The sequence below is a fragment of the Neopelma chrysocephalum genome, unplaced genomic scaffold, assembly GCF_003984885.1.
Source record: "Neopelma chrysocephalum unplaced genomic scaffold, ASM398488v2 Primary Assembly neopelma1_45, whole genome shotgun sequence".
NCBI lineage: Eukaryota > Metazoa > Chordata > Aves > Passeriformes > Pipridae > Neopelma > Neopelma chrysocephalum.
The window spans coordinates 1227591-1299679 of NW_020897704.1; the positions used below are offsets into that span (position 1 = coordinate 1227591).

General features: G+C 39.3%; 2 protein-coding genes across 3 annotated transcripts; one reads left to right on the plus strand and one right to left on the minus strand.

Moving 5' to 3' along the window:
• The first annotated feature begins 5490 nt into the window (after positions 1-5490).
• Positions 5491-18186, plus strand: WNT16 (Wnt family member 16). Its single transcript, XM_027679133.1, has 4 exons — positions 5491-5608; positions 5700-5947; positions 7934-8220; positions 14859-18186. Exons 1-4 carry the CDS (start codon positions 5517-5519, stop codon positions 15321-15323), a joined length of 1092 nt encoding a protein of 363 aa, XP_027534934.1. The 5' UTR covers positions 5491-5516; the 3' UTR covers positions 15324-18186.
• A 7494-nt stretch (positions 18187-25680) lies between these two features.
• FAM3C (family with sequence similarity 3 member C) lies at positions 25681-52770 on the minus strand. 2 transcript variants are annotated; one of them, XM_027679134.1, is made up of 10 exons: positions 52686-52770; positions 39056-39116; positions 36414-36518; positions 35199-35228; positions 34667-34790; positions 31349-31407; positions 29802-29852; positions 29300-29384; positions 28250-28376; positions 25681-27307 (listed from the first exon to the last, which is right to left on the minus strand). In XM_027679134.1, exons 2-10 carry the CDS (start codon positions 39066-39068, stop codon positions 27218-27220), a joined length of 684 nt encoding a protein of 227 aa, XP_027534935.1. In that variant the 5' UTR covers positions 39069-39116; positions 52686-52770; the 3' UTR covers positions 25681-27217. The 2 variants fall into 2 exon arrangements, with proteins under 2 accessions (XP_027534935.1, XP_027534936.1); XM_027679135.1 differs by lacking the exon at positions 52686-52770 and adding an exon at positions 39244-39261.
• Positions 52771-72089: the final 19319 nt, after the last annotated feature.

Here is a 72089-nt window from a genome sequence, read left to right on the forward strand (position 1 = left end):
TGACCCTGTAGGTAAATTAACTTGTATGATGCAAGTAATCTGATGACTGGACCAAATGCTTTGTGAATTAGGCAGACAGCCATACCTCAAGGAATGAGAAGACAATAAATAGAGTGCCAGCCTTGTGTTATGATAGTTACAGAGTAGATTCTTCTTTTTCTATCATTATCCTCACTCAAAGGATAGGTAACTCATTAGAAGTTGAATTAACAATGAGAAACCAAGGACCTAATCATGGTTTTGATGATGATGTGCCATCTGACAACAGAAAATTAAATAGCCCTCTGAATCTCAGTTCTGTCATCATAGGATGACAACAGTTCTATACATGTGAATCATGTCACTTTTATGAGACGTAGCAAAATCATTGCTATGAAAGAGTTGTGTGGAAAGTGTTAATGCAAATTAGCCGTTGAGGCAGGAATGTGAGTTGTGTTGCAGACAGCACTGCTCCCAGAGGAGCAGTTCCCCCTCCTTCCTCTACCTATTTTATACCTGAAATTCAGTGACTTCCTTGGGGGAGAGCATGCTGCTTTTATGCACACACACAGAGTATCTTTTTCTGCTTATCTCAGGAACTTACGTATAAAACTTCCACATACAGGAACAAAGTAGTGGTGTTACATCCTCAGGGGAGTCTAATTTAAAACTAAATAAGGAGTACCACTCCACTAAAGTCATTTGGATTCTCCCACACACTTGAGCTACTCTTCACCAAACTCCACAGTTACCTCCTAGCACCAACTCTAATCTCATACACTTCATCTACTAAGTAAAAAAATAATTTTTTAAAATAATTTTGCTTTAAGTTTGAAGAAAAAATCAGGAAAATTTTATGTCAGTAAGAATTCCTTTTTTATTATCTCCTGTCTCCAAGAGCGTTTCTCATCATTCTCAAAACAACCAGGGAAATTAACTGATGGCATAAAGGTTCACTGTTATCAAATACAGTTTTAGCACTGATTTTAGGTTTTAGTAGGAAGTAAGGTCTGGGTACAATCAGAATTAATAAGGGGATCTTTTCCCCACATCTTTCACATGAAGCTTTGAAGCCTTTACAGCATTCCCTAGATGCATTTTACTTACTATTGGTATGCCCAAAATATGCCTCAGGAATAACTCTAGAAAATACCAACATTTAGGCATTCCATATCAGAGAACAGAATTTGCCAGCAGCACTTCAGAAGAAACCCATACCTACTTCCAGGATCCCCCAGAATACGAGCAATTCTCAAGCACTCATGCAAATACCGGTAAGTCCAGGATGCTGCCTCTAGATTTTTGACCACAGGGAACAGCAGATTCATAGTCAGTCTCAGTCCTCTCTTCCTAAGCCCCAGCTTTCTGGCAACACATCACCAAAGATACAGTCAATGTAGATTGCCAGGAGACCTGCTCAGCAACTGCTTCAGCACTGTCTAGAATTATGGGCTACAGAAAGCTTAGTTTTCTTCTGGGTTCTTTGGCAAGGGATTGGAAGAAGCCTGCTCTTTCCTTACCTTCGAGGTCTTACTTCTCCATTTTTTATATATCCGTGCCCATAGAAAATGTGGTTCTGTATACCGTGTTGTGCTGTTGTTACAAAGATAATATTAAAGGATAACTTTGGAATCATTACATGTTTGTGAGGTCTGTTTGTGAAGTCTCTCTCTGCTACCATGTCGTTACTGGATGCACTTTAATTGCTGTCCCAGTCATTTGTGAACTCAGCATGCTGGGTCTGAATTAGCAACAGTGTGTACTTTCAGTCTACAAATACTAAAATGAAAAATACACTGATAACAGCAATAACGTTAAACCTTCAGACAAGAGACAAGGTGATCTCAGTGGCCTATGTATGGGAGAAGGGACATCTCTCTTCCTCTCTTAACATCCCTTCTACCTCCAACCTGACCTTATTGAGGGCCTGAGACTTGTCTACACAGACATCACCTCACAAGAGAGATGCTGCACTGTGAGGGAGCACTGCACGAAGAACATAAGGACCCATGGCCTGAAGTCCAGGGTCTCACTGCATATGTCCCTTCTCACTGAGGGTACATCAGTTGAAGGATGAAGTTGTACTCTCACAACTCCCATCCTGCAATGGCTCTGGTTCGGTACCACCATTTTGCCAACAAAGTTCCGTTCCTTCAATACAAAGACGGCATCTCTGCAGTTCCCAGGGGGATGGGTGCAATTGTGCAGTCAAGAACTGAGGGGGATTGAAAGCACATCTTTTGCAACAGAAATATAGAATTTGAGCTTGGTCACCAAACATAATAAATGTCATAGCTGAAGGGATAACCTGATATAGAGAACATGGGAGATTTTTCCTGTTTGGATGGCAGATTTACCTCTGCTCAGTTTTATAAGATAAGGGAATAATGGCCCCATTGTATGTACAGGTGGGATAATTCAGTTTGCTCTGTCATGTTCATGTCTCTGTTGGCCTTCAGAAGTTTCAGGAGAAGGAAAATAATCTTAACAAAACTTTCAAAAGGGGTGACTTGTTTAGCTGAAGTTAATTTTGTAAGAGGAGTTAACTTTGTACGTACTTGCATCTAATAGGATGGCAGATTAGATGCATCTAATCAAGGTACACCTTATTGTAGTGAAAACACTAGCCACTGTCTCTTTAAAGAGATAATTGGCCCATCTTTGAAGCACATTATTTGTGATCTGCTTATTCACACAAATTATGCACAACAAAGTATTTCTTTATTCACAGTGAATAAAAAAAAATATATGTAATTGACTCTGTCAAGATCACATTCATCTACATTAAATAGTAAGGTAATAAATGTCCAGTCAGGAAATACCAACCTGCTTAAACAATTGGTTGTCTTCTTCTTAAAATAAAAAATGTGGGCATTTTAGTATAAATAGCTACACATAGCCCCACCTTGGCTAGAGAAAGTAAGATTGCAGTAAGTCTAATTTATCTTCCCTGATTCATGGTAAATTTTGTTCAGAGGCTTGGCACTTGACCTTGGCTAGGATTCTACTTCTCTGTCTCTGCATCCCACTCATGTTGTTGTCTGTATGTAGTGAATGATCTTCAGGCACAGAGGGCTCTGAAGCATAAGTGAATTAGAATTAAGGACTTCAGAAACATTTGGCAAATTTCAATAAGTTTTGGTAGATCAATAAGGTATTTCCAAATTGTGCCCCTTTGCAGGTTTGCAAAGCACATAACATGCAAAATAATGTGTTTGCCCTTCTCTTCTTAGTAGCAAACTGACTCACATGCAGACATACAGCTCTAGACTAACAGAAATAGTCCTGTATGTGCTGCCTTTGCCTGAGGAGGAGAGTACTGTTGGAGGGAATAGAGGAGAAGATGATGTAACTAGCAGGCGGGAAGATAAGAGGCAGGAGAAGGGAGGAGGGCAGACAAAGGGAATCTTGTGGGGAACCAGGATGTGACAGCTAGAGAGGAAGGTGTAGGGGCTGTGGGAAAGGGGGGAGTGGTTCTAAAGGAAACAGATGGGAAGAGAGGCAGATGGGAGATTAGGACTCAAATACATAGTAATCCAAACTTCTTTAAATCAGACGGTCATGCAAAAATGTGTTTTGCTTCCAGTCACTGCTAGAGATTGAACTGGATGATCTCAAGGAGTCCCTTATAATTTATATTATTTTTTTATATAGCATCAGCCCTCCAAATTGCAAATGTTTCACTTTACACGAGCGTATATGATCAAAGGGTTTTCTTAACTAGATAAAGATGATTGTACCAAAAAAAGTACACAAAATCAGATCCCAACACATGGGAACCCAATAGAGGGGTAATTTATTTATGGTGCCATATACAAAATGCTGCAAATAAGAGTGAATTTTTGAAATCAATATTTTTCTAATTTAAATCTTACATTGCTATTAGCATATAAGGTTCTGTAGCTAGTACAGAAAAATTCACATGTAAGAATTTGGGACCAAGAGTTGCATATTAACTTTAAAAAATATAAAAGCAAACAAACAACAACAACCAAACAAACAAAAAACCCAAAGAGAATAACCCTGTTAAAAGGAAAAAATAATATCAGAATGGATGATAAATGCATAGAGCAGATAAAGGAGCTCATAGGAAATCCTTGTCTGCTAGATCAGGGCTTTGAATGAACTTTAGAAGATGGAGCCAGGAAGCAGTAATGAGGCTAGAATGAGCCATGTGTCCTGGAATAATTAGATAATTCTCTGACACAGCTCACACATTTTGGCTGTTTCAGGCCTGTTTCATGGCCGATTCCCTGTATTCCAATGTCCTTCATCCATTTCCCTCACTTTGGACTAAGTTCCTCTGAAACCACAAGCAGATGTTCTCCAGACTAAAATTCAGAACAGAGAAAACAAGTTATATTGGAAGGTTTAAATAGTTTGTGGGGTCATTAGTAATCTGCTCAGAGCTGGTGATGCTTTGGAGACCCTTTAAGAACAGACAAATGAGCATGAAATAGGAAGGAGACATAATTTTATAGATCTAAATGTACCACAGCCTGTGGTCTTAAAACATCTCATCACATCCATGGGGCAAAAAGAGAGGGGGAACAGCCCATTTACGTGATTATTTCTCAACATATTTTACTCTTAAAAATGTATATTTGTTATTGAGATGATTTATTGCGCTCTTCACTTGGAGCTATTGTCAGTCAACAAGAGCTATTTCGCTCATTTACAACTGTATCAAATCAAAGTCTTTACACATCTACCATTTATATACCAGATTATTTTTTGTGCAGGTGTTTTGCTTACACAGAAGGAAGCAGCAATATATTGTGATCAAAGAGGACCTGAAAGTCCAGAGTGCCAACACTAGCTCTCCATCAGGTGCTAGCTGACTCATTGGTTTTAATGTGTAACTAACGACTAACAATTAAGGTAGCAGTTGATAAGGCTGTCTCACTGAAGTTAACAGAAGTGAACAAATGTTGTCCTAATGAATACTGATGCTGACTCGGTCAGTTAATACTGCTAAAGCATTAGAAAACTTTAATAAAAGGGTAGGGAATGTTATGATCTCTTAACATCATCTCTCTCCTTCCTGTGGATTAAATCACTGTGGATTAAAACCTTTGCCTGTAGTTCCTCTCTGCCGCACCCGGACCCCCGCTACACCCCTCGCAGCCCGAGAGGCCCGGCCGGGCGCGGCGGAGCGGTGCGGGGCTGTGCGGTGCGGGGCTGTTCGGTGGTGCGGTGCGGAGCCCCCGCCCCGGCCCGCCCCGGCCCCCTGGCGGCCAATGCACGGCCGGGGAGGCAGAGCCGAGGAAGGAGCCGGGGAAAACATCAATCCCAACTTTTTCACCTTGAAAGGAACCAAGCGCTCCCGATGCGTCCCCTCCAGCTGCCCTCCCTGCCAGCCCAGCCTCCTCGGGAGCGCCGTCCGACGGCTCGTGCTTGCCCTGCCAGCTGCCCCCTGCCCCACGAGGGGGAGAGACCCGAGTAGGGGGGCGCCCCTGGGGACCGTCCCCCTCGGTCCCTGCTGCCCGGGGGCCGCGGGCGGCGGCGGCTGTGTGGCGGGGTTCGATGCTGCTGCCATGGGGCGCGGGGCTCCCCTCGGACCGTGCCTGCTGCGGGCAGCGCTGCTGCTGCTGCTCTCCCTCTGCCCCGCCGCTGGCAGCACCTGGATGTGAGTAGCCGGACGGGGGTGGGAGGGCTGCGCGGTGCCCGTCCCCTCGTGTCCGCCGCGGCCCGGCGCTGACGGGGGGCTGCTCCTGCAGGTGGCTGGGCATCGCCGCCGCCGGCGGGCCGGAGAAGCCGGGCTGCACCAGTCCTCCGCTGAGCCGCCGGCAGCTGGACCTGTGCGAGCAGAAGCCGGAGCTGGCGCCCGCCATCCGGGAGGGAGCGCGGCTGGGCCTCCAGGAGTGCCGCAGCCAGTTCCAACATGAGCGCTGGGACTGCCGCTCGCTGCCCGCCGCCCGCCGCGGCACCGCCGCCCCCGCCGCCCTCGGGCAACAGCTCAGCAGCGGTGAGTGTCCGCCCCAGTGGGGCCGCCGGGCCGGGTGCGTCCGCTGCCGACACAGCGGGGCTGCCCCGGTGTGTTGGGTTTGCGTGGCGAGGAGTCCCGCGGGGCGGCGCCGACGACCGTCCGTCCGTCCGTCCGTCCCGACGGCAGATTCGGGCACAGCCGGGGCGGCGGGGCGGGCGGTCGATGCAGCCGTCGCGGGGAGCCTACCTCAGGCACACCAAACGCACCCAACAGACGAAACCTGCCCTTGTCTTTCCAACGCTGATAAAGACATAGGCCCTTTTCATAACTGTAATTTTTGCTTAGTGCGGCCGTGGACGACACTGCCCGTATTTAGATCCACTTAAATATGTTGAAATGTTGTTATTCTTAGACTTATGTCGGGTTGATTCCCTTATGTCGAGTTGATTCCCTTATGTCACAATTACTAAATGAGTGGGGTGATGAGACATAGTATTTCAAAAAGGTCACTTGTTTGCAGGTAAAAAATCTGCTCAAGGCACCACATATAGTGTGAATTGCTTTAAAATGTGCTCAGTGACATGGTATTGATCAGCACAGCAAGACCAAAGCTCTTTTTGTTGCATAAACTAATTATGGAACTGCTGAAATTTCCACTGAAATAAGGAGAAGCCTTTGGTGCTTACATTTGATTCAAATTATGTTTGAATCAAATGTCAGCACCAAAGTATTCTGCAAACTAATTCTTAGCACTCTAGTCACTGATTGTGTGATTGATGTGAATTTAGGTATTGTGGTATCTCCTTTTGTGTTTGTGCAATCTTTGTACTAAAACAGTGTAAAAACCCCAAGCATTAACCATGAAAACATAAAACGAGCAATAAAAAGTGATTCCAAAAAGGAAAAAAAGAAAATGGGAGAAGTTTGCCCCATTATATGTAGCTGTATGTATTGTATGTTAGTCCTTCTGCCCAACAGGAAGGGCTGTTTCTGAAGACCCACAGATGAGTGCCACTGCTCACCCACAAGGCTTCACTAGTGTGTCCTGTGGAAGCCTTTTATGATGGTACCAGCACCATAGACCACTACGAACAAGGGAAACAAACAGGAACTTTCCTGCCTGTGAGCAGGAACCTGGGAGATTGTTTCACAACAGTGAAAATCAGCACAGTGAAATTTTAGCTACAGTTATTCACCACCCTTGGATTTTCAATTTGCTTGGAGTATACCTTGCTTAACATGGTTTAAAGCTGTGTGCCACATTATGCTGGAAGTCTCAGAGAATGGAACCAGCTTAAGAAGCCCATGCAGGTCACTCCATGATTCTTCTGAGATACAGTCCAACAATTAAAGGCCTTTTATGCTGTTGTCTTTCCCATGGCCACCTTATTCTAGGAAAGGCACATGACCTAAATATTCTTATGTCATCCTGATTTCTATCTGGTTTAAGATTCTTGGGGCTCTTTGCAACCTTTGTGAATTAGAATAACATCAATGTTTGCTGAATCTAGCATGAGGTAAGTTCTGTCCCTGTACCAAAGTAACCTGGGATCGTGACAGCTTCTCTGAGATTTAAACTAACCTTTTCTTATTCCTCAAATCAATATGAATAGTGAAAAGCAGAGTGGAGAGTAAGGGGTTTGGAATATGGTTAGTTCGGGGTTTGATTTTTTTATTTTTATTTTTTTTTTATGATTAAAACTTAATTGGCTTGAAAATTTCTGTGGCAAATAAAGTTCCCAATCAGATTTAGAAAGAAGTTACCAAAAAATGCCAAAATGATACAAGCATCAGGAAACAGCACCATTAGTAGCATGGTCCTATGAAGGGACTGTGAAGTCATTTTTGGATATGAACATCGACTGCTTTGAACAAATTAATACTACAGACCAAGCTGTGATGACTTTAAACTTGTAACTGTTCCCTTTTAATAACAGTCTGGCTTGTAAAATTACTTTCTACAAGCCAGCCAGGAAGGTAATCAGAGGGAGTTATGAGGTAATATTTTCATGCCTTGCTTTGTAGGCACGAAGGAGACCGCGTTCATCTACGCGGTGACATCAGCGGGATTGGTGCATTCGGTGACGCGATCGTGCAGCGCGGGGAATGTGACCGAGTGCTCCTGCGACCTGAACTTGAGGCATGGCGGCTCAGCCAGTGAGGGCTGGCACTGGGGCGGCTGCTCTGATGATATCCACTATGGAATGTCATTCAGCAGAAAGTTTCTGGACATGCCTTTGAAGAACTTAACGGGCAAGAGTGGGAGCGGACTGGTGGTGATGAACCTGCACAACAACGAGGCTGGGAGGCAGGTATGTGTCATTCAGATGTGGGCAGCAACTGCTTGTTCGCCTTCTTTGACAAAATGGCATCAACCAAAGGAGGCCGGCCCTTGACTGCGGGTGTATGTGGAGCCAATGGTAAAAGCAGCACTAACATTCACCAAAGCAAGCATGTACAAACTCAAAATCAGAGCTGGTTTTAACTAACTAATCCTCATGGATTAAAATAAAAGCCACAAACTAAGAAATAGATCTGTAATGCTTAAATAATAAAGTTATCTTAACTAGATATTTGATATTCTGTAGCAAATTTGAAATAATCCTGTTATCAGCATAATACAAGATTTTTCACTGACTATTCTGTTATCATCATGACCCACATTTTTAATTCTCTCTAGTACTGAAAGAGAAGGCCAGTTGGACAAAAGGCCTCAATACTCATCCACAGTCTGGGGTGCACACCTGAGACCACAAGTTTAGCATTGTTCAGAGAGGAAATCAAGAGTTAATATTGTCTTTTAAAACATGGGATAGAAATGACACCTCTATTTGGTTAAAGCTCATTGGTTAAAGCATGAATCAAAGAAGCGAGAGGAGAGTGGCTTTGGATAGCTTTTCATCAGCCCAAAATACTTCAAACCCAAGTTTGCAGAGGAAATGTATGTGTGTGGGTGTGTGACATTGGGTTCTCCTGTCCTGTCCTGTAGAGGGTAAAAAATGGGGGCCAAAACAACCTATACAGGGAGATGTGAGCCTGTGAGTGCTTGGAGCTTACATCTGGAATGACAGAGACTTGTGTGCTGGTTCTTGCTTTCAAATTACTTTCTCTGCTTTACCTTGGAGTTTTTAACTTCATCTTTAATGGCTGTCTCTGGGTCCATAATACTTTAGGTCTGTTCTGCTCAGTGACACAGATATAACTAAAGAAGAAAAAAAAAAAAGGAAAACCTTTGGTTTTAACTACATATATTGATGGACTCCATTGTAATTCAGTGATTTCTTGTAGCCAGAAGCAGGATCAGTGAGTTTTACTTTCCTATCTGCCGTAGACAAGGAATAACCATAGGAAGCCGTCATAAGAGCCATGGTGGTATAACTGAAAACTATTTTAATTTAAACTAATTTTTACAGATAGTATGTTATTTCATTTAAGCTATATAGTTGTAAAACCAGAAAATCTTCCAACCAGGTCCCTTCCAACCCAAACCATTCTATGATTCTATGGCTCTATGACATAGGCCCTTTTCATAACTGAAGTGGAGGAAGCAAACTTTAAACCTAAGTAGATGCTGAGAACACTTACTGTAAGTTTAATTAGATGCCAGTCAGATAAATCATCTCCAAGGAAAGTGATTGGTATCTTGTAGTAGGAGATGTTAATAAGAGTAATAGAAGCTTAAGTGATTATTTCCTTAGGGAAGGAGCAAAAGGTTGTTTCTCATGTTTGGAGAGAGAGATAGTTAAGGAAGGAGATAGTAATTTCCATAAAATGGTCTCTCTTAATCTCATGATTTTAAATACACAGTACAGATATAAATTTTTATTTTATTACTCATGTTTGTCATTAGACAGTGCCATTGTCTCAGATTAGGGTGACAGAAGTGTAGGGAAGAAGACTGCAAGGCTCCAGAGGAACTTCAAAGGGAAAGAGAGTGTGATTTCTGTGGTTAGGTGTCAGTGATATGGGTTTCTCTTTGATACCCTATTATCTTGTTGACCTTTACCTTTATAATAGCAGCAGTAGTAGTTTGCTGCCCTTTTGTCTGCAGTGACAGTGTTTACTTGTGATTCCCATACAATCCTTGTGCTCATCGTTCATTGCTGCCAGTGGGCCAGCAGAACTGTCGGGGTCTTCTGCTGTGAACTGTACCAAGGAACTGTTCAACTTTAAAAAAAAAACACACACAAACACAGAGCCTAGAAGATGAACTTTTATTTTGGTGTTGCTTTCTTCAAAGTTGGATCAGTTTCCAGATCGCACCTATAGTCATTTGGGCCATATGTGTCATGGGGATGGGATTGACTGGCAAAGGAAAAAAGTGCATTCAGCCAAAGAAAAGATGTTTTCAAATGGTGAACTAAAGTTACAAGGGGCTGAAGGATCTAATTGAGTCTTTGTTTTCCATGAATAGTATTTTTGACAGGACCAAAGTTATCTTATATGTTGGCTATATGTGTAAAATATAGTAGATTGTGAGTCCACACTTTTAATGACAGGCAATAGTAGTATTTTCTATTTTCATTCACATTGTGTGGTGTCTCTTGTTATACATAACCACATGAAACCAGAGTTTTAGTCTAGACTGACAGTCTCTGGGAATGTGGTAGAATTTGGCCCAACAGAAACTATTAGATACTGAGGACCTTTCAGGGTGTTGTGGTTGAACCACAGCTGCTTGCTCACATCCCTTGCACCCTTTCCCTCCCCTCAGTGGGCTGGGGAGAAGGTTTGGGGCAAAAATTGGTAAAACTAGTGGTTTGCAATAAGAAGAGTTTAATAATTGAAATAGAATGTAATAATAATAATGTAATGAAAAGGGAGATATCAAAGAAAGAGGAACAAAACCTGAGAAAAATTAGTGATGCACAATACAATTGCTAACCACCTGCTGAATGATGCCCAGCCTGTCTCCCAGCAGTGATCTACCCCTCCTGGCCAAGTCTCCCTAGTTTATATACTGGCATGATGTTCTGTGATGTGGAATATCCCTTTGGCCATTTTGGGTCAGCTGTCCTGGCCATGCTCCCTCACAGTTTCTCTTGCAGCTCCTCACTGCCGCACAAGACACTAAATAGTCCTTGATTTAGTGTAGGCACTACTTAGCAACAACTAAACCATCAGTGTGTTATCAACATTATTCTCATACTATATACAAATCAGAGCTTTGTGCTAGCTAATAAGAAGAAAACTAACTCTATCCCAGCTGAAACCAGGACACGTTTCAGGTTCTTCACAGTACTGAGCTCTCCAAAAAGATTCTGTACCCTGTCACAGGCTTATTTGGTGCACATGACATATGAACTCATTCCTTTTCCAAGGCACTGTGGCATTGTTTTCTTAAGAAAAACCAAATTTGCTGCAAGCCTGAAAGGCCAGAAGACCCTTATTTCACTGATGCTGTATCAATGGTGTATTTATGGTTCATTATCTTGAAAGAAAACATGGAGAGTATATAGGCAGCTTTCATGCATAAATATTTTGTAATTTAATGGCAAACTCTAAGATAAAGCAAATATTTTGACCACTGTCCAGAATAAAAGAATGTTTATTGTTGGCACTTGGGCTTTTCTAGCAGTAATGTTATCTGAAGTAAAGTTTAGCATAAGTCTTCCTTTTTTTATTTTTAAATCTTTACATAGGAGATGCTGGAAAATGTTTACATTCATGTTTTGGGGCTTATAAGAAGGATATTTTGATACCTTATTACCTTTTGTAATGAATACTATCGCATTCCTGGTTCAGTGTCTTGCAAGAGCAGTCTTCCAGGGACAATACTTCTGGGGTTTTTTTGGAATTAGTAACTAACTGGTATGTGCCGAATTCTCTTGCTTCTCTCCTATTTCCATACAAAATGCTATTTTACAGTTCTAATCTCATAGTTATCATATCAACATATATCAGTTTTAAAATTTTGAGTATCCTTTGAGTTGTCCACTAACCTGACTCTGAGAAGATCCAGATTGCATTCCTTATTCTTCCACAAGATAAATGTTCATCATCTTTTAGCACTGCAACCAGTGGCTAAAATTGGGCTGCTTACAGGCATCAGTTCCCGTTACAAAACAAGTACTGGCAGTGCTTGTCTCAGAGCTGAGAACAGTGCCTGCAAACAAAAAGCTTAGCATGGAGATATTAAGCATTAATTGGCATTAGGGACTATGCAAACTGTGATTCCATTGACACTATCCTTTGCTGCAGACCCATCTCTGTTTTCTGCCCATTTGCCTGTTCTAGCCCCAGATTCCCACTGCATGCCACTCCCTCTGTTAGTTGCATTGGATCGGTGAAAGGAAGTCAGTTCAAAAATTATTTTTTATTCAGGTTAATTTTTTACACAAACCAGTGTTCAGCCCTGTTCATCACTTAACCCTGCACTCTTGTACTCATACCACCAAGGCTGAGGCAGTGAATGGCAATAGGGGTAAGAGGAACTGCTCAGATGGGCTTGTGGCTGACCAGAACACTTGTGGACCCAGCTCCGTTCCACACAGATCATTTCTCACAAGCTGTCAGGCAGTTTCATGACCAGCCTAAGAAAACCTGTCCCAGCTTGCTCAGAACAACACATCTATCCACTACAGTTTTGTAACAGTGCTCCTCTGAAGTTCTCTATGAAATTTTGTTTCTTAGGGAGAATTCTCTCACAATTTCCTGAATAACTGAGCAGATTCATGATATGAAACTAAAGTGTGAAACCAAACACTGGTCGTGGAGTCAGTCTGGAAGTCATGCTCCTGGGAACTCTGTGTTCTGCTGAGACACAGGTGTGTGCTGAAGCTGTGTCGCACCAGAGGGCCGTGTTGGCTCTGTAGGCACCATCTTAGGTTTGCTTGCAAGAAAACATCAGGAGAAGATGCCTAGACCCTAAATTTTGCCAGATGTTCAACTACGGGGGTTTGTTCATTAAAGTTCACAGGGCAGATCCAGTAGCATGTTCTGTGATCAGATAAAGCAAGATGCCACCTCCCTGTGCTGGCAGTAGAGGCAACCCAAAATACTTTGAAGTCCAACTGAAAACTTGTCCATCCTAGCAGCTGGGAAGCAATAGCCTGGGGTCACGCACTGTTTTAATGACACCATAAATCATTCAGAAGCAGAGTGTATCAAAGCTTCATGTGAGAATACTGAGCGACATAGAATAAAATCCACAAGTGTTTGTAACTGCTATAGATATTCTCAGTGATTCCACACTGAATCACATTTGTAGTTCACGCATTCATCTGATCATCCATACAGTGCTAATGTATGCTGCATTTTTATATTTTGATATCAGTCTGAGACTGCAACATCAGTTTCTGCACCTGTTTAGAAACTCTGTCTCCCTTCATTTTTCTTGAATTCATCCTCAGAGAAGGACTCTGAATGTCTTCTGCTGGGCTACTTGCCCACATGGAAATAACTCACCCTTAGAGAGGTAGACATGGCCAGTGCTTCCTCTGACAATTTCTGGACCCTTATGCCCTTAGTAAGTACCTTATCATACTGACATGAAAACAAGGAGTACATCTGAAAACTTATAAATCTTGTAGCACAATATGATTTCAAACTACTTTTGAGATTCTAATTACTTGATGAAAATAACTAATCACTCAAAATTAGAAAAATACTATTAAATCTTCTCTGTTTGTAAACTCTGTGTAAAATTTATCTTTTGATATTGTGTTTCTCTTTTCCTTGACATTTTGCCTTGTTCTCATGCTGCATCTGTGAATGTGTGATTTTTCAGTGCACTTTTACAAATTCTAATGTGAGATATGTCACAAGACTAATAGTATAATTTTATGCTATGACTATTAGATATTAAAAAAGGAAGTATTAAATTGATTGTCTGCTGAGTATTTGAGTTGTAGTCTCAGATAAAGTAAGTTACTCCTTGTTTACAGATTCCAGTTCTTCGAGGCTTGATCTCCTATAAACTCTCAGGAAAATTCTCATGTGTTAGAAAAGCTTGACACAGACTTCAGATTCCCATTGTTGGCCAGAGAGTTATTGTTCAGCCCAGCCCTTGCTTCTGCGGGGGCATGGAAAAGTAACTCATCTAAGAGTATTTTAGTGTTGGCAATAACTGTGGAATCTTTGCTAAAACATTGAAAATAAGAAAAGTAATATGAATGCAACTATCTAATTGTGTTAAATAGAGCCATTATGAAACTGGAAACACTAGAAACCCACGCTAGTACAAGTATGCGTAAATTGCAAGAACCGGGCTTGATCCTGTAAGTGAGAAGCACTTGAGATTTACTCCAGAATACCTCAGTTGAAGACACCTCTGCTGGTGGCTCTTTTGATAGACTTTCTGTGAAGCTCAGAAAGGTGGGCATCCTCCTGCTCTTCCAACAGAAGTCTGCCCTGAGGTGCCTCGGGGCTGCACACTGCACTGCTTCAGGTGCTGAGCCACGCTGTGCCCAGGTGCTGTTGTGTGACCTCAGCCATTCTCGGGGCATTAGATAGAGACTGGGTTATGGATGTTTAGTCATCTTGGTGGTAGCTGCAAGGCACCCTTAAAAGGCTACATAACTGGGCACTTACCTGCACAGTAAGTGTCTTCCAGCATAGGAAGGATACTGTGACCTCCCCTGTCCCTGCTTTCCCGTTCTGCTATTCCCCATGAGAGCCATTTGCATTCCAGTGGTGGAAGGAGTGACACAGGACATGTAATTTCAGGTATTTAAGATCCTCCAGAATGAAAAGTGATCCAGAAATCACTTGTTGTGATTTGATATTGCTACATTATGGCCATTGCAAAGTCCAAATGCAGAGCATTGAAGATGGGGCTTCTCATAGTGAGGGTCTGTGGTTCCTAACATGTGCTATGACTTCCCTGTCACTGAAATGGCAATGGCAGCTGTAATATTAAATACTTTGAGACCTCCGTGTTACTCATGTCAGGCAGCATTCTTAATGAATGAAAGATCACATCCAAATGTTTTTCTCCTTTTGCTTTCAGGCTGTAGCAAAGCTGATGTCTGTGGATTGTCGTTGTCACGGTGTTTCTGGGTCCTGTGCTGTGAAAACTTGTTGGAAAACAATGTCATCCTTTGAAAAGATTGGCCGGTTTTTAAAGGATAAGTATGAAAACAGCATACAAATATCAGACAGACTGAAAAAAAAGCTACGCAGGAAAGAGAAAAGCCAGAGAAAAGTACCAATCGGGAAAGAGGACCTGCTATATGTGAACAAATCACCCAATTACTGCGTTGAAGATCAAAAACTGGGGATCCCTGGGACTCAGGGAAGAGAATGTAACCGCACCTCGCAGGGACCCCATGGCTGTAACCTCCTGTGCTGCGGGCGCGGGTACAACACCCACGTTGTCAGGCACGTGGAAAGGTGCGAGTGCAAGTTTGTCTGGTGCTGCTACGTGCGCTGCAGGAGGTGTGAGACCATGACTGATGTACACACCTGCAAGTAAGATGAAGTACAGGAAACACAGCCAAACCATCCTGCCCTGTCTGGTGCACAGCTGCCACACAGGCAGCAATTCCTATTACTGTGTGGGTTTTTGGGGGGATCAGCCTCGGGGAGAATAGGTACTGCCAAACAACAGGTAGTCCAGGCATTTGGCGACTGAAAGAACAAGTTAGTGAGCACCAGACTGCATGCAGGGGCAGCTTAAACAACAAAAAAGACTCCTGATGACACATTTGAACATCTTACTCCGTGAGCAGGGACAGACACTAAACTTTTCAAGTCTTTAATAGCCACAACGTCCTGAAGACCCATGTGGTGGGCAGGTACAGTGGAGAAAACTCAAGATCTCATTAGCCAGAGACTGAAGAGTTAAGAGGACTTGTAAGATACATTAGATATAACCTTATGTCTATGTTTTTAAAAGTGGGACTAGATGAATCCACTAGGTGGTTAATTTCTGCACTTCAGAAAAAATCACAAGGGTAGGGGAGGTGTTCTGCTGTTGCCCACTGAGTGTTTGCTTTGCAGCCATTCAGAAAGCTGTCTTCTGTGTAATATGCAGGAAAGCATCTGGTACTGAGAAACGTGCATGACTGCAGAGAGCTCAGCACTGCCTGGTTGGGAGAGGAGGATCTGTTGGCATGAGGCAAGCTGTGCCCAGAGTAGAGAGGTGAGAGCACAGCTTGATGAATGTGAATGGTGTACCAAATAGCAACCTCGGGATTTTTTTACAGCTTGTCCTTCGATTGCACAAGGGACAGGTCTGAGGAGGGACAAAAATACAGTTTAATATTAGAAGGAAATAAAAACCCTTGCAGGCATTTCTTCAGTATCTGAGCACACATTTTGTGAGTCAGCTGGTCATCACCTCACTGTTGAACTCTATGCAATAACTTGCCATGTTCAACCATCTCACTGATGTTTCACCATCATTTTCAAAATTAACCACGTGAAACACAGCCCAAAGAAATCTGCCATAAAGCAAAAGATTTTTTAAAACATGTTTTCTTTATAGAAGCAGCATCTAAAATTTTTCATTAGGTTGCATCCTCATTAAATTCAATGCACAATGTAATTTATGGATTGGCTCACACCACTGAAATATTTAACTGTTAATGATAACATTTTCTCCCCCTTCATATGTTGGCTTAATTTTATTTTACATCTGTGAAAGGTTGTTTATTTTTATGCAATGATTTAATGCCTGGCTTAAAAAGCAGCATATGAAAGGATTACTGTTGTTTAATTGTGCAAATACCTATTTTTGATAAGACAAGAAAGTTTATATTTTGTAAATATTTAAATTATGCAAGTTATGTAAAAGGTTTCCAAAACTTATGTGATAAGACTACAGTCTTTGATATTTGTTGGTTAGATATTTGCTAATATTGTAGTAGCCTTTAATTGATTTTTATTTGCATGTGCTGAGGGAAATTAGTCAGAGAATTACATAAATGTTCCTTTTTTTTTTACCATCAGGGTGCTCATAATTATTGCAGTGAATACACACTGATGAGAAACACTATGATTTTCTAAATGATCAGTTAATTACTATTCTGAATATTTTCTTTTTTATTATTATTCTTTTAAATGCATTTTACAAACACTGAAATCCCAACTCCAGCAGTAAGTGCAGAACTCCCACTGACATCAAGGGGACTTGCAAGGGTTTGCAATCTCTTAACTTCTTCCATACTAACAGTTTTTAGGAAGAAATCATCTTGGACAGTTGGTTGAGGGTTTCAAAGTTACTTTGAAGAATTCATTTCCTTGTTGTCAATTATTTTCCCATGAAAGATGGTGACCAGATTCCCTGTCACTCTTTATTGGATGTGTAGGTCAGGAAGAAGAAAACAAAATCTTCTATGTTGTGGTATTTCACTGCCCTATGTGGATTATTATAGGAACATCAGTTCAGAAACAATTAAGTCCTTAATCTGCTGGTTCTTTTTGGACCTTTACTCCACATTTGGCCAGTGTGTCTCTATTGACCTAGATAGATTATTATCCTGAGGCCACAAAATCTGTTGTCTGTGAGAAGGGTGCTCAGCATGCCAGTCACTGTCACAGGATTCAACACCCTCTCTGTGAAAATTCAGATGGGGAATACACACGCTGTTGAAAGATCCTGAAGAGAGGGTTGTGAGCCACAGGTTGTTCCCATCTTGCAGCAATGAAAGGAAACCCAGTGGCTCCTCAGGCTGTGTCGCAGCACCTATTGGCAGCATGGATGGGAGATGGTACTGGTCAATGTGATATGAAGGCATGGTAGAGATTGCCTCTCTCTCTTTTTTATTCTGCCCCACATCAAGCTCCTGTCAGAGGCAAGTGCCTTGGTGTCCTACCTGAACCTTCTCCTAGAGGTACTGAGTTCACTGTTGAGATCACAATTGGTTTTTTATATGGGACTACAGCTTATGAGAATTCAATGTGAAGACCAGAATCCTTACTGCAGCAGCCTTGACCATTCTTTCAAAACAGCTTAGCTTTTATTGGACATAAAGGTTCTTCCACGCCTGACCTGTAAAATACAAAAAATTGCCAATATTCTCAGTCTCACCTTAACTTCTGGCAGGGCCGGAAATGGGGAGCAAATGATCCTGGGCTTCTGGGCCTGAGGTCAACTACAGGGATTTTCCCAGGAGGGGCAAACCTCAGAAGGATGTTTCTGTGGGTTTGAAGGAGAAGGGCACTGACATTGGCATTGCACAGAGACATGGGGAAGCCAGAATGCAGCCATCGCAGTCAGGGTATCTCTTGCCTGCTTGGGTATTTATTCAGCATTTGATGCTGTGTTATTTTTAACAATCATCTAGTTTCAGAAAAAAAACAAACCAAAAACCAAAAAAAAACCCCTTTTTGTTCATAAGTGTTGTTAATAAAAGATTTTTTTCTTGGGGGGAAGAGTTTATTTTTTCAAAGAATGACAAAAGACAATGAAGAGAAGTGGCAACATGTAAGGTTTATGAAAGCTTCAATGGCTGAGCAAACAAGCTAACACAGGTTTGAAGCTTCACTGGCAGTGAAAGAATCCATTTTGCCTCTGAGAAGCTGAGGGAGAATTTGATGGGAGGTGGTGTTACCCTTTCTGCACTGAGGGTAGACCAAGTGCATGTAATCTGAGGGAAGCAGAAGCAAAGCTGAGTGCACTGGGGAGACTGGAGCATGAGCTCTTCTCTTTACCCACCACAGTTTAAATTGCTGTTTAAGTTAAGCTCCATTGTAACTTACCTCAGTTACATCCATAAAACTAATTCTGGATGGGCAGTATCTGTAAAAGCAATTTTGGATCAGGATATGAACACTGTTTTTTAGTAGCATCAGGGCTAAAAAAATTAACTGACATCTATTGCACTATTTATTCCACAAAACAGCCTTTACTCCTTCCACACTCTCAAAACAAAGCTTTCCCTGTGGGACAACAAGAGAGAGAACCATCTGTAAGACAGCATGCCTCCTCCTTCCAAGAGCCTATGTATGACATATGTGGTTCAGCTGCTTTGGTGGGCATGTGGCACTGGGATGAATTTAATTCACTCAGTTGAATAGGGTGGGTTTTTTTCCTTGTGCTGGGACTGGAGGATCAAGGCTGTTGACTTTGAAACTACAGCCTTATAATACTGTTGTACAGCTTTGCAATAATACATACTTTTGAAAGTAGGTTCATGTGTGCTTATCTGAGCAAGTGAGATTAGAAAAAAAATTGGAAGGAAATTTGAGTGGGGAAAAGGTCTTCTCTCAGTCCTATTCCCACACAGTGCCCTTTTATGCATGGAGCAGCAGTTTGAGAAAAGTAGCAAACCTATGAAAAATGCCACAAGTTTAGTTTTTGAAGAAAGAATAATTGTAACCTCTTGTGAAAGTGAAAATTATGTTTGCTATTTTGGACACAGAAATGCATGTGCACTGGCTGCATGTTTTAAGAGCAAAGTTGTGTTGATGACTGAAGTGCTGACATGCTCTGAGCAGTTACTACAGGAATACAGCTGGTCATTCTGTCAACATGCCAACCAAAGAACACCATCTTGTCTTTCCCAATTGTCAAAGGATGTGTAGTAAGTGGGGATTGTTTCCATTGCTGTCAAAACATCTCTGTGCTGCGCAGCACTTCCAAGTACATTACAAGTATGTGAAGTGTATGTGTAAAGTAAACAGCAACAATTATCATTGGTCATGCAAAGGAAATGATGTTAGAAGGACATCCACTTTGGCTGAGGTTTCTGATGGAGTTGAGATGCTTGATTTCATGGAAGGATGAGGTTTCACAAGATAACAACTTTAGAGTGGGAAAGTGCTGAATCCATACCAACTGCATTCAGCCCAATGGCTAAAATTTTATTAAAAACATGTAAAGGGATCATCCCACTGTGGCAGACTTCATGCCAAATGAGGCACTGTTTATCTGAACCTTCTGTCTTATGGTAACTATCATATGGGGGGGATAGCATGAAGTATTATAGTGGAAAATATGTTATTATTTGTTCTAGAGAACTTGCAAAAACTGTTAGTTGTGAATCCTCTTCTGACTGTATCCCATCTGTCCTGCCAGGTGATCTGGAGTGCCCAGATCCAGCAGCAGTAGTAATAGTGAATGTGGTATCATGATTTAATTTTTCATTTCATGCAAGAATATGCAAAAGCAACTTCTAGGATTTTATAGGCTCTCACAATTTTTACTGTTATTGAAGTGGCACGGGTAGACAACAGCTGAGACAATAACTGAGAAATGGCTTCACACCTATATGTCCAATAAGCATCACTAAGGAGGGTAGCTTTAGTATTCTGACTATAAACAGGAAACTGGGGGAGGAATGACTTTCTCAAAATGATGTGCAAAAGCAGTGGCAGACGTAGATTTGAAAAAAAAAAAGGAAAGAAAAAAATCAACCTAATGTTTTGGCTACCTTGTCACTGCATTTATTTCTCAGCTTGCTAGTTAGGACTGTATCGTGACCATACAGCGGTCACTATTGCACAAGTCCTCCTGCAGAGCTGAGTACAGTTTTCCAAGCACAGGTACAGACTAAAATAATTAGCTGGCTACTGCATTTCCCAAACTTGGACTTCTGTGGTTTGTATTTCTGGAAGTCAAAATATGCTTTCCCCCTGCCCCACCAAATGACAAATTCATCCTGAAGGGAATGGTGCCTCCACGTGATCTTCATGTTAATGCTGCGGATAATTAGTGCTAAAATACTCATGTCTGTCTCAGGGTCTGCTGTTAAACTGCATCAACAACTGTGTAATTTCACTGAGAGTTCTGTTAAATAACTAATGGTTTACCCAGCAGAGAATGAAATGTGAATTATTCCTCTCTGGCCACTGTGTCATCTCTGCAGAGCTGGAAGTGTGGTGGCAGATAGGAACACAAGACTGCAATTCATTTCACAGCTAGTAGGGAACACTGACTGGTGATACCTCTGGCCGAGGCTGGAATTTGGATGCCAGGGGTGACCGTAAATGGATGGTCTTCAGCGGATAGGAGCTGTAACTTTTTTGCACACCCAAGAGGTGTAACAAATAAAGCATTTAGGAGAATAAAGGCAGACACACGTGGAGTTTAGAGACACTAGCTAAACAGGAAAATGATGAAGTGATTCATGGCAGGGAAGTGCCACATGCCTTGAGAAACCTTCTGCTGAACCTGTGCCTGCTAGCATGAAAACAGCTTGTCATGGGCTGAAAAATCAGAGCCCATCTCAGGGTTTGGCCATTTCCTTTTCCTCTCAGCCTTGCTATGTTTATTACAACAAAGTGTATTTTAAATGACCTGAACATTTTTCTTCTTAATACTTCAACAATCATAAGCTTACCATCCTTTTTTTTTTAATTATTATCAAGTTATTTGTGTATCTGGATGCCTTAATTAAAAAGCTGAAACTTGATTGGGTAAGACTTCTATAATCATTTTCCCCAAAGCCCTGAAAATTTATATTTGATTGTGGAGCAGAGTGAAACACATTTCATGAGCACTTCTGTTTTCTAGAGAAGAAGCTCAACACTATACTGGGGGTTAAAAAACATACTGCAGTATTATTTCTGTGCATGATGATTTACCCTCTGTGCTAAAAGGTACATTGTGCCTCATATCAGTAGCAGAAACTGGAAAAATGTCCCATTCTTTAGCATGGACCAACCTGCCCCATAATCTAAGAAATTAATTTGACACTCCATTGTGTCTCAGTATGTGCTAAATCATATTTTGACATTAAACATACTGAGTTTTTAAAAGATCATTAAGAGAATCAATGTTCAGAGGAATACAAAAGTGAGATACTACTCAATTCCAGTTTAAGATGTGCCACTTAAAAAAAAATAATCTGGCTAGTTATTGCTGATTATGCCAATGGGAGCAAAACCAGAAGTTACCTGAGGCTTTGAGAACTAAGTTATTAAGTTTTATACATGCTGATTTAAGAGCTGTAGGCTGTAGTTTCATGACAGGCTGGGTTTGCCTGCCAGGTTGGCTGAGCTCAGGCTTCCTACTCCCTGTTCTGAACCACAGCTCATTGATTGGTTTAAACAATATGGTTCACAAAAACGCTGCACAAACAATAGATTTGGCTCAGTTTGGAGCAGAAAATGCAGCAAGGGCATGACACCTCAGGGAGGTGACCAGGAGTAGTAACTCCTTGACTGTGCTACTAGCATTAGAGTATTGTCCAACTATTGTTTCACACTTCATGTGCATTGAAAACTCCTGGCTTTTAACATAAAACCAACCAACAAAACCAAAACCCCCACAGCATGAATGAAGAGAATGACAGAAGTTCTGCAAAAAAAGCAGCTTGCAAAATAAACCAATTTCAGGGATTTCTATGCAAGAAATCTAGGTAGAACCAAACTTTTGGAATTACCCAATGCTCGAGCACCTCCTGTAGAAGTTTTATGATCCCTCACAACATAGGAGCCCTCTCAGGAAAACAAGCAAACCATGTACAGTAAGAAAGATTAATGCTTCAGGGCAGGCACATTTTCCATTGATCAATGATTTTATGGCAGTACAACTGCAAGTAACCTGATCAAAAAGCCCTGCTTGCCCAGGACTAAACAGCACTAAGTCAAGACAGAACAGTATCATGCTCTGCTAAGATCCTATTTGGGATAATACAAATTCAACCACTTAAATAACCTTCAAACATTAGTTGAGTTCAGTGTTTTGGTTTTTTTTTTCCCCGTTTGCTGACTACCCCATAAATGCAATGCTAAGAAACACTCTAAGCCTCTTGCACTGTAGTGCAAGATCAACAAGAGGAACAGAATTAATTAGTTGCTTTGGGCTATCTCCAGGGATCAGAAATTTCCCATAGGATGGAGTGATTTCTGTGCATTTTACACAGTAGACAATGTAGCTGGACTATTACAGTGCTCTATACTGATCTCCTCTGTCCATATATATTTTAATGCCCTGAGACAAAGTTTTCATATCTACATACTTCAAAGGATAACAAACAGAGGATATTAATTTTATTTCCTAATACACTATAAAACTTATCACAAGTGCAGTTATCTACATGGTGGGTTAGGTGCTTTCAAGGCATCTATGAGGACTAAGATATAAAAGCCATAAATCAAGACATTATCCAGCAAGTTCTCCAATGGGATGATTCAGCTGACAAGATCTGGGAACATGAGGCTGTACTGATAAAAGCAATGCTGAAATATTCAAGGCTGAGAAAGACAATTAGGCAGAGAAGATTGCTGCAGCATTTGGTAGGAAAAAACATTTGCAGACTACATTCCACAGGAGACAGCACTCTCTTCCACTGCCATCCATCAAGCTCAAAGAGGAGACGTGATTCCTCCTCAGCTGGGAGTGCCTTTTTTCATGACCATGTAGATATATCCTGCTGTTGACAACATCCTAAGAAAGGAACAGACCTTTCCGAGGGAATGGGTGATTACAGATTTACAGATTAAAGCAATTTAAATGCAAGACTAAAGCAACTGGGTTGTATGTTCTAGAAAGGAAAAGATAGATATCTTTTACATTCTTCCTGGCTCTAAGTGGAGTCATCAACTTTTAACTTGCAAAAAACTAATTGTTAATTTTCAGCAAAGAAGATCTGGATGGCCAACCTACCTAGATGTATACTTAAGCCTAGGAAGAGATATCTGAGGAACCTGTTTTAACCTAAGTCTATGCAGGATGTTTTAGAACTTGTTTGTAAGAGTGAAAGGGGTAACTACAGAGGCAACAAGGAGGAACTAAAAGTGGCTTAAAGCTAGGTTAGCAGAAATGTAATGAAACATCTCCAGTAGACCACATGCTCTCTTGCCATTCTTTATTTTTTCACTCCCAGGGAGGCAGAAGCAGGATGTAGCTGAGCTCAGGTGTTTGTGCCTTTTTGGCACATTGCTTAAAGTGTGAGAAGCAGGGTCCCTTGCATCCCTTGTAAAGCATCAGGAGCCACTGACACTTCATGCCTCAAAGTCCCCATCCAGCCTTACAGGTTTCTGCAATTTTCTTTGCCAGGCCCCTTGTATTAAGGCTAGGTTATGGCCTTACAGCCATAAAACTGAAAAGGATTTCATCAAGAAAAAGTATGCTTGGTATCCACCTTAGCCATGTCCCAAGTCAGTTAGTGAAGTACAGCAGCCCTTCCCACCCTTACACAGGCAAGTCAGACAACACTTACTTGTAGTGTTGACTTGGAATATTATTCCCCCTTCTGAAATTATCCACCTGGCCTGTTATTTTATTAATACACATATTCTTGAAAAACTCTCAGACTGCAGAAAATCCAAACAGTTTAGGAGACATTACATACACATCAAGCATTTAGTAGTCACGTTAATGTTTGAGGAAACTAAGTGCCACAGTAAGACATCTGGAAAGCAAAACATGCTGAGCAAAATGAAGCTTTTTCCAAACTAGTACTCAGGAAACTGAGGCTGTAAAAGGGTCCGCTGTTTCCAGAGGAAACATTAAAAAAAAAAGTTGGATCATGAAAACTAGGAAAGGTCCAGAGGGCAGAGACCTCTCTTCAGCTTCTTTCTTAAGACTCTTGTTAATCCAAATAAAGCACCACTAGTGCAACAATTGAGAGCTGTGGTTTACAATGAAGTCAGCTTCAAGTGGCTTGAATCCTAACTGGGTGTTCCTTGGGGAAAATTAAGTCACAACCTTCTTATGTCCTCCCCTCTTTTTTCTCACAGCTCTTCTTTTTGAGGTAGACATCCCCTACAACTTCTCTTCCATCGCTGCTCTGTTCTCAACAAGTCTCCAAGATGCTGCAAATGTTCCCATCACCTTGTGTAGGAAAATGCGCATCCTGGAGCTTTGTCACACACAGGTACAAAATGTCCTTCATCTTTGCAACAGACTACTTGCTACCATCAACTATGGGAGACTAGAGAGGCCAGAACAGTAATCTTTGTGCTTGGCAACTTAAATTAAATGCAGACAGACTGTCAGAAAGTCTCACTGCTTAACATTCAGAAAGTTCCCCTTGACAGCAGGACACTGTAACTTGCCCACCAAAGGCAGATATGGCATGACCAGATCCTGCAGTAAGTCAACAGACCATGACAATAGACAAGAGCAAGGAGACCACATTTGTGTGGCCACTCCAGTACAACTTTCATGTACTTGACAGAAGTCTTATTAAATGTGATACCATACACATTTATCTGTGAGGACATGGGTTAGAGAATAAGAGTAATAATCAAATTATTTAAGAAGATACAAAAATAATCCTACCATTTTATTGTTTTAAAATCCATTGTTTAAAACATTTGTTGCAGGTTCAACTTTAAGGGGTTAAGAGAATCATAATATATTTACTCAATTTGCATTGTTAAAAAAGGCACAAATTTAAAAGATACAAGGGCTAAAAGAGAGCTGCCTTTAGTCTTATTTCCTCTCCATTTAATTTTGTAAAGGAAATTTGAACTTTTTAATTTGATGAAAGATGAAATACTCATTGGCATTAAAAGCGAAGAAAATGAAGACAAAAGTAGTTCAGGGAAACTACTAATGCAGCCAAATTTTTTTTTCTCTTAAGCCCCTGCCAAGTAACTTCAAAATTATTTTGATATTATTCTGGATAGCAGTGTAGCCAACAGTGGCATACACACCAACAAAACTAGATTCCTGTAAAAATTCCAGGACTTATGCAACTTGTTTTCCACAACAGCTTAATGTTATGAAATAGAATTTCAAATTCATTAGAACACGGGGGTTTACATTGATGAAAAAACATATATAATTTTGACATGTTCTCCTACACATGAAAATCTGAAAGATTTAAGAAAAGCATTTTTACCGTGTCAGGTGTGTTTACTATTGTTCTACATTAAAATTGATGGAAACCCACATTATTTAACAGGCTAGTTAAACAGAGAACAACTCAGAATCCAGTCTTACTCTGGTATCAGAGGTTATTTATTTGTCTTACAAGGTAATTCTCAATATTGCTTGAAATTTTTAGTGCACAGAATTTGTCTCAGAAAACATCAACAATAATAGTATTTCTAATGCCTCTGTGTTAAACTTACTGTGGGTTCTTGAAAATCCTTTGTGGTTTTTGCCCCATGGTACTAGCTTGAAGTTTACGCAGAATATACCAAAACTCATGACACAAAGCCCAAGAGATTTCAGCCAATTCTGTGTCAGCCCTTAATTTGTGAATACAGACACCATCAGTTATACCTTACTTAGTTTCAGGAAAAGTTCAAGCTGGCCCTACTTAAACAGAAATTTACAAAGAAAGCAAGGTCTTCTCACAGCTCTCATACAAGCTACAGAATAAGGCCACTTAAACTTGGTTCATTTTTTTCCATTAAAAAAAAGGATGAAGGAAGCATTGTCAGTTAAGTTTACAAGTAACACTTTGCATAACCCAAGACACAATGCTTTTAACATTTCGCTGGAAGAACAGATTGCCTCAGCTCACATTAGAAGGAACAAGGGTGGTAAAGGATCACAACTGTGTACCCTGAAACAACTCTCACTAGAAGGCAGACTGCTTTCCAACAGGCTCTTTGGGACGTGAAATCTAATTCTGATGTTAGAACTGAAAGAGGAAGCTATTCCATTATGCACATTTACTACATGACCAGCCACTATAGCTGAATAGCCATAGAGAGAATCAATGGTTACGCAGCAGTACAAGAATTGCAATAAAAACTGAACAAATTACTCACAATACTGCTGTTTAACATGCCAAGTCTCTTCCATGAAGTAAACACTTTCAAGTACAAATTCCTCCAAGTCTGTTTTAAATATCACACACACTATTTATATATTTTTGTTCATCCCCTAAAGATAAAAAAAAAATAATTTCTATTGTGCTTTTCATGGCATACCTGGGTTACACAATCATATATTCTTCCTTTGCTGATTATTCAGTTTTCATGGGGAACTACAAAAATTTTTGGAGCATGCGGTATCAGAGTAACCAAATAGCTTTAATAAAAAGTGATGCTGCCATTAAAAAGGCAGAGGATAAAAAAAATTAAAGCTCCTTATTAATTTATCACTAAAATCTACAATATTTCATTAAGTTTACATAGTCACAGCAACACTGCACTGTTAAGAAGACAGTACATTTGTCAGGATCTATTTATTGTCCACATGTGTAATTTATTGACCAGTTATCTACAAGATATTATTTACCACAGGCAAAACTAAGTACTGTGCTTTTAAGAAACCTGCATAGAAATGATTTGATGTTTCTTTTATTTTGGACGTATTTACAAAAAGAATTTCTATGTGTGTTAGCAATAAATAATCCCGGTATTCAAAATGTCAGTGCTCATGCACACACTGACAAGATGGCTGCATGCTTTAAAAATACTATTTACAGTGCAGTCTCCTTCATAGCCCTCTCTCTAATAATAGCAGAAAGTGCATTTTCTTCCATATTCTTTATCCTTTTCTTTTGTTTTCATTTAGTCTTGTTTCTGAGGGATACAGCCTTCCATCTCGACAACTTCTGGCCAGCCTTCATACTTGTTTGTGTCCTTGTTATTCTTTATATGCTATAAATGGAAAACATCAATCTGCTGTTAATGTGAAGTCATTTATGTTTTTCTTTAACTCACAGCTTTAAGACATTTACTTATTTTCAGGCTATGGACAAAAAGAAAAAACATCACTATTAGTCTCTTGTCTTTCATATCAAGTGTAACAATTTCCCAGTATTCACCACTTAATGTAACTTGCTCAGACAAGTGTATGCTACAAATAGTTAAGCCACACCAGGAAAACATTTTTAAATTTTATTATGGATGTTTATTTAGGAAGAGAGACAACCAAGGAAAGACTAACTGCATTAAAGCATGAACCACCACAAAGCAACGATCTGCAGTCAGGTGAGACACTATTGCCTCCAAGAGTTTGCTACTGCTTCTGCACTGGCTTCCACTCCCTTGCAAAGCTGGCAAATGAAAATGCATCTTCCTTCCTCTCCTAGTTCAAAGCTGCTTTTACCAGTAATTAAAGGCATCATTGACACATACTGAATTTTAACAGCTAAAGCATGGGAACATACTCTATTTCACAAATTTTGCTGTAGCAGCAATAATTTTTGAGAGAAGAGCAAAGATAACAGCTGGGAACACCAACACCTTAACTACCATTTATCTGTTGGAAGTTCACCATTGTGCATCTAAAATACAAGCGTTAGGCAATAAGTTTGGAATTGTTCAGATTAATTTGATTCATTAAAAAGATAAATGATCCAGTTATTGGCATATTAAGATCTACCTCATGTCAGATTTTTTTCTTATTTATGAGTCACCAAAGAATCTTTTCGTTGTGTTTAAAAGAAGGAGGCTAGTCAAGGAAAAAATTTGAAAATAACACTGTGTGCCACTACTGCAATAGACAGTCATCTTGTAAAAATGCACGGCATTTATAAAACATGCTACGCCTTTATTAATGCAAGCTGTTAAATTCCAGTAAGTTAAAGAATCACAGACCTGTTCAAATGGACTTTTAGTCTTAATTCCTTTTCCACCGCAGAAGACCCAGTTGTCTCTGAAGCCAAGGTTTGTAATTGATGTGCTTCCCAGTTCGGCAATCAGTTTCCGTGCTTCCTCATTAAGCCTTGAACAAAACAGAAGTTCGGTATGTGAATAAAACATATGCCCTTAGAGCTTTCATTGCTCAGTGCACCAATCATCTTTAATCTGATTAAATATAGTTTAAGTCAGTAAATATTGGGCAAGATCTATCTTTCAAAATCAGATAAGGCTAGTTCTAACATCACCTGATGCAATGAGCACTGCTCTTTCATGCTATAAGCTCAAGGAACCAGGATACAAACCTATTAGTACACCAACAAAAGCCAAGAACCCTCTCCTGTGAGAATTTATACATATATCTGAAGTCATGTTAGCAATTCCCCAAGCAACTAAACAAGTCAGCCTTTAAAGTAAATATAGTTGCAGGCTCAAGCTGAAGTCTAGATAAAGTGAAAGTTATTTTAGATTAGAAGAATGACCTGAATATATGAAAGAAGTTCTTGTCTGCTTGGGTCAGTTAATTCAAAATTCAGACTGTTGCCCCACAGCACAGTTCAGTGCCTGTAGGCCCAAGTAGGATAATTTTAGTATGGAAGGGAAAACAATTCTGTAGGGTAAGTTATCATTCCAAAATCTCCAAATAGCAGCTCTTTATTTCTTCCTTTAAGTTACCTACAGGGTCTTCAGAAACAAACACTCATGATATTTCTGCTAAGGGTCTAATTTAATATCTAATTTACTTTTGTTTCTCACAAAAGTATACACCTAACACTATCTAATAAATATGTACATACATCTGCTTAGTTTTAATTTGATCTTTGATGTTCCCAAATTACGTCAGCATTATAAAACTAATAAAGGCAAAGTATAGTTTCAAATCTGTCATCTTGGAAAAACAAATCCTTATCAAAAGTGATTGCTTGAAAAGGAATGTATTTTTTTTTCAGTATAAACCAGCATTTAAAAGTTTAAAACAACACTTGCTATTTAAAATCAATTACATACTTTGTTGCACCATCATCATATGTTGCCATTAACACTATTGTTCCATCCTGGATGGACTTCAGAAATTCAATAAATGGTGCCACATCTGAAAAGACAGAGAACACAAAAATGTTTATTAACAAGCCACAATTCTATACTTAAACATCTGCAATGTCTTTCTGCAAAGATATTAAGAATATTTTTAAATGTACTTAGCATTTATAAAAAGATGTTGAGTGAGAGAAAGCTAAAATGCATCAGAGAACTCTTAATTTATAGAAAGAGTTTAATACATATTGTGTAAAGACTAGTGAGAACTACTCTGGAGAACAAGTTTGTTTGATTAACCATACCATTTCCTTCCACCTCAGCTATTTGTGTAAGTTGCACTCTCCTCACAATTACAAAGGTAGAGGTGAAGCACTCCCTTAACTATCCTGTTAAACCACCACAGCAAATGGAGTCTGGAGAAGGGAAGAAAGCACATTTGTTGTTTCTCTCTGACCAGCTAAACTGCACCTACCTCCTCCCCACATGTCAAAGAACTTAGTATCTAATGCTTCTCCTGTTTTACCTGGAGGGAAAGAGAAAAAGAAATATTTGGTATCATCGAATATAACCAAAATTATCTTACAGAAAACATGCCCAACACTCCTGTTACTGACTCTTCCAGAGGAAGTGCTGCAGAAGACACTACATAAGTGGTAACTCTTAACTTTTATGAAAATTGTTCCTAAAACAGTAGTTTGTGAAAAGGTGCAGGAAAACGTAAGAGGGGAAAAAAGTGAGACGATCCATAACGTGTTGAAGGCCAGGTTGGATAGGGCTTTGAGCAACCTGGTCTAGTGCAACGTGTCCCTATCCATGGCAGGGGGGTTGGAACTGGGTGATCTTCTAAGATCCCTTCCAGCCCTGACTATTCTATGATTCTTTGCAAACTTCTGATTTCACTTCAAGTGGAAGCTAAAATAAAACACCTACATCCTCTAAAACAAATACAGAGTATTCAGTACACATATTTGCCTTTTTTAAAGTTGGTTTTGCAAAAATAGACAGTACAGCTACAGACTGCCTTTAGTGCCACATGCAAAGTAAAGAAGATTAAAATTACACTGCATGTTTCGCTATAGACTGGAGATTGTTAGTGGATTTAAATATCAGAATAGACAGAAAAAATGGGCAATATAGTATATCTCATTAGCTTTTTTTTATTATGCTGTCTACAAAGGCAGTATTTGATGGAAGGTAGACTTCTTTAAATACATACATTCATTTAAAGATTGGAAGACAGAAAGACTGGAGCTATAAAATACAAAGATAGGTATTTTGGTTTTGAACAGATGAAGACAATTTAGGAAAGCAGCATAGGTTTACAAGGCATGCTTTAGATCATGTAAACCTAAGCACAATCCAAAAATAACATGAATTTATATTACAGTGAATTGACAAAGTGCTATCTCAGTGCTACAAGGAATTGCTTCCTACACATTAAGGAGAAATCTGCCAGTACTGACATTCAGTTCAGCTTTCAAGGTAATGCACAGTTAAATTTATTTGGTTTTAATGAAAATTAAGAACCCTGAACAAAATTACCTAACATCATGTATTTAGGGACAAGATCTATAGACCAAACATACAGATTCAAGCTAGGAAATAATGAGCTAGTCTTTCCATGTAGTAACAACATTGTTAAAGAAGTTTCACTGAAAGCAGAACAACAGAAGAATGCAGGCTAGAGTTTTATTAGTGGTGGCAACACACAAAGGCAAAAGTAGGATGCATCTCATGTCTTTTTCCATCTTGTTGTGTATTAGGAATTTATCTGATGTCACCAGAGCACTCCACTGTTGCTATTTTTACAGCTCATTTTTAGAAACAAAAATGCACTGAGTTTTTCTACTTTGTAACAAAAAGGTGTCAGTGCCAAGATCTGACATTATCTCAGTATAAATAAGCTGAATGCTTCCTTTTCTCATACTGCTTGCCTTTCATCACCCCTTATTTTTTCACCCTAAATTTTGGAAACAATTTGAAAATGAAGACAATTTGCTGACTTAAAATGTCACTTACCATTGACCAAGGCCACATTTATTCCTCTGCCAACATTATTTTTAACTCCACTCATTAAACTGAAACAAAAAAATATTTTTAATAGGAAAATTTTCTGATGTGAAATAGTTCTGTTTTTTAAATCAGATCAAACTCTAGAAGTTACATAGTTAAAAGACCACAATTCATGAGTACTTAAATGAAGCAAAATCTCCTTAAACTAATCTGTGTGCTCTTATGGCACCACTGAATTGAGAATAACACAAATATCTCCAGTTGTATTGATTTAATTTGATCGCTTAATCATCTTCATTTCAAAGTATGTCTGCATATTAAAAATGTCACAAAAATAGTGTTATTAATTTATTTCAAAAAATACCTTGCAGCTAAAGAGCCTGAACCAAATATTAACTAGTGGAGCTTGGCACAGTCACACAGTCAACATTTTAAGGGGTTTTTTTTCTGTTGTAAGCACATGATAAACAAAAATGTGTTAATAAGTTTAAAAGCTAACTGAACAGAAGCATTTAAACTCATATTACAACATCACATCAAGAAATAAGATTTTCATGTCATGTCTGAGCATCCGTTCTAAACAAGAAAAACATATGGCAAATAAAGACTGGAACATAAATGCAAGAAGGCAGTAAAGTTCTGAACGCACTCCTTTCCTCATACAAAATTTAGTGGACATTTAATTTACAAAAGATAATAAGAACTTCCTTTCATTTTAATCAAAAATTCTCTGTAAATAAATAACAGTCCAAAAATATCTAAAACTGAGGTGACTAGACACTGAAATTATACACATCCATAAAGTTACAATGGATTCAGACAACAAAAAATCCTACAACCATGAATGCAAAAATTATTAGTTATGAAAGGAATTTAGTGCAACATTCTGATATCAGGCTACCGTGGCACAATCATGCAACTGGCTTCTTAACAGAGGAAGTAAAACTGCGTGGAGAAGTTGCTGGTAAAGAAGTATCACCCCCTCTAAAAATCCCATGAAGTAGCAACTACAATAATATTTTGATGATGAGTCCAGTATTTTTTTCTAATTTGGATTATGTCCTCCCAATATAGAACAAGGCTATAACTGAGCTTCTATACAGTAGAATTCCTGTTTCACATTAAAATATCTATATAATTAAAGACTGAGAAATTATATGCATTCTGAATCGTATCGGCACGTTTAGTGCTTTCATAAACCGAGTGACATCCTTACATTTAATGTATAGGGAAAAACCTACTCTGCAAATATAATTTACAAATTACGAAAACTTGTTCCTGCTTTCTTGTCTTGGAAGTATGAAGAAGAGTACAAAGTAATCAGAAAAAAAACTTTGCAGGAGTGAGTTCACAAAATATCTTTAATGAAACAGCTTCTGAAGAGGAAATAAGTTTTTTTCCAAGAGTTCTGATATACTACGTTATACACTTTAGACAGCTTGTGCACCATCACAAACATAACAGGCTGCAGTGCAACAGCTTCTCACAGGAGGGCAGCCCTTCATCAGTTTTAGAATTCTTCCAAGAATCTACAATCAACAAGTTATGAGAGCTTTTGAAAGAGAAATAAAACCTCTTATGAGCAAAGCAGAAGACCACATAAAATCAATCAAATTTTCTGGTGGACATTTAAACAGACATGACAAGTCCTCCTCTGAAGCAAACCAGAAAGATTTTTGCCAAGGCAAACTGGACTTTAAAATGCAATAGCTGTGCACTGAAGTGTGCACTAGTACTAACAGAATAGAGAACTTTTGCCAGCAACTACTTTCTTGTCATCACCTTCTTCAGTAAAATATCCAGTAGAAGATTTTTTTACTTTTTTTTTGACAGGAACAACAATCTCTTCTTAGTTAACCAGCAAGCGATACATTAAAAAAAAAAACAAGTCAAAAAACCCAAAGAAAATAACCCTACAATCCCAAAATTAAAATATTATTTACACTCCCACAACTTTTAATCATTGAATCAGCTTAAGTCTTCACAGATATTAAGCTTCCTATATTAAGCAACCAGAATGAGATGGTAACAAGTTCTGTAACACCAACAAAAATACCTCACCAAGAGATTAGATAAGCCTGTCCAAGGTCACAAAATGACTCACTGATAAGAATGGAAAGCAAAACTAGCAGCCTGTAGTTAGTATGTGCCAAGGTGAGCTCGTGCTTTCTTCGCACGTGCTCCCCAACTACACCATGATGCTCTGCTGCAAACTGACTCCTACACAAGCGAGCAAGCTTGAGCTAAGTCAGCCTCCCAACAGAATGCCAGAGTTAGTGCTAAAAAGTCTTCTCTTTAAGATCATTTGAGACTAGTCTTACGGTTACCAACATGTTTTATTGTCTTATAGATTAATTATCCTATTTACTATATTACGTGGGGTTCTTTTGTTCACAGTGGAGTTGACATTTGCTCTAGAATTCATTAGAACCAACTGCTATACATGTTTCTCTGTACTAACATAATGTGGGCTGACAAACAGCTACTGAAGTAGTTTAAACGCAAATGGAAGGCAAAGGCTTAAAGTGTGACTGATATTAAAAAAATCTGACGACAGTAACATCTTTTCTGACATGTCACCTGCAAAATCGAGTAGACAGATTATGTTAATAGGAAGTTGCACACTCTGGGTGACAATGAGGAGGAACAACCTATGAGTAAAAAACAGTCTAAAAATAAATATTATTATTCCCATTATGGGAATTACTGAAAGGTATGCAGTTAAATACTCTAGATGCAGCATTATTGATAATACTGTCAAAAATATCGTTATTAAAAATAGAAGACTGAAAACCAAACTGTGTCTCAAGCAGTTTTCCTCATTTCACAATTATTTTAAGTTTATTAACTTTAGTTACTATTAGCACAGTTAAATACCAATTGTTAAAATACTATTTCCCCCTTTGAAATCAACCTTTAAAGAGAAGTGGAAAATGTGTTCTAACAGTTGTACTATGGAAATACAGTTTAAAAGATGACTTGAAAAAGACAATACAATAATTCACTGAATTATTATTAGAGGCATAAGGACAAGTTACTTAGAGGCAAGTGTGCATCTGATTTGACAAAGTCTAACTAACCCTTCAATCTGTAAACCTGATATAAAGTGCAAACTGTCTTGCATGTATTAAAATAATATACATTTCTGCATTTACTGCAAAGCATTAACTATGCTTCAGAGATAAAGTTATAATGCAATGTAATTTTTTCATATGGTCAGAATGTTGGCAAAACAAAACTTAATATAAGCTATTGATTTTATGTGCAAAGTGATCTAAGAGTATTGGAAAGAGATACTTTGAGATAACAGGTAAAAATACTTACACATTATCCTCTACACAAATTTTAGGTCCAACTACATTCGCTGCTCCACTTGACATTTTGAATGCAAAATGCTTTTCAGGACAAGCTTTAGAGATTCCACATTTGTATCTTGGAGGTTTTGTAGCTTTCAAAAGGAAATAAAACAAGATTTTAGAGACAACACCATAGGTAGGCTAACAGACAAATAACGTCAGTTACTTTTCTGAAGGAATTCAAGGAAAAGAGCAAAAGCAAAAAGTATCACATCTGTAGTTGCATAGCAGCTTAAAATAATCTAGGTTTCTGAAGTACCTCATTATTCTAACTTCTCGTTGTCACCCTGCTGCTTGCTCTGGCACTGTCATCAAAAGCCACAAGCCCAAACTACAAAATAGACTTTACCAGAAATTAAGGAAAAATCAGGAAAAGAGGAAAATTAGTTTCTGATTGCATTTAAGTCTAATTAAGACTTCCTTAAGTACGAAAATTCAACAGTCTTTCTGTTACTAGCAAAAGCAAGTCACAGCAGAAATACATGCACATGAATACTCACAGCGTGCAGCTGCATCCAATGCTGATCTAGCTAAAATGAAAAAGGAAAATTTTACAAGATGTTACTATTAAAGTGTCATCTGCTATAAAATATCCTATAAATGTAAAATCTTTCTGTACCCCTAAAAAAACAGGTTGGTTGAAATGAAGTATCAAATACACCTGCATACTATGCTCCAATAAAAAACAATTTTTACACAGTAGAAGAATGATAGTGATCAGGAAACCCATTCAGAACACTGCCTTAATTTATTATTCTCTGATTAACACAAAGATCCATGAAGATACAAAACCTCCAAGGATTTATGGAGGTGTGGGCACTAAAGTGAAATGAATTCCCCTCTTACAGCTTTACAAGGATGGGGTTCCTTTCACCTCAGACTGGAAGCTGCAACTGAGGTGTATTTCAACCCCATCATTTTTGACTCCCTTTCTTGGGATAGGAAGAGACACAAGTGACCTCATCATGCATATACCTTAATGACACCTCTGTCTCTTCGATGGTTATTAAAGATATCTCTGCTGACTGGTTCAGATGTTGGCTCACACCACAGTAATCTGAAGTTTATGAACATGAACTCTACCCATGTACCTAAAATTCTTTGGTGGTTTTTTGGTAATAAAAAGCACCTTTAAAGATAATGTTGGCTCAAAACAGATTTGAATTTTTAAAGATAATGTTGGCTCAAAACAGACTTGAATTTTAAGACACCTCAACTGCTAATCCTTCTCTGTGTAGAACCTGGGCACATCTGAAACATTTAGATTACTGCACATTCGACTTAACATGATAGTGTACCTGTGCAAGCAAAAAAGCCCACCCAAAACAAATTCTGAATTTCTTTAGCAGTAGTAAGGCAAAGCACAGATTTTCAGAAATATCATTCAGGTCACCTAGTTTGCAACTCTAAACTAAGAATGTAAGTACCAGTAAACAAAAAAAGCAGGTAAAATGATGTATACTTGGCAAGCAAAAGAATCAAACTGATGCACTTAACGTAAGAGAGTACTTTAAGTATTTCATACAGAAAATTATTTAATACACACATTATATATTACATATATATAAAATAACAAGTATACATATTAAAAACAAATACAGAATTCTTAAGTGTAAGAGCCTAAGTCAAGTTTAAAGCAAAATATATATGATGTTCTTGATTACCGCTCAAGTAAATATTAACAGATGTACAGAGAAAACAAAGTTACCACTTACCAAATATGTGCCCTAAGTTTGCATCCATTTTTATTTCAAAGACTTGAGATATGACATAAAATGTCAACAAAAATATTGCTATGACAACTACCAACTTTGCAGCACCTGTTAGGAAACAGAGAAAAGTTTCAAAAAATTATCTGAAAACGGCAACGTTAGTTCACCAAAACTGACAACATGAGAACTGTGTATCAGATTACATTATGGGGAACTCAGAAACAATACGATCATTTGGGGACTTACTAAACAGAATTAACCTGCAGAAAATGGACATTATAATGTAGAATGTAACTGCACCAGTCCATCAGGTTACCATACCAAATACATACTCTGCTCTTAGCTTTCTCCTGTTTCATGCTTGCCTAACACCACAGTCCACCAACTCAGCTCAGAAGCCAGGACAAACCAAAGACTTTTCCATGAAAATTCAGTTTGACAAGATGAACTAAGATGATCTACCTGGCTGTTGTCCAAACGTGAAATTCCCACCTCTCTCATTCCACTTCCCTGTTCTTAGCCATGAGTACCTGGTTCTTCCCTGTTCACAAATACTGTGCTTCCCACCCCCCCCCACACCTCAAATTGAACTACCTCTATTTTAATGTATGGCCAAGACTGAGACTGATTAGGATCTGTTAATATACTGTAGCTTGGCTGCTATGGTCAGTCAGCTCTGAGTATTATGTTAAAAAAACAAAACCACCACAAAACCACAGCCAACCAGAAAAAAGCATCCTCACCTACTTTTCAACAAACTTAAATTAATGACTTTCGAAAGCAAGTTTGATGGCTCAGAAGAGCTACTTTAAAAAGTAAGAAAAAGCAGTACCTCTCCCCTTCCCCTTTTAATATACTGAAGCCCTGGGTATCTCAAAGCTTCAGAGCCAAACTTTCTCCAGCGCTGAGTGGTCAATCTATCTCCTGGGAGAAGAGCTGGAAGCACACAACCTCAGCAACTTACATCTGAAATGTATGGGGCACTGCCATGAACCTCACCATTTTTAGCATAATTTGAAATACATTTCTATATCCATTTACCTTATTGTAAAATACTGACTGAGAGTAGAAGTTAGGTGAGAAGGCATCTGATCAACATCTTGCCTTCCTATCTCTCTGCAGTATGTCAAACTGGTTGGAAGAAGCTACCTTAAAGCACACTTCTGTTTCTCACATTGCCAGCCAAATAAATCCTTCAGAAAAAAAACAAACTTATGTATTCCTGCACATCTCAGACTGCTGCTGTGATGGGCTGTTCAGAAAACCTTAAAATAGACAGATTACTCAGCCTTCAGAAGCATGAGAGAGGCTAATCAATCCTTCCAAAAGGCTAAAAAAAGATAAGGGGATAAAAACAGAAAAGAAAGATGAAGAGATAAAAGAGGTTTTTGCCTGTAGTTGATCTTTCTTTTTTTGTGTGTGAGCACATAAATACTATGATGTAAGAAAACACAGATGCAAACTTAATCTAAAAATATTATGCTGGAACTCCAAAGATCACTGCACTTGAAGGGAAGAGAACCACATATAAGCACTGAAGAAAACAGATGATTTGAACATACTTTAAGAAGTGGGTACGAGTTACTCTGGGGGAGATTCCAATTGGATATGGAAGAAAAATTTTTCAGAATGAGAACAATCAACAGTTGGAATAATCTCCCCACGGAAGTGGTGGATTCTCCAATGTTGGACATTTTTAAGATTTGGCTGGACAGGGTGCTGGGCCATTGCAGAAAGATGGGTGTAGGTCAAATTAGAGGAAGTTATATTCACTTTCAAACAGAAGTTAGAATGGTGTGGAAATTAGAGGATAAAATGCAGCTGCTACTCCCTGGATGGAATACCACAATCATGCTCAACAATCTATCTCACAATGATTCCCCTGCCACACACAGTCTACAACCTTAAGTCCACGCTAAGGGGGATGAAATGGCAGGTGGAGGAGAGTGGAAACACCATGGTCAGGCTGCTAAAATCCCTGCAGGGAATGGAACTTGGTGGCACTTTGCAGCTGATAAACCACAGAGCACCTGTCAACCAAAGGAGATAGGAAAGATGTCCTGCTGTTGAGCCAACAACCGTGGTGAAATCTCTCTCCTCAGATGAACTTTGTTCAATGAAGCTTAACTGTAATAACACATCTCTATCCCAAAGTTGCCCACCTCCAAGGTATGACCATCCCCCAGTGGTGTTCTATATTTTATGTTTTATGATCACCCCCTACTAGTGCTCTGTATTTTATTGACTGTATCTTTAGGAGCAAAGCAAGAGAATTTTACACCAATCAGTAACAAAAGCATGTATGACTAGAGTCACTCAAGCTCCACCTAAACATAAAGGAAGTTCAGTGAAGGGTCCCCGTAACCGACAGACTGGGCAGGCACAATGATCTTGGCTTTCCTGGGGTGCTGACAGACTAATTAAACACTAAGCATTTGAGAAAATCCCCCCTTTTCACATGACAACCATCTTCTCTAGACTGTGCTTTTGTCAAGAAAAGTTGGACCAGATGATCCTTGAGGTCTCTTCCAACACAGTATTCTATGATTCTATGACTTTAAATCCTTATTGTCACAACTGGTTAATATTGTCCATAGCAGTTGTTACACAAGTGACCAAAGTCTGATTTCACGGAGTGTGCTTACCTGCTATTCTCATGTTTAGTCTTCAGCCAGCTAACCACGCTATTGCATTAAAAATAGCCACCTGCAGGAAAAAAAAACAATAACACATCATTGTATTTACAATGAAATAAGCACTTTTGTGATGAGTTAACAGAAAAAAGTCCATAGATTTTCTAGTCAATAAAATTAATAATAATTGTTCTGAATACCTATTTCTTAATGCTCACAGTAAAGGGAAGATTTAAGATGAATTTCTGATGTCTTGCTTTCACATGCTACTCCATGAAACAAGTGTTCTGAAAAAAACATTAAATCAATGTCATCAAATCCGCTACAAATTCAGTTTAACTTTCAGTCCTTCAATTTGTGACATAAGTATTTACCAATGCTCTATCTATGAAGTCTTTAATTTCCAAAAGCTATGTAATAAAAGTCAACAACTCCATCTGCACTGCTTTGAAGTCCTACCAACTTCTGGATGCAAGCTGTTATTTGGCAACATAACATAGCAAACTATGATTGAGAGAGAAAAGATTTAAGCATTTTGGCCTTTAGGGCATTGCATAAACTGCACTCAATAGAACTGAAAGAAGGTAATTTCAATACTTTAATCTATGCTTTACAGAAATGTAACAACACATCTGTCACTTTTACCTACATCCAGAAGACTAACATGATGGTCAATGATGACAGAAGCACCAAACGTAGTACTCAAACTATTTTAGAATAAACGGAAAATCACTGTCTATGAGCAAACACCATGTAAGTATCCAAAATCTTCTTGAGAAGAGCATGCCACCACACAGAGGCAAAATGGGCCACAAACTCCACAGGCTCTGCTCAAAGACTATCACCTCCTCCTCAAGTGATGCTGTGCCCCTGGGCTGTACCAAATCTGCACTCTGCACCCCGGTCATGCTCAGCCTTGGTGGGCCCATGCTGCGCTGAGTCTGGACATCTGGCTCAAGTTTCCCCTGAATCATCTACACTGAGGCACATTTGAAAACATGTAATCAGCTATCACTCTAATCCAAGTAGCTGTCCCAGACCCCCCATCACAAAAGCTACAGCATCCCTAATGGTCTGCAGTCCTATGCCATGATTTTGAACATCAAAAACATTATCTTTAAAATTGTTTGAAAAAATACTGTTATTAGAAATGCAAATCATTTGGAGACAAGCACCAAAACCCCCACATAGTTTTCATGATTTATGCTAGGCAGAAAAAAAAAAATCAGTATTATGCAGACAAACTTTTGCCTTCACTTAGTTCAGTATCTTCAAGTTCAGTGACTTGTGTCCAGATCCTCTTTGACAAAGACTCATTGTGCTCTATTGCTTCAAGTTTCCAACAAAATAGCCAGCCGAGAAATAAAGGGGAAAAAACAAATGCAAATATAGAAATATTTATTTCTACTGTATAAGAATTTGAAAATATGTATCAAAAAAGTTTGAAAAGCAGACACATGTTTTTGAGTGCTAATGTTGTACTATAAGGGAAATCTCATAGCATATTATGGGCATAATGTATCCATTATATTTATAGCCACATATTATATCCAGAAATAACATTTTCTTTCAGTGAAAGGCTAGTATTCATCTGTCTTGTAAAAAGACAAAGAATCTGTCAGGGCAGATAAACTCATTTTATTTCAAAGTCTGTGAACAGAATAATTCTAGGCTCCTTCCTCTCCCCACCCCCAGAAATATATCAGTGTTAAAATAAGCACTGTCTGTAGTTTGAACAACTACAAGCTTGTTTTAAGGCTGCACTCAAAAAACCCTAAAGTTTCCTATTTTGTTTTACTCTAAACAAATACACATGATGAATTCAAAGCATGAAAGCAAAAATACGAATAAAACCAGAAAGCAGAATCTAAGTGAAACAATCTTGATCCAATCTTGACTGCCTTTATCCTAACATCTCCTTCCACCTATTTCAACGATTGTTATTTCTTGCCATCAAAAAATATACAACAGAGAACATGGTTTGGGTTTTTTTTTTAAAGTGTGGAATGTTTTTGATTTAGGAAAAGGAAAAATGACTATGCCATGTGTCACCTTGAAAGGAATTTCAAAAGTGATTTAGAGATTCTTTTTCTAAATTACAGTATATCAAAATATCGTGGGTTTTGATCTACATGATAAATACAGTAATGCTACAGTACAGATAAGCACTGCACAGCACTTTCCAGCTGCAGAACAATAATTTATGAATGCCGTGTCCTTTCCCTGCACCTCATTACCTTAGAGGGGTTTTTTTTATTATTTCAAGACAGAACAGGAATAAAACAGGACAGCTCTTATGAATGCTTAAAGATCATTACTCCACATCTTCGGTATTAGACCTCACAACTGAAATTAGAGAACTCATTAAAAAATGGATTTGGAATTTCTAATAGTGCACATCTTAGGATCATTTAAAAACAAAGAACACAGGACCATAACTGAGCTTGATGCAGACTCAGGTGCATAAAACCAATACCAAAAACATTCCTTTGATTGCTTTAGAAATGGGCCAAAATAACCCAAACACTATTTTTCTCTTCTTCAGCATAAGATTCCATCAAACAAGGGCAGCAGAATTAGAACCTAAATATCTTCTTGATTTATGAATGTTGAGTAATACAAACAATCCCTTTATTACTACATAATTATTCTCTGTAAGGCAGTACAACAAGGTTGACATTTATCACTTATTAGTCAGAGACTGAGGCAGGAGATACAGCAGGGTTGACAGGCAGTACTCCAATGAGTACAGCAGGACCCTATACAGAAGCAAAAGCCAAAGAGAGCATCACAAACCAGGCAACAGAAGTGATCAATATCTCCAAGTTGCAAAGTAAAATGGATGGTTTTGAGAAGCATTATACTGCATGACTCAAAACACAGATCATCTTTTTCTTCAGATTGTTTTCGTAGCACAAAACTTAGGAGGTTTATCAGTCAAGGTACAAAACTTGGGCAGTGCAAAGAAACCAAAAAAATCCCTCAAATGCAGCAGAAAGTGCCTTGAAATGAGGAGCTGTCCTCAAAAGAACCTGAATGAGAGAAGACAAGTTAAAGGTTCTTGAATTTGTCCAGTTCCCCGCATGGAACTGCATGTCTGTCCATGCAGAAAAGGGTTATTTATTCTAGATGCAAACTGCAATAGAGTGGAAATGTGGAAAGACAGTTGAGAGCTAAGGTTATTGATTGCTTTTTTTTCTACTTCATCCATCCTTATTGTATTTTGCTCCAAGGCAGGGGCAATATCCAGATGTTGCAATTTCCGGTGCCAAAGCCACTCCAAACAACCCCCAAAGATGCTACACAGAAAACAGCAGTTTACAATTAAAAAAAAAAAAATTAAAAAAAAAAAGGAGAGAAAAAGCAAAGGGCTTTCCCTCCACTCTGTCCCACTTGTTCATTAACTTGTGTGGGATGACAAACTCAACACAAATACAACAAATTTAGAGAGCTACTGCACATATTTTTATCCATACCTTCAATCAGTGGAGCAGCAGATACTTGCTTTTAAAAGCAACCTGTGTCTCTTGAGGGAACCCTGCTAGGTACTTCACAGAGGAAGCTTATAATATAACTTCATTTAGGAAAATTATGAGCCCATAATCATGCTTCATTAGATAATAAAAAGACTGAGGTTTTTCTACATTCATGTGTTAGATAGGATCATCATGAAGTTTACCTCTTAGAATCACAGTGCAAGAGGAAACTGCATTGAGGTAATTGACAAAATACACACAAACAGTACTTATTAATACTGCCACACTGACGCACTACTGAATGAAATCTAGATTTCAGTCCCAGGCTGAATGCAATTCAATTTCGTCAATTCTTCATCAGGCTTTCTTGACACTCTTGTCCAGAGATGGTGCCATTGGACACACGTCACTCGGGCACAGCCTCTGTCCTACTTACTGTGCAGAAAGCTGTGGCCACTTGCAACGTACTTATGTTTAAAAGGGTTTTTCAAATACGATTGTAATAATGTTTTTAAGGATAATAACGAAACATGCAGATGAGTATTTCATTCTCAGGTAACAGCATTTCCATTAGCAATATCATAACATGCATAGATTATACTTACAAAATGGGCACACAAAACCAAGCAAAGATGAGAGGTAAGAATTTAGAAGGTCAAGATAATTTTGAATTCTGACCTTAGCTGATTAGAAAGTGGTCCCAAAATCAACAACGATATTTAATAAAAGAGAAAGTAATACACTTCAAAATGGACATCGGGTGTGGCAGGACACGCAGCAGAAATGAAGAACGGGATTCAAGAGATTATAGCAGCTCTCTAATACGGGGGTCAAAAATGTCATACTGCCACAAAAGTGTGGCATTGTGAGCTGTACCATCAGGACTGCTGCGTATGAAAAAAAGAAAAAAAAGGCAGCTACTCTGCTTGGCCTAAACAAACAAAAAATACTTTGCTCTGTGTGCTGTCTTGACTTTTATCTGAGACCCATGTGCAGTTTTTTCCTGTCTATCTTAACACATAATCCCCAAATGGAAGAATCTAGATAAGAATTACATGACCTAAATAAACTAACTAAGGGATAAAAGAATCAAGTCTGCTTTGCACAAAACTGTGAAAGTGAGGGAAGTAAGAATCAGACACCTTTGCCTTTTATCTTTAAGGTGTCATTTTAAAATATATTTAATTTTTTTAAAAATACTATTTATTCATAGTATAATTTTAAATATATATTTTAAATACATATGTATTTTATAATACATACTTTGTAACAAAATATGCTGAGATCAACTGTTCTCAGTATTCCCTGATTGCTGCTTATTTGTTTGTATTTATAATATTGAAGAAAAACAACCTTCCACCTACTAGGATAAACAAAAAATATAAAAGGAGGTTGTAAATCATCATAACAACCTGAAAAAATATCAGAGACAGTTTTTCTTAACACAGGTAGTCTACAGGTACAAGTTAATGTCCCCTTCAATACTAACCCCATATTTCTACACCATTATATGAAAATCTGTACCCAGATTATGTAATACTAAATCTGTATCAGCCTGAGATGCTTTGCATTAAATTCAGAGCAAAATTTTCCCCCTAAACCCAGACTTAAACATTTTCATACTTTCAAACAAGCTCAAATAATGTTATACCTGTTTTTGTCTGCATTTACTATTGGTACTATTTGTTAATATGAATAGAATACACCGTACCAGACTTAGACAAGCATTCAAAAAAAAAAAAAAAGGCTTGAGCTTTTATTTTTATTTCCAAGACATTAGTAGATTAGGACATTGGTTGTTTTTTGGGGGTTTTTATTCAGCACAAACTGCCTTCTTCAGTGATTAGCAGATGCATTTTATTCCTGTCAGAGAAGAGCAAAAAAAACCAAACAAACCAACCAACCAAAAAATTTAGCTTTTCATAATCGCTAAAATGCAATCAGTGAAGCAACATTTTGAATAATCCAGCCTCCACTGATATTTCAGTTTGTTGTGCTCAAGCAGTTCAGAATAGTGGTGCTTTTTACTCAAAATGACACAATGAATTAGACACATCAAGGACTGTACTAGTTATTCTTATGTGAATTCTGGTTTTAAACCAGTGGTTGTGTCAGCCTGAATTTTATGCCATGGACCAAACAGTTGAGACATTCAAAATCATTCTAAGGCTAAATTTGAGTGGGAATCTAGGCTTCTAATATGATAATTTTATTCAAACACAGGATGTATTTTCTTATCCAGATTGCTTACTCTTCTTCTGCTGGGCTACGAATAGTTTTTCCACCACGTTTACAAAATTCATTTAATTTGAAACTAGTGAAGCACAGACATAGAAAAGAATTACATCTTTAAAAAATAAACAGTGCAGCTCAATTTTATTGTATAATCATGCACTGTTTGTGTCTTCTGGTAACACAGGCTGTGACCCAAGTAGTTGTTTCCTACAAACAGCACTCCTACATCCATATGAAATCTTTGTGGTTATGGCAGAACTTCACACAGGCAAAAGGTTTGTCCACACAGAACAACTTCGAGACTCATGAATATGTATTTTCTCCTTTGCGACACATGCTACCATGAAGTATAATGATTCATTTCTTACAAAAATGATACCACCTGAATTGTATTCTTCTGTATACACATTAAGATTCAGCTTGATATTCCAGACAACTGATTTAGATCCAAAGTGTTTGCTTGTTAAAATGAGATTTTATTTTACTTCTATCAAATTATATCTACTCCAAGTGAATGAAGATAAATTTAGGAAATTAAACCCAAGCTTATTCCAAGATTAAAAATAGGTAATTCAGTTACTGTTGCATGTCCTATGTTGCAAATACTGCTATGTGGTTTCACTTCCAGGACAACAAATACAAAAAGCAGAATTGTGTCAGTGTTTTCATACCTGATGTGCAAAACTAACGTTTCCCAAATGGCATGTCAGATCACTGATCATGCCAGCTTTTGTTAATGGCATCAAGCAAGTTCTTTCACACAACACATAAACTAGTCAGTTTCAGACACTGAAAAATTCTTCTGAATCCTGGGAAGCCCAAGATAAAAGTATTAAGGCATTCTTCCCACATGAAACTCAATCCACATTCCTTTTGCAACTAAAACCACAAAACCAAACCAATCCAAGAAAAGAAACCAACAACAAAAAACCCCCCAACAACAAAACAAACAAACAAAACCAACCATCCAACGTTATAAGCACCCAATCCATACTTTGAAGACTCTCATCAAATATTATACAAAATTTACTGATTCATATAGTTAAAAATGGGACTTTTGGTCCCTAAAAAACATATGATTTATATGTGATAAAGTAAACCATACCATTGCTGCTGACATACCTATTAAAGAGAATCTTAGCTCTGTATTTCATAGAGTTGGATAATATCACATTTTGGAGTTCAGATAGATAAAATCCCCAAGAACAATTTGCTGAACCTCATTCACAAGCTTACTTCCCAATTTCATCACAGAGAAGTACATAAATCTCACAATAAAGATTTAAGAGAGTGAGGTTTAACATTTTCTTCTACCAAATGATGAACAAACTATTTCGTAATTGAAGCACTGCTGTAAATACCACCTGTTCAAAAGTTTAAAACTACCAATTTGGTTTCTGTCTTTTTTTTTTTTTTTAAGAAAAAAAATTACCACCTTGATTTCATAAGACAGCAAAGTCTGTTCGGTTTTTCCTCAACAGGAAGGAGTAAATAAAGCTTTGCAAAACATTAATCTGCTGAATCACCAGGTCTCACTCTAAACAAGGTGTTGCCAGAATCTAGCAGATGTTTCAAATGTACAACAGCTTTCACATCTTTGTATCAATAAAAAATACTTAGCTTGTTATTAGTATAACACATCACTACCACGCATCTTATCCTGCTCCATACAGAAAACCTCAACAGAACTACCACATCAAAAGGTACGTGCCTGAAGAACAACAATCATACACATAATTACTATGACTTCAAAAACACAGAATGAGTAAGGTTGGAAGGGACCACAGTGGGTCACCTGGTCTGACCTCCCTGCTCAAGGAGGGTCTCCTAGAGCACGTGGCACAGGATTATATCCAGACAGTTCTTGACTATTTCCAGTGAAGGAGACTGCACAACTTCCCTAGGCAATCTGTTGTTTAGCCTGGAGAAGAGAAGGCTCAGGGGAGACCTCATCATTCTCAACAACTACTTGAAAGGAGGTTGTAGTGAGGTGGGGGTCGGTCTCCTCTCCCAGGCAACGAGCAACAGGACACAGTCTTAAGCTGCATCAGAGGAGGTTTAGGTTGGACATTAGAAAGAAGTTCTTCACAGAAGGAGCAGTTGGGCATTGGAATGGGCTCCCCAGGCAGGTGGTGAAGTCACGGTCCCTGAAGGTGTTTAAGAAAAGACTGGATGTGGCACTTAGTGCCGTGGTCTATTTGACATGACAGTGTTTGGTCACGGGTCAGACTCTATGATCTCAGAGGTCTTTTCCAACCTGCTTGATTCTGTGATTCCAGTGCTTGGTCACCCACACAATAAAGAAATTCTTCAACATATTTAGGCAGAACTTTCTGTGTATCAGTTTCTGACTGTTGCCTCTTGCCCTATTGCTCAGCACCACAGAGAAAAGCCTGGCTCCATCCTCTTGGCCCCCTGCCTTCAGGTACTTATAGACATTGATTAGATCACATCTCAGTCATCTCTTCTCGAGATTGAAGAGGCCCAATTCCCTCAACCTATCCTTGTAAGACAGATGCTCCAGTGCCCTGACTATCTTTGGTGCCCACCCCTGGACCCAATCCAGAAGTTCCATCTCTCTCATGTACTGGGGACTTGATAGAACCACATATGACCACTACATAAATTTACTTGAGGCTATGGTTACAGCACATCACTTTACACTGAGGCCCATTTTAAATAAATTTATCAAGGAAGCAAGAAAGCAGAAGAGGAAAGGAGCAAATACTTCCTCTATAGTTCCAGATTTACTGCAGGAGAACTGATCAGCTCCTCTGCACTATTCTTCTCCCCAAGCACAGTAAGACTAGATAGTAGCTTTCAGATGTCAGAACGAGATGATCATTTTTTCAATAAGATTCATTTATTGCACAGACCACCACACCCATCACAGAGCTGCACCCTGAGACTGCAGACACGGTGAGGCATAGAGGTTCTATATACTTTGCAAGGCAGAGAGGATTAAGCCTACTAATAGTAACAAGGGACATCTCTGCACACTGTAGAAAAAAACCCCAAATCTACGCTACCAAGCATTTAAGCTTCTTTAACAAAAGCTCAGCATTATCTGAGGCTGCATGTTGGAAAGGAGTTTTAACCTTTGCTCAGTAGCAAGCTGATCTCACCAGGAAGCTGGGTACGTCTCAGGAGAAAATACTCCCTGGTGACAGCCACTGCTCACAGCACTGTTGGTATTTCTCTCTCTTGCTCTAAGGGATACAGTAACCCATGCTCCATCACAGAACCCCTTCTCATCCACTCATCTACCATGTGAGGCAGCATCTAGCAGGGCTTTGGCCCTTTGCAGGATTAACAGAGCAAGTTGCTGGCCAAGCGGTGCACCCAGCAGAGAAAGCATTGCACATCAGCTCTGGGGAGAAGGGGCAGCAGCAGCACAGCAGGCTCAACACACAGAAGGACTATGCTATGCCTACAAGGCACTGCACAGTGGGATCACACTGTACATATGAGACTGCTGCTGGTGACTGATAACCTCCATGCTGCGTGAAGCACTCAGAACCACACAGCTCCTGTGGTACAGGCAAGTCATTACTACTGGTCCATATTAGCACTGGTCAGGCCACCATTTGTGAGTGACGAGGTGGAAGATGCTTGGAAATGGAGAAGAAGTCAGTCAGTGACACAATCCTTAACAGCTCAAGTGACTCACTTCTTTCTATTGAAGACACACAAGACAGCCCAGCCCCAAAATCTGCAGTTTCTAGACTGGTTTCTAAGCATAAAGATATTAAAATAAAGATCCATAACCTACATCTTGGCTGGGTACAGTATCAAAACCAGTATAAAACATAAGCCATATCCAAGAAGAACTAATTTGAGGAATGACATCCCTCAGTAAACGCAGTTCCAAAACCATTCAGGTATCACTAATGTTCAGTTCACCAGCAACCACACAGTCAGCCATGCCAGTTCCCTCAGCCACCTCACCTAGTAAACTCAAGAGTATCTGGGCTGATCTAAAAGAAGAATTAATGTCTGGGAGCAGGTCAGCAGCTTTCTACCAGCAGCAATACTAGCTTATACTAGCTTAAATGTTTGTGAAATGATGACTCAACTAACTGATGATACCGAAACAGATCAAGAAAAAACAAAAGATCTTTGCTACTAGGAGATGGTTACTTTCTCCACAGAGAAAAGACAACTGGAGAAAGGGTGGGAGAAGTGAAGGAAGTCAGCCAGTCACAAGAAAGCAAGTCATATAACTAGAGGGGAGACTGTGTCATGTATTTCAATGTTAATTAAGATTTTAACTGGACTGTCATGAAAACTAGCACGTTTGTACATATAAACACATTGTGCAACTTTCTGCCATTAAAACTGACTCAACAGCAGTGCACATTAAATGCAGGGCAGAGTTTACTCCAGCAGCTCCCTCTGTCCTGATAGTCTTCCAAAATTTCTCCTCTCTTCCACAAAGTCTGTTCCATATCCTCTTGGCACTGAGGATGTATGAGGCCAACAAGAGGTATAAAATGCTAAATTACAGCTTAGTCTGCAAATGAAGATACAAACTATTTTTATATCACAAAAATATGGTACTGTATATGGGGAGCAAAAACAGTTAAATAATTCCAAAAGAGTACCTATTGTTAATGCCCTGTAAAAAGTTCATTTTACAGTATTTACATGCGTAAAATACTATTAAATAAGTCACCAATGACTTGTACTACTGAAGGATAAGGTTTTTAAATTTGTGGATACTACCAAGATGCAAGCAGATGGAAACAAATTACAGGGTGGATTTAGATTCACAAATTATCCAGAAACATATTCCTTTTAAGAAAAAAAATCCTAAGGTCCTCTTGGGACGCATATACCCGTAACAAAAGCATGAGGAGGCTATGCTTGGATTCACGGTTAAACACAGAATTTTAGATGATGAAGCAGGAAGCTAGGAGCACCTATTTATAATTTGCAGATGTTTAAGCTAAGAAATGATAAGAAATGAGGTTTCAAGCAGCAATACCGGTTTAAAGTTACTTCCTTCTCACCATTCTGTCGTGTTCTCACGTCACAGAACTTTAGGCCTAGATAGTATCAGGAACCATGAAAATTTACAAGACAGGTGAGCTCACCTGCCAGGCTGCTCCAGCACACTCACCATTTCTCCAGCCTAGGCCATGTGATTTTGCTCACTAGGGAAACCTAATGCAGTAGAAGACAACATAACTTATGACAGATTAGCGGACAACTTTCGAGTGTTGAGAGGCAAAGCGCAGCAGCATCAGGCTGCTAGTTTTGCTCACCCATCTCATGGTCTCACCGCAGGACTCTCAGATTTCTGACACTAATGTAAATGATATTCTTCCTGCGAATTTACATACAGTCTTGGTTTCAGAACAATGTGTGACTTCTCAGAGGGATCCTTCTAAACTGCAAAACAGTTACAATAATTCCGGTACTGTTGATAGCAAAAAGGTTATCACAGGGTTGTGCAGCTGGCCACTGGCAAATAAAACATGGAGATTTACATTAATTAAGCCTTAGATTCTATACATTCTCAGCAGATTTTAGTGAAAAACTTATAAGTAGAAAGACTTGCAGCCATAGCACTCACATGTCAATCCCCTCACTTCACTGGGACTGCTGGTTTAAAAACCAGAACATAAGTTCTATTTGAATAACAAATTCTCTTTCAACAATTCAAACCTTTAAGAATGTGTTCTCTGTGTCTGCTGTGGATTCATCTAATGGACACTTAATCTTTAGGCTACAAAATAATCTGTACACAGACAAGTATTTTTGCATAGTACCAATTCATCTTATGACCTTACCAATAAAAAAAAAGGAAAAAAAAAAGAAGAAAAGGAAACAAATTCCTTTACCTGTATAATATGTTTCCTCGAAAACCTGAAAACTGAACATGCAGGAATTCACTTTTTAAATATTAGCTTCCCAAAGTTCCACTAAAATCTCAAACTCTACATTATCACTCTATTCTTAAAACAGAGTTCTCATTAAATGTGAGTGGTCACTGGATGGCTGTGGTCAGCGGTTCAATGTCCAAGTGACTAGAGCAGTGATGAGTGGTGTGTCTCAGGGGTTCACCGGGAGAGTGGTGAGACACTGGCACAGGTCTGCCAGAGAGGCGGTAGATATCCCATCCCTGGATGCATTCAAAACCAGGTTGGAGGGGGCTTTGAGCAACCTGGTCTACTGAAAGGTGTCCATGCCCACAGCAGGAGGGTTGGAACTACATGCTCTGTAGGGCCGCTTCCAACCCAAACCATTCTATAATTCTGGGTAGAGCACATATGCCCTAATCACTCGAGACGCACTTAAGAGAGGCTTAGCGATAACTTGTGGTTCTGTGAAGCAACTTTTATTAACTATTTACTCTTACTGGGTGAAATGGTCAGGAATTCTGCAAAGAGATGGAAGCAATGGCTTGCAACAAATCCTGTGCTTCCTCCACCCCGAAGTGATTAGATGTTATTGCATTACAATACCAAGCTATTAGCTTGTGAAGAACCTACCCTCAGGCTTAAAGCAAGTCACAAAACTTGCTTTGCCACACAAACTACACAAACCAACAGATGCAAAACATTTTTTCATACTTAAAAGAATCCCTAGGGGAGAATATGTGCTAATGAACTACTACTCAACTACACTGAGTAGTTTCGAAAGCTTAAAAAAAACCCCAAACCAAAACCAACACAACTGTTGTACAGTCATTAACCAGCTATTTCTGGTATGGGTTTCTTGTTTCGAATTATTTTTTTTCCTAAATAATTCCCCTATTAGTATTAAATAAATAATACCATGTTAAAAGAGAGGAGCAGTCAGATAGGATCACCAGCAAAGAGCCAACAACGGGCCCTAAGCCTGTGTGGCATTATAGGGCACACAGAACATTACAAAAAATACCTGGTATACGTAAAGATCTTCACACAAGTCTGGAGTTATTACGTTATTATTTAACCTCTTAAATGAGAGAAAATAGGCAGACAAACGAGTCAGGTGAGTTACACATCCCCTCCGAGCGGCTGCGTGGCTTACCATATGATAGCACTTACCTACCAGAAAAAAAAGTATATAAATTTCTATATTTTTCCTACTTCATCAACTCAGAGGTCAGAAACCAAAAACACACAGGCTGCTTCGACAAGTATCTCTGCAAACAGGACATTCAAATTCCTTATGAGTTCACTGCTGCTCTCCGTACAGGTGTATTTAGTATTTCAGTCAAACAAGAACCGAGTCCTACGATCCATCTGCCAACAGCGCCCGCGATCCAGTACTCCATAGAGAAAGCGGTGGGAACACCACCACCGAGAAGCAACACCACTTATTTTTCACCGCGCCGTCTTTGTTTCAGCAGCAAGGGGTGTTTCAACAACGCCAACACTTCACTTGTTTGACTGGACCGGGGTGTTCTGCCTGGCCGCCGCCACCGCCCCGTGCCTGCTCCTGCTCCTCCTCCCCCGCCTCCGCCGGCGGTACCAGGCACTCGCCCCGGCCGGAGGGAACGGAGAGCGGCTGCCGCCGCCCCACCACCACCTCCAGCCTGGCCCTGAGCCCCCTCACTGGGCCAGGCCGGCGGACGAGGGGAAGAGGACGGGAAGGAGAGAAAGCGCTGGGAGACTCCCGCCCGACGCGCCGCCTGGCTAGGGCCCGGGAACGGGGATGCCGCCCGGCTCTGACCCGCAGCCCCAGCCGGCCTCACCCGACTCAGGCGGGAGGGAACGGGGGAAGGGTCAGGCGGCCCCGGGAAGGGGCACCGCCGGGCGAAGGGGCACTGCGCGGGGAGCCGGCGGCACAGGCAGGGGCCGTCGGCCAGCGCCAGCGCGGCGCGGCTGCCCCGCGCACAGGAGAGCGATGGGAGCCCAGGCGGCGGAGCCAGCGGCGGGACGCCCCCCGGGGGGCTGTGCCGCCGTCGGCCCCCGAGAACGGAGAACGCGAGCACCCACCTGGGCTGTAGGGCGCGGGCACGGCGTGCAGCGTCCCCTCGGCGGCCCGCCTGCCCCGAGCAGGAACCGAGCGGAGCCTTCGCCGCCGCACAGCCGAAGGGAGGCGCAGGCGGCCGCACCCGCCCCCTGCCGGTGGCGGACCAGGGACGAGGCGGCTCCGCCCGCAGCCGCGCCCCCGCCCGCCCCAACCGAGCCCAGGGGCCGTCCCGGTGACAGGGGAGGTGCTGGGCCGTTGATGGTTGTTTGCTGCGTCCCGCAGGTGCGAGCATGCACAGCCAAGCATGTGCACCGGGGATGCCACGTGTGCCCGAGGGTCAGTCTGGTGCTCGGTCCGGAAGGGGCTGGGAGACCAAAATGTTTCTGCTTGTTTTCTGTTATGTTCTACTCACCCATTTTTTCCCCAAACGCACCGCAAGTTCTCCTCTCTTACTGAACAGAAAAAAATACTTTCGGCTTTAAAACAAACAAACAAAAAACCCCAACTTTTCTCTTAAAAACATTGTGGTCAGTAGGACAGAGCCAGTCTGTGTTATTCTGTAAGAAGAAAAGGTAATCCTCGTCCCTTCTTTATCCTTTTTCTTTTTTGGTACTGATGTTTCTCTAACCCCACCGTGAGTTGGGGTAGGTAGGTGGGTGGGTATGGAGGTAGAGGTACTTGGAGTAGGTAGGGAGGTAAGCGGGAAGAACAGCATTTTATTGTGAGGGAGATTTCTGCTAGCCTAACTCCCTCAGCTGGACTATTGCTGGGGTGAGTATGGAAAGTGCTAGGGCAGCAGAGAGCCAGGCTCTTGTCAATTCCACTATTGTCAAACCAGCAAGAGAACATTTTTACAAAATCAGCGTGGCACTTCTTTTAGCAGAGAACAAAGCCACAGCCAAAATGTAGGGCATATCGTACATCATCAGTGTCAGGTAGACAAAAGAAAGTTTCCATGTATTATTTTAATGACTTCTGTCCAATAGATCTTTCTTTTATCCGTTTTAAAATAACAGCCTTTTATACCAACTGCTCCTTAGTATGGGATGGTTATTTGAACATCAGTCAAGCAATTTCTTTAGTAAATTTTCACAATGCATTGAAATTTCAGGCATACTGTATTCTCAAAGAAATATCCAGTGGGAGCACTCCTAAAGAAAAGAAGGTATTTGTAACTTTTACTTCTAAATGATGATATAAATATATCTTAGTTTGACAGTTACTTCAGTGCTTAATATCTGAAATTTCACCATGTTCCTCTGATTACTTATTAGGTGACACTGTCTACAGTAAGAGATTAGTTAAGTCATTTTTTATGCTAATAGAGGCTGACTTCTTTGATAAGCTAATGTTTGCAATAGAAACAAACATTTTAAAAATATTACATAGGTAGCAGTATCAAATTATTAAAAGAAGAAGTAATATTATCTGCACAATAACCAACACCCCAGAATACATCTCTATCTAAGTCAAAGAAATAAGTAAGACTTGAGAATGGCTGCAGCTAAATTCTGTTGATTATTTACCTGGCTGAAAGGGTGACACAAGGCATAGAGAGTGGAGAGTCACAGTTCCCTGAAAATGTGGCAGGTGACCGAACGAAAAACAAAGGGGTATGGCAGCCTCCATAGTGTCTCAAAAAGGCTCCAAGTTCCACTTTTCCCCTTTTTTTCTAATTTACTTTATAATTTTCCTTTTTTTTTTTTTTTTTGATAAATTGCCTTGTAATGGTCATTAAGTAGAGGTCTTCCATAAGAAATACAAATAATATCTATACTTACAGGAGTTTGCTCTTTATTATTGTCTGTGATGTTCTGTAGATTAAGAAGTTCAGTATAGAACATAATGTGTTTCATAGCTACGTACATTCTAAATGTTTCATCATGACCTAATGTGTTCTAAATTTAAATTTTTAAAATTCCAAAATGCTTATATTTATTTAAAAAATAAAACAACAAGATAACTTGGTTTTATGATTACACTGTGTAGGAAAAACATATACTGTAACTATTTATTTTGCAAACATCAGAATCCAAAGTGTCTTAAGAACTTGAATACATTGGGCCTGAACAAAGACGACCTTGTTGCCTCACTCCTGTCTTTTACAAGTTTCTTTGCTAGTGTTTCTAGCATTTGACCTGAACTTTCTTGTCTCTCTCATAACTACTTCTTTTTACTAAGTGAAATTTGTAGCACGGCACTATGTTTTTGGTTTTTATTGAAAATTAAAACATTTCTTTCATGTAGTTACAGGAAAACTAAATGTACTGCATGCCTCATTTAGTATCCCAGGACTAACAGGGATAAATGAAAATAAAGTAAAATACAGAAGCAAACCCTTTCAAGTGCTTTACCTTTAGGCTGTTGATTATTATCTCTGGCAATAGATGTTCTGCTGATCACTAATCAGTCTTGATTCTCAGTTCTGGTATCAAAGCAATTCCTGGTGACGTTTAAGAGTACTATTCTCCTGCAAGCCTATACTTCACATTTAAACTTCATGCTATAAACTAATACTTCTTCCCTAGCAAATCTCTCCATGGTGTTTTCAATGAGCCAGCCGCAGAGACCCATCTCTCCAAAACTTAGACTATCTGTGGCATAAAAGTTATTTTTCTCAACACAGTACCAGAATCATAGGAAATACTTGTCTTTGCATTTGGTAACATCAGTATTACAGTGCTGTGATAAATAAGATGCAAGTACTAGACCATCTTTTAAATATTACAGAGAAAAAAAAAAGAGAAGAAAATTCCTTAGAGAAAACTGCAGGCAGTTTGCCTGGAAGCAATTGGAAAATGTGATTTTCACCGAGTAGTGAGTCATTTAACTACAAATAGAAACTAAAATGTAAAAGCACAACAAGAAACCTGCTCCTCTCTTCTCTCCTGTCTCTCCAAACATGTGAGAACATGTATGAAAAAAACTTCCCTAAAATGACATTTTGTTACCTTTCTGACTAGTGTTATCAGTTTTATATAGACAGTGAGGGTGTGTGTCTGAAAGAGAATGTATTATTTATTGTTTGCCCTATGATGGGGTAGGATTTAAAATATATACCTTCTCATTTTTACGATTTCTCACCCTGTTGCTATCAAAGTTAATTTACAAGCAGCCAAAATAGCAGGTGTCTGATATGAGAGTCTGAGTAGCAATGGATTTTTTTTAGTTGGTTGGTTAGTTTTTTCCCTTAATTTAGGTCTATTTTTATTTCAAGTTAAATTCATGTGATTGTAAAAGGAAATCTCTGCATTTAAGTGAGCAACATTCCACTGAAGTCAGTGTAGTTGCCATTGCTAAAGTATTGTTCAACTCTTATAGACTGACAATAGCAGAGACCAAAGTGTTCTGTAAATTACATATGCAGGATAGGTTAGAGGGAGCTTTCTTATCTGATTTGCTAAAGTACTTTAAATGTTACAAGGGCTGTTCCTTTTATATGACATCCTATTAATTCCTTAGGAAATATAATATTCTTTGTGAAATCAGGCCATTTGGTGCCAGTGGGGAAAGGATATTCTGTCATTTAGACAGAAGTGGGAGGTGGTAATTTTCTTTTGCTTATAAGACCCATAAAGATTTGTCTTAACATCTGGTACATAGGTGTTAGTACAGATGCAGTGGCTTGAGGACTTACGAGCAAAGTGTAAAGAGCTGGAGACCCATGCAAAATCTGTGTGCAGTGATAAAGGGCAAAAAGTAGATCTTTTGCAAAACCTTCCATCTTGGATGTGGATATCTTATGGTTCCCACATATGACATTACTGAGTCTAAACAGTCTCCCAAAAAGCTTTGAAAGTCCTAAAAATCAGTTGTCCAGTTTTAGATGAGGAGCGTATGGGGAATATTTCCAACTGAGATTGTACTCATTGAGATCAAGAACTAGCATTACCAGCTGGAAATTGGAGGTGCCCTGAGACAGACAGACAGATGATCTTGTTCGTGAGCTGCCCTGTGAAAGGTCATGAGCACCACTCTGAACACCTTGCGGCAGCATGAGAATTCTTCTGCACAACGAAGCTACTCCAATTATAACTCCTTATCATAGAAAGCATGTCAAGCTTGCTTCAAAGTTTATTAATCTTTCATTTCAGAAAGATATTGTTTCTGACCCATAAGCTCTCAACCAGATCCCACCTTTCCCAAGGCAGAGCTCCATGTATCCCTGCTACTCTCTCACAAAAGGTAAATTCCTCCTCTCCCTCCCAGTCCTCACTAAACTGCCTGTAACCATCGATTGCACCACCCCGATTGTGTGAGCTATCCCATGACATCACTGTGATCCCCATGAGATACTGTAGCCCTGCATTTGCATACAGACCTCTAACTGCTCCTGTGGCTTCTCCATACTGCATGCATTCATGGATGAACATGTCAGATAAGGCACCCCATTGACCCAATGTCCCAGAAAAAGATCAGGCCTTTTCTGATAATGCCATACTGTTGGCACTTCCTCATTGAGGTGCATTTGCTTAAGTTGACCTCTTTCACCCTGTTCTGTTTATTACACATCATCTCACACCACTTCCTTACTTGATTAAGGGCCATTATCTCCCTCCCTTTTAATTCCTAGTTTAAAACTCTGCTTACCATGTCGGCCAGCTGCGTGACAGAGCTGCTTTTGCTCCCCTTTGTCAGGAGGACCCTATTTGTTCCTATGAGTTCCTACCCTGAGATAAAATCTTTCAAGCATAAAAACCAAATCCCTATTATTGATGCCAGCTGGTGATCTGCAGTATCTGCCCACTCCTCCTTGAGCCCTGCCTTTCTTTTCTCTGGCAGGATCAACAAGAAAACTGCCTGGGCCCCTACGTCCTTGAGCCTCTCCACCAGAGCCATATAGTTATGCCTTATATTTTCACAGCTTCCCCTGGCAATATCATTGCTGCCCATGCGGAAGAGCAGAAGAGGATAATAGTCTAAGGCCCCACAAGTCTTTCTTTGGTATCTGAGATACAAGCTCAAGCAACAGGGAAATACCCTTTGCCAGCAGGTGAAATCAGCCTGTGAGGACCTCCTTCCCCATAGCAGGGAGTCTGCCCCTGTGATCGTTTGCAGGTTCCACCTGGTGTTGTTGCAGGGTCAGGCTTAGCTGGTGCATCTGCTTTGCTGGACTGAGCTCCTGGCCCCTCAGCTGCTGCCAGGGCACTCAGTATTTCGTAGGTGCAGATCTGCAGATAGGAGTGGGAGCCTTTCTCCTGTTGCTAGAAACCAACAAGCTCCAGCCCTCATCATAATTTCTTTCCTCCCACCTATATAAATGCGTGATGAATGTGCTCTGTTTTTCACAATACATCCCAAATGATGAGAGAGGAGTTGATGGACAGTGTCTCCATGTCCACCTACACTGTAGTGCTTAATAAAGATAACCACTCTTCCTGTCTTACCAACATATAAACCCTTGTCAGCAGTTATCATGTCTGTGTTTATCCAGTGTAAAGGAAAGAATCCCATCTTCTGAGAAAACTCTCAGGGTGATGGGGCAAAAAGAAAGCTCAGCAAGGAGGATAGAGACAGTATCTCTGCAGGATAGAGACAGTACTCAGTTGGACCCTTAGATGCTACTATAATAAAAACTATTAAATCCTATGTATCCAGAAGCAGAAAGCAGCCTGTATAATTAAGGATTCGGCTAGCTCACGCAGTTGTCACCAGCATGGAATGACCAGACTCTATCCATTTAAACCTCAAGTGATGAGTAAGATAAAAAGTGCGCCGACATTGGTGATCACTCCATCTCTACTTTCGTGCTTGGCTAGACCACAGAAAAGAAATTGCATCCTTAGCTGTAGATTGATAGGCACAACCCTGAAGAGGGGATTCTAGCTCTAACCACAGAATTACAAAACTGGTAACGGAGGCATCTGACTAACCCTGAAAGTAAAAAAGAGAACTTGGACAGCAAACACACTTTAGGTACAGCAGACCTAAATGCAGATGGTTTTAGGTCAAAGAGATTTATTTAGAGACCAAACTAGGCTCCAGCTAGTACAAGCAACTGAACTCTAATGAAAGGATCTGTGGCAACTGTGGAAACTCCAAGAGCAGACACCTGATGATATAGCAGAGCTCACTAGTCATAAGACCACATTGCAAAAATTATTTCTTCAAGGGCCAGAAGATACAGTACCCTGAGATTAAAATACTGAAGCTGTGGCAGTTTGGATGATGAGGTTAGAAAACATTGCTTTGCAGTTGTGGGGAAAGGAACCAGAAACATGAGAACTTCTGGAATGACTTAGAAGGTGTCATTTAACCCATATGCCCTCTGATACTGTTCTCGTGCCACTGGTGTTACACCTCTATGGATCTCACTGCTATTGTTGAGCATCTCAAAGTAGCACAGTAACATTCACAGTGAAAGGATAGCGGACTCTAGTTTTGCCTGCAGTTAATCAACTCCTGTCTCAAAAGCTCTTCACAGTCCAGCTGGGACAGAAGTTCAGCCTTGCTGAGCAGTAAAACAAGTGCAGTGGAGTCTTTCTATTCACCACAGACATGGTGGTTTTCTGAGTTCAGCAGTTTAGGAGGAAAAAGTATTTCTCATTGATTACTTCCTTCTGCCACAGAGTTTTGATGTGGTCACTGAAACTCAGATGTCTTTGATGGAGGCTTATCTCAATAGCCACAATGGGATGGTATGAGAACCAACGAATTTTAACAACAGTCTCATTAAGCATGATCCCTTGTCAGAACCGATACCTCATTTTTGCAGCTGGACACTCCTTCCCTGTACATCAGCACTTTTAACTGTTTCTCATGCTGCTAGGTACAAGCCTAATACCACAGATTTTCTGACAAAAGAATAGTATGACTTAGTAAATTTTAAAACCATGTATTCTATATGATACAATTACAGATAACTTAAATTTTAGTTCAAATAATGACACTGGAAGAATGTTTACTTTGTTTTGTAGCAATGTGCTGTACAAACAGCTCTTACTATTCTTTTGTCTTTTGCCATGTCTATTCACCCAGTTTGTTAAACTTGTGTACAAGTCTCAACTTAAATACTAGCTTGTAGGATGTCCAGAGAGCAAAATCTCCTAGATGCACCCCCTCACGCCCCCCCCCCCCAAAATGCAGAGGTGCACAACTTCTCAAGGAAAGCAAACTTCTTCAAAGAGGCATGAATGTGTTCCTCCATCAGATCTGCACAGCAGGCCATGGCCTGTCTTTCGAGCCTGTGTGTTTGCAGGAAACGTCACTAGTTCAAAAGGATGTGAGACTGTACATGTGACTGCCTGTGTATGTGCACAAAATGGTTTGCACATCTTAAATAAAGTACTAACTACCAGCTCTTTCTAGCAACATTCCCAAAACAAAATAGAAGACAATTTTGGTTTTTATCATTTGTATTTGCCTAAACGTGTTTTTTCTTTTTCTTCATTGTTTGTTGGTTTGTGGGATTGTTTATTTGTTTCTTTTTCTTCTCTCTCTCTCTTTTTTTTTAAATTTTTAGCAATATATCTTGTCAAAATAAAAATCTATTTACTACTTTTAAAAAATTATGTAGGCAAGACTTGACTTCTAAACTTTTATTACTTGCAATGAGTCTTTTATCCTGCAAATGGAAACAGCATGAAGGAAAAGGAAAGAAAAATACTGGAGGAGTGAGAATCTGTTATGCTGTTGCACAGTTAGTTTCTAGATAGGACATATTGGAGTTAAAGTCACTTGACTTTGACAGGACAGAAATGTTACTGTAACAGATTTGTGTTACAAAGGATCCTTTTGATATACTTTCCTTCTTGAAGTGCTGTATTTCTGTTAAAAATTCACCAAAGATGTTTCCCCCAGTACAGTGGTTTAAATTATCCCTAAAGCCACTACTTTTAGAATTTGCCAGAACTGACTGGTTTATCAGATAAAGTCACACATAGTTTTCGCAGAGTATTGGGAAGTAGCTGAAAGGGGCCTTTATTGGTCTCCTAACCCACCTTTCTATTTCCCATCAGAATCATGAACCTTTCCTTCAAACTCCTTCTGGTGAGGGAGGGTCTAGTTTCGGTAAGACATCCATCCCATTACCTATCTATGCTTATAGATTCTAACGTCTATCCTGAACCTCCCTTGTACTGCAGGTTCATTTCTTCCTCTCATCTACAATCATGACATGTATTTGCTTTGCATGTGCTATTAGCCTAGTCTTGTTTGAAGAATTTTTTTCTGTTTTCTCTCAGCCTTCCCTAAACAAAACAGTCACACTTCCTCTAATCCTTACTCACGAACCTGATTTACCAGACTTTCAGTCTCCTCCTCTGGATTACAATTTCTTTGAAACATTGTGGCCAAACTTCAACACACTTCTCCTGTTTAGGCATCACCTGCATAAAATTATCTATGGCATACAGTGCTCTTACATGACATTTTCTTCCAGTTTTGCCACAGCAATCTCACTGGCTGATGTTCGACTGTCACTGTGTATGACCCCTCCATCCTTGTCTCTGGATTTGCCACCCTGCTGAGAGCTTCCAGTCCTATATTTATGAGCTGATTTTTTGTACTCTAAATTGTAGCCTTTTTTATATTATTTCTTCTCTGTGTCAAGATCTTCTTGAAGTTACTCCTGTTCTTTAAAGTCCTCACAGGCTTTTACAGATTGGTTGTAGATGCTTATTGGACAATTCAATACTCCATCATCTGGAGTGCCAATGGGAGCAGTGTTCTGTACTAGAGCCTGGACAGGTCAGAATACTTGAGAACAGAACAGGGATTTTGGCATTATACAGCTGAGTGCATTTTTCTTCCAGCGGTGTTGCACCCATGTCATGGAAGTTTTCTCTAATTCTTGTATGCCAAGATTGCACCTGAAAATCTCATGAAAGACAGAGTTCACAATGCCACCACCATCAAATTATATTACAGTCACTGCATTTCTTCTATCTACGTGGTCTGTTAACTTGGTTAGGTCACTCACCTAAATAATTTTATTTTTCTATAGCACGGTAGGGCCTCTAATGATAACCTGAGGAAAGATATTTGGTCTTTGTGGTGTTTGAAGTAACATTTCTTCTTCCTTTTAGAATTTTCACTGATTTCATAGCAATTAATGACATTAATCTGACATCTGCCTACCTACCCATAAACATGTTTATAGTCACAGAGTGATTGCTATTTACTTACTACCATTTTAAATTTAAATAACCAGAAAATTCTACACTTTTTGAACCTGCTTTTGGTGCTACAGGATTTTATTTCTTGTAGCACTATTAGAAGCTGTCTAAATGAACAGAAACTGCTTACAGAAAGATATACCAGGATTTCCGTAGGAAATATCCCCTTCCTGTATTTAGGACTAATCTGGTATTAATGTCTATCTTTAATCAGAGGGAGGCCTCTAGTTCAATTAATTGTTCCGAATTTAAGAGCATTTATAGGCATATAAGAAATGTGTCAGTAGAGAGCAATTCATTATCTTTTGGTATCAGCTTCACTTGATAACAATTTCTCTAATTGGGGCCTGAATGATGGAGCTAGAACTTAGATTTCAGCCAGAGGGAGGGATTCCTGGAGCAAAACCTCAGAATCAAATGCCACTGAATGTTCAGAGTGCTTTGCTCGTTAATGTGATCCTACAAAACCATGTGGGAGTGCAAAAAAAAAAAAATCCATAAAAAATAGCTTTATGTACTTCCAACAGAGAACAATCTGGCTAGAAAATTTCTGATGAAACATTTTCTCATCAGGATATGCCATTCATTGAAATCAAAATGTTCCACAAAAGAATTTCCATTTTTGACCAATTTCCAATGGAATCCAGGCAGGTTTCCAAGACTAATGAGCCTGCCATTTCTCTTCTTAACAGCCCTTCTGGCTGGTTCTAAGGGATCTTGGGCTTACAGACTGCTTTGCTTTGGGACTGACAGAGTGCTGAGAGCTGGGAAGGAAGGGACCTCCAGTTTGTGGCTTCTTGGCAATCCCAGTTGCCCAGACATGCGGGGGGTGAGGCTGACAGGCTTCCCCAGAGCTGAGGCATCATACCATGAAAAGACTCAACACTCCTTGGTTTCATTCCAAATTTTGAAATATTAAAATCTTCTACTGGAAAAAAAAATGCATTTCTTCATGCTGCTGTAATGAGCTGTATTCCAAATCAGAGCCTAATCCTGTAAGCGTGTGCATATTCATTTATTACAAGCTGTTGTATAAAATTACGAAAATATTAATGGGGTTCTGGCAGGCTGACTATACATAGGCTTGTAAGTGATAAAGGTCACGCCTGAACATAAGGCCCATGGTAATGTGGTCGTATAGCACTATTGTTGCTAATGCTTTTCTTCACAGTATTTAGTAACTGATCACTTCTATCAATATATCTTTGAAGTACTAATAAGTGATATTCCATTTTAGGGGCAAAAAAACTGCTACTCGTAACCACAAAACATATCAATATCATCAGGTCTACTATTTCACAATCTGGCATATTCTGCTAAGAGTCTTAATTAAAATAAAATACCTTCTTTTTGCCTTAGATGATCATCCAATTCTTTCAGCCAATAAAAACAACACCTTCCCTGCCTGTTCTTTTCAATCTTCGCTTCTCACATGCTAGTCTTACAGTTAAAGGACTTACAGTCCTTACAGCTCAGCTCACAGAGGGAGTATGTGACCGTTTCTTTTCCACTTCTGTATGATGGCATTGCCCTGTCTCAAGCTTAACCTAACATGGCAACATGACCTGTGTACTGATGCTACTTTTGCTTGGTGATCTACAGAAGAAGGACAATAGAAAACAGCTATGGAGATGGTAGTGACTTAAAAGCCACACCAGATTTTTTCAAAAAAGGCTACTTGCTATTCATCTTTTTTATGGTTGTTTGGCATTCACACACTTATATGTTTGGGGAAAAGCTCCAATATCTCTTTCATGAAGCACAATGTCAAATATAAAAAAATATACCATTAGAATTACTAAAGTTGTTCACCTGGAGCAGGATAAGCCAATGCACTGAGAATTAACTGGCTGAGTAGGAGCACTGGTGGGGGTCACAGTGGATGCAAAGTTGAATATGATCCACTGACATGGTGATGGAGTAGGAGCATGTGATGTACAAAGCCTGAGGGAGTTTGTTCAGCCTGAAGAGATAGCCAAGAGAATAATACAATTGCTGTCTTAAATTGTCTAATGAGGGAGGGAGGATTTAAAGATAAGACATCTATAGTTCTGCATTGAGTGGGAGGATGGACCTGTCAACTTCATAACTCCCTTCTAGTCAACATTTCTGTGATTCTGTTAAAATTATATTTTCTAAAATTTTATTTGATTAACATTAAACACAATTGTCTAGCTGAAACCAAGACCTCTGGAAGTTTCTTTATTGCAAATGAACAGGACATCATGGTGGGACATACCATGAAAAGAAAAGTTATGCTATTTTTTCTGCAAGTATGCAGTACTAGCCACAGTCAAATACAGAGCTGAAGTGACTAATGACTTATCTACTAAGGAAAATACTAGTTTTAGATTCCTAAAGGAAATTATAATGGCTCTTCTGCATTCGTAGAATTTAAACATTTGCTGAAGGTCATAAAAACTCTGACTGTCTTCCAGTCAACAGTCACAACCAATAGGCCCAATATGTTCAGATACTGTCTCTGAGGCAACAGGAAATCCTGGCGCTATGCAACATCCATCGAAGTTTTTGTATTGATTCTAAGGGAGCAGGATTTCAGGCAGATAGTTTTAATCTGCCCACTTACAAGACTGTAAGACAGTGGAAATTTACCACTTATTTGCCTAAAATGATAAGTATGTGTATTTTAGAAAGTAAACTAAGCCAAAGAGTGTGCTCTTTTTAGGATAGATATGTGTTGGCAAAGATGAGGCATTGAATGGATTCATCTTTGACTACTTGCCTAATACTCTTTGCACATATTAAATGAGTTTTAAAATATCCTCACTTTTGCTGTCATGCTGAATATACTGTGATGAATATGGGGGAAATCCTGACTCCTTTGAAGTCATGGCAAACTTTCTGCTGCCTATAACGGCCAACATCTTGTATGGACACAACTGTATAAAGCACATGAAACAAAATTTTTACAAATGCGAGCAAGAGCTGCTGGCAGAGTTACATCTAATACCAAATTATCTGTTATGTGGCGATTCAGTTTTATTTCACGCTTAGTCAAACATACAGTCATGTTATGGGATAACAACTACTATACCATAGATGGAAAACACGGAGTGACTGGGCAGCAGATGAAAGGTTGGTGTCTGAGTCTTTCTCAAAGCTCAAGGCTTTTCTTTCTATCTGTTACAGCATTCTTAGGCTAACCCACTCTTCAGTTTCTTGCCTAAAGGATCATCTTATTCCTTGATTTTCTTTCCAAAATACTGGGGCCCCTATTTTACTCTCATTTACTTCAAAATAAGCAGATTCACTCCCTCTGTGAATACACTTTCATTTGCTGTATTGCAGTATTTTGTATTTAATGGGCTATTTTAAAATAAAATTCAAATTTTTTTGTTAAAAACCTCTGTGTAGTTTTGACTCAATCTGAAATGTATGTAACTTTGGGTTCCTTTTACTATTTGTCTTGACATGCTTTGACAGTTCTAATTCCTCTTTATGTTGCAGTGCTTGGGAACTCTACTGGAGACTATTCTTCCTCTTGGATGGGATTTTTTAGTCTTATAATCTAACACTTCTCCAGAAGACAAAAAGGAAATATTGGGTGTAAGAGCAAGAGAAAGAGGTCCTTTTCCATAATCAGTTGCTTTGCTCAATTGACTAGACAGTCAGGGAAACACAAATGAAAAGGCATTTAATACATATGAAGTTAAGTGCAGGTCAATTTGTGACAGAATGGAGAACCCCTCCCAGAGAGGTCAGAGATATCAGTAGAAGATTAGTTACACTATGCTCATGATTTCTGACATGGCTTTCCAGTCCAATATATCCCCTCAGACTTTCTATTCACAGCTTAGCTTATACACTGTCTAAATAGTTTCTGAGCTCCCTGAAATAATCTAAGAACCTGAATTTATTTGTAATGTGAATGGTCATCACACCCCAGTTACACAGCGATCTGGCTGAACTGACTGAACTGGCATTGTGACCACAATGGAAAACTAGTCTGCAGCGGGGCGTGCACACTCTTGCTTTACCAATGTTAGCACTAGATGGCTGCTTTTATGAATAGCCTTCTGAACTACTGGGGGATTTTGCCACTTTTCAAGGATTCCCAAGTATCTCAATGTCTGCGCATCAACAAATCCAGGACATACAGCCACTTCTCAAGTACTCTAGTGTATAGGCACAGCATGAGAGGTTTATAGCTTATGGGACCCACTGTGCAACTGATTAGCATATTTTGAACGCTAATTTTGCAGCACATGCATCGAAGTTCCATTTGTACGTATGTAACAGCTCTAATGAGTCTGGGATACATCAGGTACATATGCAAACACATATGAGCTGTGTTAGTCTGAAAGAAGATTGCAGGAGTAGTATGCAGAGTTGAAAGTATGATGATCTTTCTCTGACTTCATTGAGCTTACCAGCTGAATGAGATGCTGTCCTCATATGCCTGCAGCATCACTGGTTTTAGACAATGTAAATCCTTCCCCAAAGGCTGCAAGATAGTTTGAAATAAGAGGGCCAGGGTGCTCATCATAAGGAAGAAAACAAGTATTCTCATCTCAGCCTCATGCCCTGGTAAACCCTATGTAAAATTTCACAATTACAGGTTTAGAATTAATGGCTATGCATGAATTGTTACTTCATTAAATCCTGAGCATGACCTCCCCCTCAGCCTGTCTGACCAAGATGTACATCTGCCACACGATCAGAATAGAAAATGTGGTGTATGAAGAGGCACCACTGTGTCTATCTGCCTTACATGCTTATGGCCAGTGTGTGGAAACTTTCTCACTAGTAGAAATCTGCTTCCTATAGGGACATGGTGCTATCCTTTTATCCCAGTACTTTGAGAGCTCTCTCATGCAGCACAAAGCAAGGAACTAAATGTAAATCTGTATATCAGGTACCAAGTCACCAAACAAAACCAAAACATTAGGCTTCAATGCTGAAAGAAGACAGAGAGACTAGTGTTGCAGTAGATGCTAAAAACTAAAAGTAATTTTGTTTTCTTTATATGCAAGCAAACCACCAAACCTGCCCACAGAGCTTCCTGAGTGAGCATATGTAAGCAGGCTGCACACATATGAGCATGGTGCAGTATATTTCTACTGTAATAATTCCCATTGTGTAGAAATGCTAGTTTGAGTAGGCTGAGCAATAGTACAATCATAGAATGGTTTGGGTTGGAAGAGACCTTTAAAACTCACTGAGTTCCAACCTCCCTCCCTTGGGCTCCCACCTCCCCTTAAACCAGATTGCTCAAAACCCCATCCACTTGGCCTTGAGCACTTCCAGGAGTGGGACATCCAAGACTTCTCCGGGCAACCTGTTCCAGTGCCTCACCACCCTTACAGTAAAAAGATTCTTCCTAATATCTATTCTAAACCTACTCTGTTTTAGTAAAAAGCCGCTTCTCCTTGTCCTGTCACTGCATGTCCTTGTAAAAAGTCCATCAGACAGTCTTATCACAAACTAATATACTTACTGCTTCTTACTTCTCCTTTTTTACTGACACACACCTGTACTTGGAGATAACTTCTATTGCAAGACATAGCTGTTGCAACATTGGTAAATATCATATTATTTTTCCCATTAGACTGATAAAGGAAACAGTGAAGCAGTATCAATTCAACCCTAACTGTAGTGACTTGAGGTATTAACATCTGTAGAGCTACAGGTTTTTCCACTTTGTCTTGCCAAAGTACTTCAGCCGAGATGTAGAGCTTGTAAGGTGTTCTGATCCCCAGCCTGGGCTGAACAGAAACTATCAGTTGATGATCATTTTTGTGATGTAAACACAGACCTGTGTGAGATAACTGTTTCAATTCTCACTTTAAATTCCAGATTAAAAAATAAATTAGTTCAAATGCTGCTGTGCCTTTTAGACCTTGGAGCTAAAGCTTTGAGGGAAAAAAGGTATCTAATTTTTTGAAATTGTTGCTTGATGAGAGGGATATTAATATGGTGGTAGCAGCATTTAACACTGTAGCCTTGACATTTCTTATTAAATATTTAACTGCTGGAAACTGTGCACTTCAGAAGGACTGTGAAAATGAAACCTGGTTTTGGGAACACAAGGTTGATACTGTAAAAATAAAGACAAGGATATGGATAAAAGAAATCTTATGAAGTTGTCACATGATTTCTTATCTCCAGAACAAGATTTGTGGTTTTTTTATATTTATTTGAATGCATAATATTTGTCTGTGTAGACTCACTAGAATAAGTGCATTTAGTTCACAAACTGGTTTGGTTTTGCTTTTTTTTCTGGGTTGTATGTAAAACACTCCTTGTGTTTTTAAAACAGACTGTTTTCAAAACATGATGGTCAAAATAAGGCAAACAAGGAAAAAGTGAAGAACCTCACAAAGATACCAACACTGTATTCCTTTGTACATGACCTCAGTAGTATAATTTCTTTTGCAATGATAACACTAGGAAACATCTCAATCATTTTGCTTTTGAGAGTTAAAAGATGGTGTTGATCTAAGTCTCTGTAGGAATTTTACCCTGACAAGTAGACGAAACATAGCAAATTAAGAATTATTTCTCTAGTTCTTGCATTAAGGAGCTATTTTTTCCACAGAAATAATATGATAAATCAAGTAAATTGCCTAAGCATGTACAGATCTTTTTTATTATGTATTTATTATACTGCACTTTGCTATCCATATTTTGCTGCATCATAAAAGAGCATTTAAATTTTGATTTTAGCAAGGCCTAATAACACCTAGTTTGAGAAAGGAATGCTCTAAACTGCTAAGGAGTGACCCTGGCAAAGACTGCTTCTCAGAGACAGCCTGCACAAGTCCATCTCTAGTTGTTCCTGAGGACACCAGTTCATTATTTTGTCTTCAGTGTATTTGATCACTTGAATTAGTGATCAATTGAATTTTCCTAGTGAGGGCAGAAATACCAATTTAATGACAGATTAAATAGACTGTAGTCATCTTAAATTAAATCTCAAAAGCAGAAGAAGTGGATGAACAAAAGACTGATCACAAATAATGACAGTATTGCATACTTGGTACCATCATATTTTAACAGTAGAATAAGATTCCTACTTACATATTTTGAATATACTAAGCAGTTTATATTCTGTCTTATTCTTTCTTAAAAAATCATACATGCAGAATATCAAATCTATAAAATACATCACATGAACAGGCCTGGAATTTGAAGACCTCTGTTCACCCCAGCTGAAAGTCAACCATTCCTGAAACAAGCGTCAGGAAACTGGCTTCGCACCTAGTGACTGCAGTGGGAGCGAGAATGAGTTTTTTTATATGTGCTGATAAGTCATTTAGCATGGTCACCTAATTTTTTTATCCATTTGAAAGAAAATGCGAAGGAATGCTTTGGTACTTCACAAAGCATGAGGCAAACACACACATACACTGCTCAAGTAATTGAGTGATGAAAGCTGTGTAAGGACAGACAAGTGGTCATGAGATGGAGTTAGTGGGGAGCTGTGGGCTCTCAGGCATTACATGCTCCCTGTTACTGCGCGCATCTCATGCCTGTCCCAAATGACAACCAAATGAGCAGTAAGGGTTTCAATCTCTATCTGCTGGCAGTACCTCCAGCTCTTCTGCTGAAAATGCCAGCACAGATGCTGGTTAGTGGTAGGAGCAGTGATGATTTTTTTTGTGATGAGGATGTGAAATCCACCTAACTTATTTTGCAGGACTAATTTCAGCAGATTGTATTACAATGTCTTTCAGTCATTATGAGCCTTACTCAATTCAGATGAGCAACAGATTCAGAAAACGAAGAGGAGTTCAACTGCGCTTTGGAAGTGGCATTGCCATTTCTATTCCTGTTTCTATATATATGTTTCTGCATTTTCTTAACGCTGTTTCTGAGCCATAGTTATTTCTGACATCTTGTTGCCTAATTTAATTCCCCAAGAAGAGACACAAAATTGGATGGCAGATGAGATGCTTTTATTAGACACGCCTATGTCCATCAATATACTGGGAAGGATCAGGCAATTGATTCTGCCTTAATCTTGATCTCTCAGTGTGTTCACTGATAATGGCCACAGTCACAAAGCAACTGTATGTGAGTCAGTAGCTAATTTGTCCATCTCTCCATTGCTCTTTGGATGAGTCTGGATTGCTTTTGGATGACTATGTTCTCTTTGTGTTCCTCCATATGCAGACACCACAGAAAGTTTTAGATTGTGGCTAGCCCTTCTTGTTTCACACCAAGGTTGATGTGAAATTCTGTGTATGTGCATTGATTTACTGTAACAACAGTGTTGCCTCTCATTTCTTATTATTTTCTTAATTACCAGAGTGGTTAAGGCTTTTGGCTTACCAAGAGAACTATGGTGAACAATAAGCAAATCTCCAGGTGTGCAAAGGGTTTCTGTGTCATACAGTCCATAGGAGGAAAATAACATGAGGTTCAGAATAAAGAAGAACCCATTTGCACAGGAAATACCTCTGTCCTTCCATTTCTCCCTTAAAATAAAAGGAGATATTACAGTATCCAAGATGATACTGAGCAGCAATTACAAAGAAAAACTTTTTAGTGGCAACTTTTGTGCACAGTAACTTATAAACATATAATGAAGTGTCATGACTGTATTATGGAAAATATTCAAGTTTTTGTATGCTATAGGTGTATGAGATAATGCATTCGTATTCTGCTCTGCTGGTGGTCCCAACCTATTGAAATTCCTTGACTATATTTAGTATTTTGCAGGCAAATGAACGGAATGCTTATGAAATGGAGTTGAATCTTGTATCAGTGGTGCATTTGGCCCTGTACAGATGGTCAGAAAGTATCAAGCCACTTTCTAAATGTTCAGTACAATGCATGATGCTGGAGTATAGTTTAGATAACTAATCTTACACAGAAGTTTCTATCTTTAGTTTAAAGCAAAATGTCAGTATTCTATGTGTATCTGTAATTTCTGTGTATATGACTTGCTATGCAAAATAACTTTATCACACAGAGTTGCATAATCTAAAAGAATAATGCTTCATTATGAAATAGCATAGAATAGCATAGTTACGGTTAATCTTTTTTTACAAATTATGAACATAATATAATAATCTTTGTTTGTAATATTGCTTCAGGACCAAGAATAGGCTGTCCTATATTCCCAGAAAAGTGCTGCTATGCAAAATAATAACAAGCAGAGGTGTGATCTGATATCTGTGGACTGACTGTACTTACAAGTTCACTCATCTGTGTGAACAATATGAAGTTCCATCAGCCCTATGACATCTCTGGAAATAATAAACATGTTCCAAAAAAAGCTTTGAAGCCTTAACTGAATTGCCCAACAAACCTTCTCCAATCAATAAATAGAAATAGGCACCTGCAATTGGCTTGACTGAGTCACTCTTTAAAGATATCTCTCCCATTTGCTGTAAAATAATACCCTAAGCAACAAAGTAGGCACTTCAGTTAGGACCCTAAAATAACTGAGCTGAAGTGCGTGAGTAGCTGCCCAAATTTTACAGCATTCAAGAAAATATTTGCACTGTTATATTTTAAAAGGGTATTTTCTTCTTTTTTTTTTTTTTCCCCATATCCTTCTGTTGTTGCAGAAGGGGCACTAGCAGGGAGGCTCAATTCTGCCCTGCTAGAATGGAGCTGACCACTTTCTCAACAGGTGGCAAATACTGGGACTGTAATAATTTCACAAGCAGAGTATAAGGGGATGTCTTCTGACACCATTTCACCTTCTCAGATACCTACAGAAAAAAAAATCCTGATCTTGCTCTTTATTACTGCTCCTTAATTGATTTCAAAAACAAGCAGCACTGCAGACAGAGAATTTCTAAAGGCCACTTCCATGTCTCTAGCAGCCAGTCACTTAGCAAGCAGCATCATAGCTTACAACAGTCACTACCTGAAGTGTGGTAATAATTACTCAGAAAAAGATTTGTTTGTTTGCCTGAAAGGAAGCCTTTACTCCTGAAGTTTTCTTGATAGGAATGTCAAACTAAAGCCACAGACTTCCAAGGCTGGACTGAATCCTTCTGTTTTTTTGGATTTTGGTGGGGGTTTTTTTCATATCAGTATAAACAAACTCTGCATAATTCAATTTCTAATTGAATCGCTCATCTAAGACATAGCTGTTTGGCTAACTACTCTAGAAATTTTTTTTTTTACTTGACTTGCTTTTAAGAATGACTACTTCTGTGATACTGCAACTTAAAAGTAATACATTATTTAGGAAGTAAGGTGTCTTTGTGATCTAATGTCTATGAGAAAAGCAAAATCTTCATGCTAGTAAAGTTTATTTTTAGTGCCATGATTTCTACATTTACTATAAGATAAATGCAAGCTTGGCACATCACATTTTGAAACTTTCTA

Coding starts and splice junctions, on each gene's coding strand:
- WNT16 (XM_027679133.1), top strand. CDS start 5,517: ATGGGGCGCGGGGCTCCCCTCGGACCGTGCCTGCTGCGGGCAGCGCTG. Junction 5,948..7,933: donor CGGGCAACAGCTCAGCAGCG/GTGAGTGTCCGC, acceptor CTTGCTTTGTAG/GCACGAAGGAGACCGCGTTC. Junction 8,221..14,858: donor ACAACGAGGCTGGGAGGCAG/GTATGTGTCATT, acceptor TTTTGCTTTCAG/GCTGTAGCAAAGCTGATGTC.
- FAM3C (XM_027679134.1), bottom strand. Junction 28,377..29,299: donor TATGATGATGGTGCAACAAA/GTATGTAATTGA, acceptor GTTTTGTTCAAG/GCTTAATGAGGAAGCACGGA. Junction 27,308..28,249: donor CTAAAAGTCCATTTGAACAG/GTCTGTGATTCT, acceptor TTCCATTTATAG/CATATAAAGAATAACAAGGA.